Source organism: Macrotis lagotis, chromosome 8 (assembly GCF_037893015.1).
Source record: "Macrotis lagotis isolate mMagLag1 chromosome 8, bilby.v1.9.chrom.fasta, whole genome shotgun sequence".
NCBI lineage: Eukaryota > Metazoa > Chordata > Mammalia > Peramelemorphia > Peramelidae > Macrotis > Macrotis lagotis.
In genome coordinates, this window is record NC_133665.1 from 56,261,060 (window position 1) to 56,333,148 (window position 72,089).

The window sequence follows — 72,089 nt, forward strand, 5'->3', positions numbered from 1 at the left end:
TTTTAAAATTTTATTTAACAGATTCTTCATGTCTATGAAATCTTTAATTTCCACAGATTCCAATCTTTTTTTTTAGAGAAGAGGTGTCTTCTTCTACCTTTTGCATCTCCTTTTCCAATCACTCAATTCTAATTTTGAAGGAATTTTCCATTTTCCTAATTGTGCTTTTGAGAGAATTATTTTCTTTTTTGTGCTTGTCCAATTATATTGTTCAAAGGGTTTGTTTTCCTGTTGATAGATGTCAATTTTATTTATTTTGTTAAAGATATTATTTTTTACAATTTCCCCTGAATCTTACTTCCCTCCCCCACCCCCCTACAGAAAGCAATCTGTCAGTCTTTACTTTGTTTCCATGTTGTACATTGATCCAAATTGAGTGTGATGAGAGAGAAATCATATCCTTGTCAAAGTCAATTTTCTCTTGCATTTCATTTCCCAATTTTTTCTATTTGATTTTTAAACTCCTTTCTTTTTTAAACTCCTTTCTTTTTTAAACTCCTTTCTTTAAACTTACTTCTCTTCTAAGAAGTTTTTATGGGCTGGAGACCAATTTATATTCTCCTCTGAGGAGATAGTCCTCTCTGAATTAGGATCCTTATCTTCAAGGCAGCATTCAATGGATTCCCCTTTATGCTAGCCTTTCTTCATTTTGTGTCCTTTTCCTAGGGTCTTATGCTGGTATAGGGGGTTGGTATTGAGATGCCTAGAGGCCTTGCACACTTCAGGGGGTTACTTGATGGATTGGCCTGGGAGACCAGAAACCTTCTCTGGATTGTCTGTGTTGTTGATTAATACCCCACTTCCTAGGCTTGGGGGGGTGGGTGAGGGTCTGCAGGATCTGAGCTTTTCTGGAACAATGTGAGTTGGATCCTAGGACTAGATAGTTAATCTCCTTAATCCCCAATTAGTGCTGGGGGAGATCTGCTGTCCACACCTGAGCCTCATGGTAAGGTACAAACACAAGGGGGAAGTTGTTTGTTCTGGGAAAAGTCTCAATCTCCCCCAGGGATGGGGGGAAGGGGACTCAGTTGGAAATACAGGGACCCAGGTGAAAACATGGGGGGAGGGGCTTGAGACCTGAGTCTTCCAGAACAGCCAAGCTGATTGGATAGATGTCTAGGTTGCCTCTCTGGAGCTTTCCCACCCACCAATCCCACAAATCCTCCACTGTTCTCAGGTCAGTCCCTCAGACTCACCCTGCTGCCCCTGTGCTGGGTGTCTGCTCTCCACCCATGCTCCCTTGTGAAAGATCTTGTTGGTAGATGTTCTTCTCCTTGGTTTTTCTCTAGGTTCTATGGTTTCAAAAATCTGTTAAGAGGCTTGGTTCTTGTTAGTTCTAAGGGTGGAGAGTTTCAAACAGCTCCTGGATTCTCACCACTATCTTGACCAGAAGTTGAGTAGAGCACTTTTAATCCTAGAGTTATTTGTGTGTGTATAGACACCCAGACATACATGTACACATGCATACATATTATATGTTTGTATTATATAAGTGTATGCATGAGTATATATGCTTTTGAGATACATGACTTATATGAAATAAAATATCTTCCTTATAATTTGGAGAGGTAGAGAGTCAGGAAATCTAGAAACCCTGATTTTAGGTCCTGGTTTGCCCTGACTAGACAAATCATTTCAGATCCCTGGCTATATGTTTTTGTCTATAAACAGTTGAATGCTTTGTGGTGACAGGAAGATGTAGAAGAAAATCTCAAAGGTTCTTCAAACATAAAGTACTCAGATCTATATACAGTTTATGAGCAGGGCTTTTTTCATAGTTCAGATAATGTATTAAGTATAGTAAGCTTCTGTGTTTCCTGCATAACAAGACAGAGGTTGAGTTGATGTTAGCTTTCACTGGGAATAACTCATTTAGTCTTTTCTCCTCCAATGACAATAAGGGCATCATTTTCTCATCGGCCATTTATTGTGTAATGAAACTAAGAGAAAGGAGTCAAAATTGAGAATTAGATGACAATTTTTTTTTCTGATCTTGTACCAAGAAGCTAATTTCAGAATGATTTTTCCTGTTCCCCTTCAGGAATTCTACTGGATGCTGCACAGACACTTTAGTTAGAGATTTACTCTGCTCTACTGCCTGGCCTTTCAACTGTTGTGTTTGGATATTTCCCCACTGCTCAATTATTTATTCTTTTCTCTTATTTTCTGAAACAGCACACTCCTCTTATGTTCACTTACCACCTCCTGCACCCTTGTATGTGCCATTTCTCCTATGAAAGGAGCTTGAGAAGTTGTGAAACATACAGTTCTTTGAATAGGGCATCTCCCTGCAAATATGCCTCCCTGCATGGAAGAAAGAATTTGCTACATCAAAAAGATGAAAAAAATTTAAAACACATTATGACAGAACTGGAAGGGACCTGAGACTGTGGAGTAATAGAATTAGAAAAAAAGATTTAGGAACTGGTGAATCCAAGTCCTTTCATTTCACAGAAGAGGGAAATGGAACCCAGATTAAGGGCAAGGACTCACACTATATAAAGGACAGCAGGTGAAACACCTTGGTTTCTATTCTTCAGAACTAGTTCTATTGACTTCTACTGACTACAATGAGAAATTAAGTTCAGGTATCCTGAACTGACTTCTAGATCTGTTCTTTCCACTATAATACATTGCCTTATTATACATGGTAAGATGAGGAGGTACTGGAAGGGTCCCCCTGTTAAAAAACATAATATACCCCAGCCTAAAATAATATTTATAACTCCTGGTTATTAGAGCTCCATTCCTTTTTGGAGAGTAAGCAAAGAAGCATTGTATCCCTAGGATCGTCTGGTGAAAAACCAAAATCTACAAGAGATGGAGCATTCTATTTACTTTAGGATGAAGAGGTATTTTTGTTTATATTTTTTACTACTTCCTTTACTGACAGGAGGGGCTGAGGTAAAAGGAGTATCTTAAGACCAAGAAGAAGGAAGTTAAGCATAAGTGGAAAGATAGGACAATGAAGAGAAATTCCTTCCACATGACAAGTGCATCCATAAACTGACTCTGGCACAAATGTCTCTGTGCCTAAGACCCAAGAATATCACTTGCTTTTTCTTTTTTTGTTTGTTGATTGGTTTGATTTTTCTTCTTAAAGATTGTCTTTTGGCTTTATTTTCCTTTATAAAATGAGGGAACTGAATAAGATAATAAGGTTCCTCCTTACTTTAATATGTTATGTTTCAAAGAGTTAGAAGAGATCAAAGTCTTTCAATTTATTGAGGATGTAACAGGTCTAAGTTCATGCACTTTTTGGTGTCAGAATAGAATTTAGGTTTTCTAATTTACAATAGGGCTCACATTTCATTATGCAAAACTTAGAAAGATAGGAACAAAAGAAGATATAGCCTTAGAGAATGGTCAACCATAGTTGTACCTGTATTATAGAGTCCAAGTAAGATTAGTTCTGAAACCTAAGATGAAAAGAATATTTTCTACACCAAATATTCTAGGGAGCTGGCTAGATAGGACTCAAGAAGAAGAAAATTTTGGAGAGGGGATATTTAATTACTGTTTCCCAGGGAAACTGAAGAGCTGAACCCTTATCATTCAGGGAGAATAGAAACTACCTGAAATGAAAAAACTCTAGCTATAGAGGGGACGGAAGTGACCTCATTATTTACAATTACCTGGGCACCTAGTTTGTCTGGGTCAAGGTACTGTATATAAGAAATATATAAGTATATATTATATAAATATATAATAAATATATTATATAAATATATGATAAATATTATATATATAAAAAACAAGACTGTATATTAAGCAATCTGCAGTAATATTTTCTTAGAAAACCTCTTGATCAGAAAAACAGCAAAAAGCAGTTGAATTAAGTCAAAACTATTGACTTATTGAAAGACCTTCTAATCAAAGACTCAGTTCTTCCTGGAAAACTGACTCCCTTACCAGATCTAAACTGTAATAACTACTACAAGATAACAGGCACCTATGAAAGGGGCACAGAGATATACATATTTGGTTTTCCTGTGGTTAATGGAAAGAGGCACAAATACATTCTATGTCTGAGTCTTATGGTCATTCTGTGAACAATTAATCATTCCAAAAGACAAAAAAAAATCAACCAGCCTAATTAAATCAATCAACTCTTCCTCTTTCTTAAATATCTTAAGAGGCTCAAAGACCTCACAAATAGTAGCATAGCACAATACTGCTAAGCATGAAAATAAATGGTGCTGTCCACCAGTTCAGTGCTGAATCACCCTTGCTCTGCTTTGCCATAACTGCTGGCAATAGTGCTAGTAGCAAATGAGTCACTCATGTTGTGTTAATAATAATGAAAATAATAATGACTGACATTTATTTAGTGCTTTAAGGTTTGAAAAATGATTTACATACACTAGTTCATTTGATCCTTAAAGCAATCCTATGAGTGCTATAAATAAATTTATTGAGGTTTTGCAAGTCTGGAGATTGAGGCTCTGACTCAGATTATGTGTTTTACCCAGCATTATGCAGCTAGCACCTTAGTATAAATTCAAATCTTTCTGCATTCAATTCCAATGTTTTATTCCAGTACTGAACATGAGAAATGAATCTTTATTTTTAAGCAACATTAAATAGGTGTACTTTCACTTTTAAAGAAATAAGATTTGACAGAATGTTGGGAAAGTATCAACAGAGAATAATCAGCTTGATGCAGAGGGGAAAATACAGTATTTAGAATAACAGAATATCAATGTCTACTTCATGTTAGTTGTGATATCTTAGTTTTATCCTGCTTTGTTTCTGTACCTCAATACCCTCCTTTTAAGTTTACTTAGTATTTTATTTTTCCCCCAGTTACATGTAACCAGTTAAATGCAAAAGAAATACTCAACATTCATTCTTAAAATTTTGAAGTCCAAATTCTCCATCCCCTCCCCCATTAAGAAGGCAAGCAATTGCATATGTTATACATATGCAGTCATATAAACATTTCCATAGCAGTGATGTTGCAAAATAAAATATAGACTAAAAATTTCCTCAAGAAAAAGAAAAGAAAAAAGAAGAGAAAAGAAAAGAGAAGAGAAGAGAAAAGAAAAGAAAAGAAAAGAAAAGAAAAGAAAAGAAAAGAAAAGAAAAGAAAAGAAAAGAAAAGAAAAAGTATGTTTCAATCTGCACCCAAACACCATCAATCCTCTCTCTGGGGACTGATAGCATCCTTCACCACAAGTCCTTCAGAGGTGTCCTCGAATACTGAACTGCTGAGAATAAATAAGACATTCATAATTGATCAGGTCACAATTTTGCTATATCTTTTCATACAGTACATTTCACTATGCCTCAGCTCATGCAAGTCTCTCCAGGCTTCCACAAGAGTGTTCTGCCTATCCTGCCCATATTCCCTTAGAAGTACAACCATCATACTCATTCAGCAAAACATGTTCAGCCATTCACCATTTGATGGGCATCCCCTCAATTTCCAACTCTTTGCCACCAGGCAAGAACTGCTATAATTATCCCTGAACAAATAGGTCCTTTTCCCCTTTGTGTTTCAATCTCCTGCTGGATAGTGGCACTGTTTTCAAAGGGTATGAATGGTCCCACAAGCCTCTGGGCATAGATAGTTCCAAACTATTCTACAGAATGATTGAATCAATCCACAACTATACCAAAAATATATTAATGTTTGTTTTTTCCCACATCCCCTCCAACATTTGTCATTTTACTTTTCTATTCTATTTCCAAATCTAATAGGTATGATGTAGTGCCTCAGAATTGTTTTAATTTACATTTCTCCAATCAATATTGAGTTAGAATATGTTTTCCAGATGGCTATGGTTAGCTTTGATTATATCATCTGAAAGCTGTTCACATCTTTTTATCCTGGATCAATTGAGGAATGTCTCTTATTTTTGTAAATTTGACTCAGTTCTAGGTTTGAAAAATGAGGCTTTTATAAGAGAAAGTTGCTTCTAAATTTTCCACAGTATTAACTTTATTTTTTTCTATCCTATTTCTCCATGCCTATTCTATTTTTCCCTCCTTTCAACTAATCCCTCCACAAGTGTTTTGCTTCTGACTACTCCCTTCTCTAATTCACCTTCATTTCTTTTGCTCCCTCCCCTTCTTTAATACTCTTCCCTTCCTAGAGGATAAGATAAAAACTGAATGTATGTTATTAGCTCCACTGAGAGTAAGATTCACCCACTCCCCATCACTAAAAGATTTTTCTTACCTCTTTGATGTGAGATAATTTGCATCATTCTAACTCTCTCTTTTCTTTCTCTCATTATATTCCTCTTTCACCCTTTAATTTTACCTTTTTGGACATCCTTTCACATTGAACTCACTCTTGTGTCCCCTTTCTAAATGCCCTAATAATGAAAAAATTCTTATGAATTATCAGTATCTTTCCATGTTGAAATATAAACAGTTTAACTTAATTAAGTCCTTTATGATTTCCCTTTCCTGCTTGCCTTTTTTCCTTTTTAAAAAAAATTTCCTTTTATTTTCTCTGGTTATATATATAAAAATAAATTTTAACATTCATTTTTAAAATTTTGAGTTACAAATTATCTTCCTTCTTCCCACTCCACCTGTCCCTTGTTGAGAATGTGAATAATTTGATATGGGTTAAAAATGTGTAGTCAGACAAAACATTTCTATAATATTCATGTTGTGAAAGGAAACATACATCCCTCCTCCCAAATAAACCTCCAGAAAAATAAAGTAAAAAAATGTGCTTCAATATTTATTCAGACCACATCCATTCTTTCTCTGAAAATAGATAGCATTCTTTATTTTACATAATTCAGAGTAATATTGGATCACAGAACTGCTGAGAGAAGTCATTCACAGTTGATCATCCTAAAAAATTGCTGTTATTTTGTGTACAGTACATTTCATGTTGGATCTGCTTTTGTATGCCTTTTCAGGTTTTACTAAGAGCATCCTGTCCATCATTTCTTATTACAGAATACTATTTCATCACAATTAAATTCAACAATTTGTTCAGCTATTCACCAATTGATTATTATATTTCTTTCCTGCTAGAAAAGAGCTGCTATAAATATTTTTGCACATTTAAATCCTTTTACTTTTTTAATTGTATCTTGTTGCATATAGATTTAGTAGTGGTATTACTAGGTCAAAAGGATTGCAAATTTTATTAATCCTTTGGGTCGAGTTCTAATTTGCTCTATGGAATGATTGACTCACAACTCCACCAAGAATGCATTAAGGTTTCATTTTTCCCACATCCCCTCCAAAATATGTCCTTTTCCTTTTCTGTCCTATTATTATATCACTCTCATATCTCTTCCCAACTTTTCCTCTACCTCTCTTACTTGATTTTCAAAATCCTTTTTGAGTTCTTCCATGGCCTGAGACAGATTCATATTTTTCTTGGAGGCTTTGGATTTTGGAACTTTGATTTTTTTCCTTTTTTAAAAAAATTATTTTTATTAAAAATATTACCTGAGTTTTACAATTTTCCCCCCAATCTTGCTTCCCTCCCCCCATCCCCCCATGGAAGGCACTCTGTCAGTCTTTACTTTGTTTCCATGTTGTACATTGATCCAAAGAGAAATCATATCCTTACAGAAGAGAAGTCTAAGAGGTAACAAGATCAGACAATAAGATAGCTGTTTTTTTCCTAAATTAAAGGGAATAGTCCTTGCACTTTGTTCAAACTCCACAGCTCCTTATCTGGATACAGATGGCACTCTCCTTTGCAGACAGGAGCTTTGATTTTTTATCTTCTGAGTATATATTTTGACCCAATTTGTCACCCTAGTAATTTTCTGTGGTCAGAATTTTTTCTGTGGCCTGCTCATTTTCTCAACTATTATTTCATTTTAACTCTTTGTTAATGTAGGGCTCTACTTTCAGGGTGCAGAGTACACATTTCCAAGTTTTAGGGATTTTTGTGAAGATAAGTTTTTAAAATAATTCTTATTTTATATTATTACAATAATGTTGTTATGTGAGTAAACATAAGGCTCCCCCACCCAGAAGATGAGAAACCTCAAGAACAGTGAAAGAGAAAAAATGTACTTCAGTCTGTGTTCAGATTCTAATGGCTCTGTGACTGGGTTGAGTTGCCTTCCTTATAAGTCCACCAGAGAAGTTGCTTCAATATTTCTCCCAAAATTGTTATTACAAGCTGCATTTACCTCCATTCTATTCCTCCCCACTCACATTTATTTTATTATCTCTCTCCTTTCATCCTGTCCCTGTCCCTCACCTTTATCACCTATTCCTCCCATAACTTCCCCCTCATTCCCCCTTATCCCATCCCTTTCTTCTCATTTTTCTCTAGGGAAGGTTATTTCATCTCTGAGCCATTTCTGATGAGCATGAAGGATAACTCATTCTCCCTCACCTTCCCACATTCCACTCCATCGAAAAAGCTTTTTCTTGACTCTTATGTGAAAAACCATCCCCTTCTTCCTCTCCTTTCTCTTCCTCCCAAACTTTCCTTTATTCACCCATTGACTCCATCTTTTTACTACATTATATCATTATGTTCTGCCCCTTCTTGTGTCCTGTCTATATATGCTCCTCCTAACAGTTCTTATAAATGAGAAAGTTCATAGGAGTTATCAGTATCTTCTTCCCATGCAGGAATACAAACAGTTCAACATCATTAAATTCCTCATAGTTAGTCCTTCTCATCCATCCCCTCTATGGTTCACCAGATCACACTTTCTGTTAAACTCTGGTTGCTTCAATAGGAACGTTTTAAAGTCCCCTGTTTCATTGAAAGTCCATCTTTTCCCCCGAAAAAGGATATTCAGTTTTGCTTGGTAGTTGATTCTTGGTTGTAAACCAAGATCTTTTGCCTTATGGAATATCATATTCCAATCCCTACGAGTCCTTAATGTAGATTCTGCCAAATCCTGTGTAATCCTGACTATAGAGCCACAGTAGTTGAATTGTTTGTTTCTGGTACATTTTAGTATTTTCTCTTTGATTTGGGAATTTTGGAATTTGGCTATAATATTCCTGGAAGTTTTTCCTTTTGGATATCTGACTGTTAAACTAACACAATTTCTATTTTACCCTCTACTTCTAAGGATTCCAGGGCAATTTTGCTGTATTATTTCTTGAAAAATGAAGTCTAGGATCTTTTTCTGGTCATTATTTTCAGATAGCCCAATAATTTTAAAATTATTTCTCCTGGAAATTTTTTTTGAGGTAGGTTGTTTTTTTCCAATGAATATTTCACAATTTCTTCTAAATTTTTTTGCTTTTTTGGAAGAGTTTATTTCTTCCTGAATTCTCAAAAAGCCATCAGATTGCTTTAATTCTATTCTGCATTTGAAGGAGTTATTTTCTTCAAAGAGTGTTTTTAGCTCCTTTTCCAGCTGGCCAATTCTGATTTTTAAGGCATTCTTCTCCTCATTTGCCTTTTGTTTGCCTTTTTCCATTTGGTCTAAGCTGGTTTTTAACATATTATTTTCTTCAGTATTTTTCTTTTGTATTTCTTTCACCAAACTGCTGATTTGGTTTTCATGATTTATCTGCATCATTCTCATTTCTCTTCCCAATTTTTCCTCCACCTCCTTTAATTACTTTTCAAAGTCTTTTTTTGGCCTTAGTTCACTTCCTATTTCTCTTAGAGGCTTTGGATACAGAAGCTGCAAATTTGTTGTCTTCTGAATCTTTTATAGGACCAAAGTAATTTTCTATGGTCAGATTCTTCTTTTTCTTTTGTTTGCTCATTTCCTCAGCCTAAGATTAATTTACAGCACTTCCAAGGCTTTGGGGTTTTTTGGGACACTCCACTGGGACTTTCAAGCCTTCAAAGTCTTATGCATTCTCACCTGTGCTTTGATATGTAGATGACCACAGGTACTCCTCTCTGGAACTGTAAGGAGGATCCCTGCTCAGCTATCTTAGCATGGAAGCCCAAACTGCAACCTGGATCTGAGTGTGGGAAAACAGCAGAGTCCTGCCCCAGGGAGAGTAGAGAGATTTCTACAATCTCCGCCTACCCCTTTGCTGTCTGTGGACTGCAGGCTGCCTTCCCCAATTATTGCTGCAGGTTCTCACTGCAGGGCTGTTCTGAGTCTGGTGCTCCCACACTCTGGTGCAGCAGAGTTCTCTTACCATCCCTTCAAGCTATTCCTGGTGATCCCTGTGCTACACTACACTGTGCTACACTGCAGCTGCAGGATTTTCCAACTCCCAGTCCCAGTGAAACACACCTTTCCTGTGGAAACTTTAAGTTGTCTTAGACTGGGAAATTGTATCACTCAGTCTTTCTGTGGGTTCTGCCCCTCTAAATTTTGGCTAGACTCATAATATCATGGCTTTTGGAGTTTTGGGGGGAAACAAGTTTCAGGTAAATCCTGCGTTCACACAGCCATCTTGGCTCTGCACCCCAAAGATAAGTTTTCATTTCTTTCAAGGTGATATGATTTAAAGAGAGGTGTTTTTATTACTCTTCAATTCATCTTCTGAGTTTTCTTGGGCTGGAAAATTGTTTCATTCCATCTTCTTGTGTGTTCTGCTACTCTAGAATTTGTTTAGGTTCATTATTTAAAGATATTTGGTGGGGTTTGAGAGAGAGAATTCCAGCAAGTCTTCTTTCTCTTTACTTTGCCATCTTAGCTCCAATATTAATACTCTCCTTTTAAAGTGACAGCTCAGAATTAAATTAATTCTAAGGATCTATCCAGCTCTAGATCAAATATTCCAGTCAAAAAAAACTGACAAGTATATTGACTCATTGAGAATATTATACCTGCTAGGTATAGGTTTCCCATCCTTTTCTTTCTAGGATCTGTACATTAAATTTCAGATCTTTGTCATTTTGGGAATTAAGAATACTTCCCTCAACTAATACCTCAACAAATTCACATATACAGATCTTCGAAATAAAAACATCATTTAAAGGTCTTGTATTCAATTTTCTAATCAAGTAGTAAATTATTTGTGTTCTTGTTATTAAATTATTAAGTTGAGATGATTAGGAGCTGATGATGTTTGGTCATAAATCTAATCAACATATACTAAAAACCTGCCATGGATATGTTTCTATGTTAAAAGTGCTGAAGGTGAGACAAAGGGAGTAAAAGACAAAGTCCCTATTCTCAGGCATTCTATAGCTATTAAGAAGAAAAAAACTGAGAACTGAGGAAGACTTCATGGAAGATGAAATATTTATCTTGTTCTTTAAAGGATTTGGATGATTTTGGTTATGCATTTATACATGTATGTGCATGATTGTGCATTTTTAATTTAAATTTTATTTTTTCCAATTACATAATGATAGTTTTTGAAATTCATTTTTATAAGATTTTGAATTTCAATTTTTTTCTTCCTCCCTTCCTTCCCTCTCCTCTCCCTGACAGAGAACAATATGATATAGGTTATATATGTATAATTGAGTTAAATATATTTTCATGTTAGTCATGTTGTGAAAGAAGAATCAGACCAAAAGAGAAAATAACCTGAGAAAGATAAAAACATAAAATAAATTTTAAAAGATGAAGATAGTATGCTTTGACCTACACTCAGACACCATATTTTTTCCTCTGGATGTGGATAGCATTTTCCATCACAAATCTTTTAGAATTTTCTTTGATAACTGAATTGCTGAGAAGAGTTAAATCTATTAATTGCTCATCACACAATGTTGCTGTTAAGGTGTATAATGTTCTCCTGATTGTGTTCACTATATTCAGCATCAGTTCATATAACTTTCTGTAGGGTTTTCTGAAATTCACTTGCTCATGATTTCTTAAGGAACAATAGTGTTCCATCACATTGAAATACCACAATTTATTGGCCATTCCTCAATTGTTGTACATCCCTCAATTCAATTTCCAATTCTTTGCCCCTACAAAAAGAACTACTCTAAATATTTTTGTGCATTTGGATCCATTTCCTTTTTTTAAAAAAAATCTCTTTGGTACACAGATCTAGACATGGTATTGCTGGATCTAGGAGCATATATAGTTTTATAGAATTTTGAGCATAGTTCCAAACTGCTCTCCGGAATGGTTTTATCAGCTCACAACATTTGTGTCCCAGTTTTCCCACATTCCCTTCAACATTTATAATTTTTCTTTTCTGTGAATCTGACAGGTATGAGGTGGTAACTCACAGTTGTTTTTATTTGCATTTCTCTAATCAATAGTGACTGCATTTCTCTAATCAATAGTGATTATTTTATCATATGATTATAGATAGATTTGATTTCATCATCTAAAAATTAACTTTCCTATTCTTTGTTTATATTCTTTGACCATTTGTTAATTGAGGAATGACTTGTAAGTCTTTTAAAATTGTCTTAGTTCTCTCCATTTATTTTAGAAATGAGTTCTTTATCATAAATGCTGGCTGTAAAAATTGTTTCCTAGCTTTCTGCATTCCTTTTTCAAAATATTTATTTATTTATTTAGTCTTATTTTGTACAAATAATATATTTCACACATTACTAAAATATTCTTGTTTAAGAGTAAACATAATACCCCCCAACAAAATATAGACCTGCATAAGTGATAAAGTAAATGGAAGAGAAAAAATTAATAAAAAAAAATAATAATAATTGTTGGTATGGCCAGGTGGTGCAGTAGATGGAGCACCGGCCCTGGAGCCAGGAGCACCTGAGCCCAAATCCAGCTCCAGACACCCAATAATCACCCAGCTGTGTGAACCAATGCAAGCCACACCAACCCCATTGCCCTACAAAAACAAAAAAAAGACCCAAAATAAAATAAAATAATAATAGTAATAGTAGGGGTGACTGGGTGGCAGACAGATCACTGGTCCTTGAGCTGGGAACACCCAGGTCCAAATCCATATGACTAGATCAGCTTATTTTTCATTTCAATAATTCCCTGATATTATTTACCTTTCATTTCTCCAGATGAATTGGAGGAATTGTTATTATTTTTTCTAACTCTATAAAATAAGTATTGATAGTTTGATTAGTATGTCATTGAATAAGTAATTTAATTTAGGTAGAGTTATCATTTTTTATATTAGTTTGGCCTTCCCATGAACAACTGATATTTTTCCAATTGTTTAGATGTGACTTTATTTATGTGAAGTGTCTTGTATTTGTTTCATATAGTTCCTCGGTTTGACTTGGCAAAGTAGACTCCCAAGTATGTTATGTTGAATGGTTGCTTTTAAAGGAATTTATCTTTCTATCTCTTGATGTTGGGCTGATGTTAATGATTTAGGTGGGTTTATTTTATATTCTGCAAGTTTGCTGAAGTAGTTGTTTCAAGAAGGTTTTTTAGTTGATTTTCTAGCATTCTCTAATCATCATATCATCTTCAAAGAGTAAGAGTTTTGTTTCATAATTGTCTATTATAATTCCTGCATTTTTTCTATTATTGCCAAAGGTAGCACTTCTAATAAAATATTGAATAATAGGGATGATAATGGGCATTCTTGTTACACCCCTGATCTTATTGGGAAAGCTTATACCTATACTGATTACATATAATGCTTGTTGATGGTTTTAGATAGATACCACTTATCACTGTAAGGAAAATTTCATTTGTTCCTATACTCTGTAGTGTTTTGGGGGATGTGTACTATTTTTTATCAAAAGATTTTTCAACATCTATTGAGATAATCATGATTTCTCTTAGTTTTGTTTTGTTATTTACATGGTCAATTATGCTGATAGTTGTCCTTGAAGGACCCCTGCTTTCCAAGTATAAATTCCACCTGATAATAGTATATTATTCTAGAGATGATTTTATGTATTTCTTTGCATATATTTTATTTAAAATTTTTGCATCAACATTCATTAGGGAAATTGGTTTGTAATTTTTGTCTGGTTTTAGTTCTTTCCAGATTTAAGTATCAGCACAATATGTGTCATTTTGGAATTTGGAATTTGACTGGACTTTCTTGCCTATTTTTGAATAGTTTATATAGAATAGGAATAAATTGTTCTTTAAATTTTTGGTAGAATTTATTTGGAATTTCATCTGATGCTGGAGATTTTTTTCCTTGGGAAACTCATTAATAAATTGTTCAATTTCTTTTTTCTAAAATGCAGTTAAATATGCTATATCTTCTTCTTTATACCTCCATCCTCTTTCCCTCCATGTGTGATTTACTCAATCATTTCACCCTTTCCTTCCTTACCATTTTTTCTTCTGATCACCACCTCTCTCAATCTGTTCTTCCTTCTATCAATACCCCTCCCTTTCTTTTTCCCTTTCCATCTTCCTTTTCTCCTTCCTTCTTCCCTCCTTGCACTCTGTCCCTTTTCTACTTTTCTTTCCCCTTTGCCTTCCTAATTTCCTGTAGAGTAAGATAAATTTCTAATTCGAATTGAGTCTATATTTTGTTCCCTTTTTGAGTCACATCTGATGACAGCAAGATTCAAGCACCTCCCATTCACTCACTTCTTTCCCCTTTATTTAATAGATGTTTGTGCTTCTTCATGACTTTTAATTTACCTTATTGCCTCCCCATTCCATCTTTTCCTAATAGAATCCTGTTTTCATGCCTTAGTTATTTTAATATCATCACATCAAAATCAACTTATGTCCACATCCTCTGTCTAAGAATATTGCTTCTAATGGAGGTACAATTGTTGAACTACAAGTATTATCTTCCCATGTAGAGATGTAAAGCATTAATCTTATTGAAAAACATTTTCCTTCTTTCCTTTTTACCTTTTTATGGATCTCATGAGTCTTGTTTTTTAAGAGCAAATTTTCTGTTGATCAGAAAAATTTGAACATCCCATATTTTGTTGAATAGACATCTTTTCCTCCAAAAGAATATGCTCAATTTTTCTGGATGGTTGATTCTTGTAATCCAAGCTCCTTTTCTCTCTGGAATATCATACTGCAGGCCCTCTGATCCTTTACTTTTGAAGCTGCTAAATCCTGTAATCCTGACTGTGGATCCTTGGTATTTGAATTGTTTCTTTCTAGTTGCCTGTATTATTTTCTCCTTAATCTAATAATTTTGGAATTTGTCTACAAAGTTCTTGGAGTTTTCATTTTGCTATCTCTTTGAGGAGGTGATTTGTGCATTCTTTTTTGTTTTATTTTAAAAATTTATTTTTTCACTGAAGAGTAATTCCTTTTTTATAAATTTATTTATTTATTTTTGAATTTTATAATTTATCCCCAAATCTTACTTCCCTCCCCCCACCCCCCACAAAAGGTAGTTTGTTAGTCTTTACATTGTTTCCATGCTATAACATTGATCAAAATTGAATGTGCTGAGAGAAATAATATTAAGGAAAAAATAAAATATAAGAGATAGCAAGATTACATGAGATAACAGTTTTTTTTTAAAAAATATTAAAGGTAATAGTCTTTTGTCTTTGTTCAAACTCCACAAATCTTTCTCTGGATACAAATAATATTCTCCATCACTGACACCCCAAAATTGTCCATGATTGTTGCACTTATAAAATGAGCAAGTTCATTAAAGTTGATCATCAGCCCCATTTTGCTGTTATAGTATACAATGTTCTTCTGGTTCTGATCATCTTGCTCAGCATCAGTTCATACAAATCCCTCCAGGCCTCTCTGAATTCCCATTCCTCCTGGTTTTCAATAGGTCAATAGTGTTCCATAAAGTACATATACCACAATTTGTTCAGCCATTCCCCAACTGATGGACATTCATTGAATTTCCAATGCTTTGCTACCACAAATAGAGCTGTTATGCATATTTTTGTAAAAGTGTTTTTTTTTACCATTTTGCATGATCTCTTCAGGACATAGACCCAGTAGTAGTTTTGTTGGATCAAATAAATGGTATGCACATTTTTATTGCCCTTTGGGTGTAATTCCAAATTGCTCTCCAGAATGGTTGGATGAGTTCACAACTCCACCAACAATGTATTAGTGTCCCAGAATTTTCACATCCCTTTCAACATTGATCATTGTCCTTTCTTGTCATATTGTCCAGTCTTAGATGTGTGAGGTGGTACCTCAGAGATGCTTTAGTTTGCATTTCTCTAATAAGTAATTATGTAGAGCAATTTTCATATGACCCTGGATTGCTTTGATTTCCTCATCTGTAAATTGCCTTCATATATCCTTGGACCATTTGTCAATTGGGGAATGGCTTGTTTGTTTTTCCTAAATTTTATTCAATTCTCTATATATTTTAGAAATGAGTCCTTTGTCAGAAATACTATTTGTAAAACTTGTTCCCCAATTTACTACATTTCTTTTTATCTTGGTTACAGTGGTTTTGTTTATGCAAAAGCTTGTTAATTTAATGTAATCAAAATTATCTAGTTTGTTTTTAATGATGTTCTGCATCTCTTCCTTGGTCATAAACTGCTTACCTTTCCACAGATATGATAGATAAAGTATTCCTTTATCTTCTAGTTTGCTTATAATATTGTCTTTTATGTCTAAATCTTGTATCCATTTTGATCTTTTCTTTTTATACAGAAGTCAAGTTCATTCTTTCAGTGACTATTTTACCCTTTGGTTCGAGCATATAAGGGCAATTTTCCTTGATGGTTTGTTGAAAGATATTGTTCAGGGTTTTTTTTTTATGAAGACTTTCATATAGTACAATAATTCTTAAATTATCTCTCCTGTATCTATTTTCCAGGTCAGTTTTTGTTCCAATTAGGTAATTTATATTTTATTCTATTTTTTCAATTGTAAAAATTTCATTTGGTTGATTTTTGATGTCTAATAGAGCCATTAGCTTCCATTTGCCTAATTCTAATTTTAAAGCAATTGTTTTCTTCAATTAGTTTTTTATATCCTTTAACATTTGGCCAGCTCTAATTTTTAAAGGAGTTGCTTTCTTCTGTGACTTTTTGCCCATTTGGACAACTGTATTTTTTAAAGATTTATTTTCTACAGTTAGTTTTTATTCTTTCTTTTCCAAACTGTTGACTCCCTCTTGTATACCTCTCATTTCTTTTGCCAATTTTTTTTCTGATTTTTAAAATTCTTTTTGAGCTCTTCCAAGAGGAGTTTTTGTGCCTCACACCAATTCATATTCCCCTCTGGAACTTCACATGTAGGCCTATTTCTAGTGTTCTCTTCTGAGTCAGTGTCACCACAGTAGGTCTGATCTTCTTTGTCACCATAGTAGCTTCAGGGACCAGGACTTTGTTGTTGCTTACTTATTTTTTAGTTAGTTTGTACAACAGTTGAGTTCTGCTACTGCTCAACAGAAGGCACTATTCCAAGTTTCTTGTTCTGGGTGTCAGAAGCCAGTTCCCTGACTTTTCCTGATGGGGTCACAAGTGCCTGTGACTTGCTTACTCCACTGGAGTTGCCCAGTCTGGATGAGTCAGTACATAATGGTTCTGGGGTTTACAATATAACTTCTTCACTGGATCTGGAGCCCTCACAGCTAATCTGTTATGCTACTGGCCCACTGATTTGGGAACAAGGGACCTCAGATGGTGATCTTTGCTGTGGCTAAGAGCTTTGTACTGGTTTTCCTACCAGTACTAGACTGCATTGGGTCTCTACCTGAGTGAGAAAGAGATCTTTTCTACAGTCCTTTCAAGGTATCTTATGCTGGATAAATGCTTCACTCTTCTTTTTGTGGGTCTTGTTGCTCCAGAATTCATTTAGAGGATGGATTAACATTGTTCCTGAGGGGAAATTAAGAGAGCTCAGGTGAATTCCTGGCTACTCTCTGTCATCTTGGCTCCTCCTTTACTAATGTTCCTATAAAAAGGAAACATGAAAATATAGGCCTTTTTCTGTAAATGTAGGGTAGGGGGACAGAAGAAACAACCTAGCAATACTCTTCTTGCAGCATCATAATGGTGATTTCCTACTTGTTTCTGGAAGGTAAATTTTATATATGATATGAACTACATTTTATCTAATGTAGATTTGGAATTTAAAGATAAAAAGGAACTTCAAGAATATCTACTCCAATCATTTTATTTTATAGATAAAATATCCATTTTGGTGAAGCAATTTGCCTGAGGTTATAATAGTGAACAACAAGATGAGATGGGATTTGAAGTCAGGGATTTTCTCTTCAGGTCTGTTAGGAACTATTGTATATGAAAGCACTGCAAATTATCTTCACCTGGTGTCCCTGAGCACCAGAGCCTTATCTTGCTAAGTGCCACAGGAGTGGGAGTGGATTTGAGACTGGAGAAGTATTTAAGCACTGGTGTTTTGGTAAATAAACAAAACACTTGGAGATATTGATGGAATGCCTGTCTCCCTTGTCATCCTTATCTCCTGCCCCTCCAACACTAGCCTGGGGAAGATTGAGGGAGTCCAGAACAGGGACTCTAACATATTGGCATCTGAACTGGAACTCTACATATGGCACCCATACGGGGACAAAAAGGCGGAGTTACCTGAGTGAAGCCTTGGAATAAGAACTAGCAGATACAAGCAAGAGGAACCAGGTGACATCTCAGAGCAGAGGACTCTGGAGCAGGTAACAGGTTGATGTTATCAGGAGCTGATTTTAAGTTGGAACAAAGAGGTATAAAGTGAAAGTGAGAAGACAAGTATTCAGAATTAAGGAAAGTGAAAGTGAGAAGAAACAAGTATTTAACATTGAGGAGTCAGTAGGAAGTGGAGTCTCAGAGGCAGTATAGCAGGGGACAAAGCTTCTTCATCTGCAACAATCTGATGTAAAGTAAAAGTGAGAAGACAAATAGAATTTAGCATTGAGGAGTCAGTGGGAAGTAGAGCCTCTGAGGCAGTGCCACAGGGAAGAAGTTTCTTTCTCAGCAGTAGTGTGTACCAGCCATGACGGGATGCAGAGGACCTGCTTGCTACTCCTTTTGGCATTGGCTGCCGGCCTGATTGTGCTATGCAACTAAGCATGATCCTGATGCAGACCTCATGCAGACTTTGATACAGACCCTGATGCCAACAACAAATACATCAATAGGACGTTTTTACATCTCTCCACTGGCCTGGAGAGGCGAGAAAATGTTTCTATATTTCGAGATTTTGGTGCCGACCAGGGTATCCAACAATCTCACTTTGATAAGTTTGAAATACAAGAGTTATTTTCTGTGTTAAGAGTGTGTTAGTGTCCAAACTCTAAAATAGTTAGGTAAAGTTAAATGTTACTCTTTTTAGTTTGAATTTTAAATTTGATTGCTTTGAAAGATTTTTTGTTGGCAAAAGAAAAAAACTTTGTAATCTTTGTAAATTGGGGAGTTGGGGATAAAATGTATTTCAAGGAATTTGGGAATATTGGTTTTTACTATTATTTATACTATTTTTGAACTTTTGTTTAAAATTTATGTGGCATTCTTTATGTAATAATTTTGTTTCAAAAAAAGACAAGATGGGGTATATGTTAGGGATTGTTTTGTATGGAAGCACTGTAAATTATCTTCACCTGGTGTCCTTGAGCACCAGAGCCTTAATCTTACTAAGTGCCATGGGAGTGGGAGTGGATTAGAGACTGGAGAGGTTTGTAAGTACTGGTATTTTGGCAAATAAATGGAGAGCTAGGAGACCTTGGTGGATAGGGAGAAACTTGTCTTCCTTGACTTCCTTGTGTCCTGCCCCTTCAATGCTGGCCTGGGGAAAGATTAAGGGAGTCCCAAAAGGGACTCAACATAAGAATCCAGAACAGGGACACAGCACAGGTTCCCTGCTCTTTCTATTGCACCCTCATTCTAGACAGAGAAGGAAGTGAACTAATCAAATGGGGACACAGGGAGACTTGGATTTGTCTGGGCTATGGGAAATAGGGTTAGTGACTTAAAACCTTGCCTAGACCTGGAAGATCTGTCATTTCAACTTGAAACATACATGTGTGTTCCAGGAATGATACACTTTGCTGAAGAAGGACAGATAAAGATAGAGTCCCGATATATAAGCTACAAATCCAGATATAAGCTCTTTGAAGGATGAATTGTCACTTATTTATCTTAAAGCATTTTTATCTACAACATTTCCTATATAAATGGGGAAAATGGAAGAAAAGAAACATTTAACAAACATTTACTGTGTTTTAAATACTGTATTAAGTACTTTTACAAATATTATCTCATTTAATTCTCAGAACAATTTTATGAGGTAGATGCTATTTTTATTCTCATTCTACATTTGCGCAAGCTGAGTGAAACAAGTGACATAGTCACACATCTGGTAAATGCCTGAGACTGAATTTGAACTTATCTCCCAACTCCAGGTCTAGCACTTTACACACCTTGACACCTCTCAAAAAATAGTGAATTTTTTGGTAGGGATAAAAGCCATTTTGTAAGGCTGAGTCTCATATTTTTCCCTTTTCAAATTTCCATAAGCATGACACAGCCATACTATAATTCAGTCAGCAGTGTCAATCATATCCCTTATTGCTTTGTCTTCATCTTGATGACTTGTTTTTATTTTATGTGGCTCCAAATGGCAGAATTGAGGTCAAAAGATAGAAATAGGGAAGTAGATTGCAGCTCTATGGAAATCAGATCTTCAAACAATTTGATTTATCAAAAAATGGAATGTATTTTGAGATAGTAAGCTTCCCATCACTACATGTGTAACTTGAGCCCAGCTGATTTCCTATCAGGGTGTCATTGAATAGAATTCTGATCTAAGTGGGATATTGAAATAGACATATTTTAAAGTTTCTTCTAACTCAGATTTGTGCACATAAAACATTCTTAATTTGTTCTGTATATATTGGTTTGAATGATTCATCCCCCATGAGACTATAAGTTCTGTGAGAGCAGGAACTCTCATTTTAATTTTTATATCTTCAGTAATTAATTTTGCTTTATAATGCTTGTTGAATTAGAAATGTAAATGGAATTATTTTTGTTTGCCCATGCCTAATACAATGTTAGTAGTTTTTTTTTTTGTTGGAAAACTTTTTTATTATGGGTGAAGCAGGGCAGCTGGACAGTTTAGATGATTCCAATCTTCTTGGCAGCATCTAAAGCATCATAGTCTGGAGCAAGCTGAACATAGGCCTTCTCTCCAACAGGCCAGATCATTGTGTTGACCTTTGCCACATTGATGTCATACAGCTTCTTTACTGCCTGCAGGATTTGGTGTTTGTTGTCTTAACATCCACAATGAAGATTAGGGTGTTATTATCCTCACTCTTTTTCATAGCAGACTCAGTGGTCAAGGGGAACTTAATGATGGCATAGTGATCAAGCTTGTTTCTCCAAGGGGCACTTTTCTGAGGGTATTTGGGTTGCCTTTGAAGTCTCAGTGTTTCGGGTCTCCAGAAGGTGGGGGAGGTTCAGATCTTTTTTTTCTGGCTACAAACATGACACCCTTCAATATGGTCTTCTTGGGCTTCTAGGCCTTGGACTTGGCTTCTGTCTGAGGGGGGGAGGTGCAACTGCTTCCTTCTTTGCCTTAGGTGCCATCTTGGGGGAAAGGGATTAGTAAGCATTTTGAATGAACATTTAAATGATGGTGGACAACATATTGGCCACAACCATTCCCATATCTTGAACAGCAGTTTTTCCACTATTTATTCTGCAATGTTGTGAGTTCCATCAAGATAACAAGATCTTGGCACATCTCAGGTATAAGAAACTTTACAATTTGTGGCATTTTAATTGCCTGACTAGTTTCCAGTGTCACAATGCCTTTCCAAGCAATGAAATCTCCCGCTGTTCTTCATTGAAATGGATTTTGTGCCTTGTGTTTTAGTTGGCTTCTCCTTTTGATAATTAAAAAAACTGCAATGAATTTATTCTGCCTGATTCTGTCTTCCCAAGATAATTTCTCACCATGGCTGTTTATCACCTAAGCAAGGCCATCATCTTCTGCCCTTTTGCTTTAGAGGGGTAGTCATTTCCTATAGCCTCTTAGAGACTTGTCATTCACCAAAGTCAGTACATGCCAGGAGAGGTTCAGTTAGGCACTTATCTGAAATTAATTTATATGAAATCTATTAATGACAGAACCAGAATGAAGAGAAAGAGGGAGGAGTGAAGAGAGTGGGCATTACTACCTGCAAAGATGGAGGTGTGGAAACATTAATAGGTCAACTAAAAGATTTACTGACTAAGAGTAGCTTCTAGAATTGGTACTTCTCTGCCCTGTTTTGAAACATCTTTAAGGGAGGGGATTTCATTGGGGTCCTTATAAGTCATTTTTACATAAGCTTCTTATTGTTGATTTGAATCATATTTATAGCTCTCTTACTACCTACCAAATTTTTATAAATACCACATTCCATCATATAGTTTCCTTTTTTTCCCTAAGCACAATCTGTGTGTGTGTTTAAACAAATTCAGTTTCTATTAAGTTTTCCTTTATGCTTCAATCAATCAATAGATCAATAAGCATTTATCAAGTCACCTATGTGCCAAATACAGTGAAGGATGCTAAGAATATAAGTGTAAAGAATGAAACAATACCCATCATTACATTCTAATGGAGGACACAATAGCAACATATAAAAAAATGCAGCATAAATACAAAACAAGGGCAAACAAAGTAGTTAAATATAAGGTAGTTGATCAAGGAGAGCACTAGCAATTGAGAGGATCAGAAACAGTTTCATGTATAAGTGGCTTGAGCAGCATCATAAAGAAGGGAGAGATCTTATGAGGTGGTTATATAAACTGTGATTACAGTCCAGGCATGGAAGATGGCTTGTGAAACCACATGGTATGTCCTAAAGAAAGGAGAGAAAATCAGTTTGACTAGGATGTAGGATGTGAATATCCAATCAGGATAGAAAGATAGGTTGGGACCAACCTGCATAGGGCTTTAAAAGCTAAACAGAGGATTTTGCATTTTAGACTAGAGGCAAAAAGAAGTCATTCAACATATTTGAGTATTTCTGTCACATGATCAGATTCACACTTAAGGAAAATTGATTTGGTGGCAATGTATAGGAAGGACTAAAATAGAAAGAGACATGAGGAAGGATGACCAATTAGGAGCCTTTTGCAATTATCTAAGTTTATCATGACTTCTATTATATACTACCTACTGCTTCTATTCAACTCTCACCCTTCAAAAACTTGCATCAGGAAGTTAAGTGGTACAGTGTTGGGCATGGAGTCAGGAAAACGTATCTACCTGAGTTTGCATCTGACCTCAGATGTTTATAGCTATGTGTCCCTGGATAAGGCAATTAATCCAGTTTGCCTTGATTTCATGATCTGGAAAATGAGCTGGGGAAGGAAATGGTAAACCACTCCAATAACTTTGCCAAGAAATTCCCAAATGGGGTTGGTCATGAAAAGTCAGACACAACAGAATAAAAATAATATGACCTACATTGGCAATTTTCACTAGATTCTGGCAACTATTCCATAATTCAATTCAACAAATATTCAGAAGTAATTCAATATGAATTAATAATTCACATAAGAGATACTGCTCTGATTTTTAGTTCTTACTATACATTTCAATTTTCAAGGAACCACATTCCTAGGGCATCAACCTTTCCCTATATTTATGAGTCTTTTGTTTTTTCTCCCAAGATTTTTATCCTTAATGTCATTTTTCTAGATTATCAGTGAACTTCAAATCCAAGAAAAGACTCTTGGATCTTCCTAACCTAACATTTCCAGAGTACCCTCTGTTCTAAGATCTGAAATATCAGATCTTTAATTAATTTCTCCCTTATCTGCTTATCTCCCTTCTTTCAAAACAAACAAACAAAAACCAGGTTTAGAATTAAACCTGGATTGTTATTTAATAGCCATGTTACCTTGGAAAAATTATAGCATTCCCTGAGCATTAATTTCTTTATCTGCAAAATGTGGATAATCATAGTTGTTATATCTATATTATAGGAGAGAGCCAAGAGCCAGCCCGGGGCAGCAGCAGGGTGAAGCCAGAGGATCAACCTCAGCCATGGAGACTTTGGCTGTGAGAGTGGTGGATCTGAGGACCAACTTAGCCAGGGAGACTTTGGCTGTGGGAGTGGAGTTCTGGGGAGTCCCAGCAGGATTGGAGGACAAGTTCCAGCACAGAGAGTTGCAGAGTATGGCTGGACATCTATCTGCTTGGCTTGGGGCCATGAGCTCCATACTTTCAATGGAGTGCTCTTCTCAGAACAAACAGCCCACTCCACCCCACCCCCTAAACCCCCCATGCTCAGGTGTGGGCAGCAGAGCTACATCAGCTGAATAGGGACATTAAGTACCTCTCCCCAGGGCCAAGCCCACATTGATCAAGGATAACAGTATCCAGAGCACCATGCACCCCCTGAAGACCTAGGGAGAGAGCCTCAAATCAAGGTCACAGACATTCCAGAGAAAACCTCTACCACCCCGTACTGGCAGTCCCACTTGGAGTTATTAAGTACAGTGAGCAAAGCCACTAGCACCCCTTACTGACCAGCCCACTTGGAGTTACTAAGCCCAGTGAGCAAAGCTTCCGGGGTTTCAAAACAAACCCCTGTGAGCCAGCCGCCCCCCAACACAAGGTCCTAGGAAAATGAAGAAAGGATAGCAGAAAGGAGGATGGGGCATTGAAAAATACATTGAAGACACAGATCCTTTCCAAGAGAGATCTAGAACTTCCAAGGAGAATATGAATCAGTCTCCAGCCCAGAAAGATTTCCCAGAAGAAATCAGGAAGAAGTTTAAAATCAAATGGAAATATTTGGAAAAGAAACTCAAGAGAAAGTAAACACCTAACAAGAGAAAATTAACATCTCACAACAAGCAAACAAATCCTTGAAAAATAAATTGGACAAATAAAAAAAAAGAAAACAATTCTCACAAATCCTCAATTGGGCAAATGCAAAAAGAAAATAACTCTCTCAAAATTACATTGGGCAAATAGGAAACTCCTTCAAAAATAGAATTGACCAATTGGAAAAAGAATTGCAAAGGGTAAATGAGGAAAATTTTTCTCTAAAAAAACAGGATGGAATCTGTGCAAAACTAATGGTTTCATGAGACATCTGTTAAACAAAACCAAACATTTCAAAAAAATAGAAGAAATTGTAAAATACCTCATTGGCAAAACCACTGAACTCGATCAAGAATACATCAAGAAGGGACAGTCTGAGAATTATAGGCCTTCCTGAACACATTAAGGAGAAAAAATTCCTGGACTTAATATTACAGAACTTAATGGTGGAAAACTGCCTTGCTATCATGGAACCAGAAGGTAAAATAGTTATTGAAAGAATACATTGATCCCCTCCAGAAAGGGATCCCAAAATGAAAACACCAAGGAATATTGTGGCCAAATTCCAGAACTGTAAGATAAAAGAGATAATCCTGAAAACAGTCAGAAAGAAACAATTTAGATACCATGGAGCCACAGTAAGGATTACAAAAATTTGGACATCAAACAGGAGATTCAAGAGATACGCGAAAAGGTTAAAAAAAAAGGGTAAAGAAAAAAATAACTGCTATCTAATAAGATGAAACTATTTAGATAATCTCCTTAAAAAAGCAGGGACAGTAAAGAGATGGGATGATGGAGGAGATTGAATGGGGTGAATCATATTACATAAAGAGGTAGAAAGGATCTATTTGCAATAGAGGGAAAGAAAGGTGGAGGTGAGAACCACCTGAATCTTACTCTCATTATATTAGGCTGAAAGTTAACATACACATTACCATCTGAGTTGAGAAACTTATCTTACCTTTCAAGTATTAAAAGGGGAAGGGGGGGGGGAGGAAAAGAACTAACAGAAGGAAGAAAGGGCAAAAGGAAAGGGGAAAGAAAGGGGTGGGGTTTGGATACAAGGGGACAAATACACTGAAGGTGGTGATATTCAGAAACAAAATATTCAGGAATATGGATAAAGTGAAAAAAATAAACAGAAGGAAGATAGCATGGAGGGTAATAAAAAGTCAGTAATTATAACTTTGAGTGTGAATGGGAGCAACTAGTAGGCTGGATTGAAAATGAGAATCCTACAATTTGCTGCTTATAAGAAACTCATCTGAAGTAGCGAGATACATATGGAATAAAGGTAAAAGGTTGGAACAAAATATATTTTGCTTCAGCTGAAGTGAAAAAAGGAAGGGTAGCAATCCTTATCTCATACAAAGCAGCTGCAAAAATAGATCTCATTAAAAGAGATAAGGAAGGAAACTATATCCTCTAAAAGTAACCATAGACCATAAAGCAATTTCATTACTGAATATGTATGCACCAAGTGGCATAGCATCCAGATCCTTAGAAGAGATGCTGAATGAGTTAGAGGAAGGCATAGACAGCAAAATTCTACTGGTGGGAGACCTCAACCTCCTGCTCTCAGATTTACATAATTCTAACCTTAAAATAAACAAGAAGGAAGTTATGGAGGTAAATAGAATGTTAGAAAATCTAGACAGATAGAACTTTATAGAAAGTTGAATGGGGATAAGAAAGGAATATACTTCCCCCCCCCCATAGTACATGACACACAAAAATTGGCCATGTACTAGGCTCATAAAAGCCTGATAATCAAAGGGAGAAAGGCAGAAATAGTGAATACATCCTTCTTGGATCATAATGCATTAAAAATCATATACAATAATGGGCCAGGGAGTGATAGACGTAAAACTAATTGGAAACTAAATAACCTCATTTTAAAGAATGAGTGGATTAAACAACAAATTATAGAAAGAATTAATGATTTCATCCTAGATAATGACAATGAGACAGCATATCAAAACTTATGGGATATAGCCAAGGTGCCTGCCAGGGGATATATTATATCTTTAAATGTTTACATAAATAAATTGGAGAAAGAGGAAATCAATGAACTAAACATGCAACTAAAAAATTAGAGAAAGAACAAATTAACACCCTCCCCAATTTAATACCAAATTAGAAATTCTAAAAATTAAAGGAGAAATGAATAAACTCAAAACAAGAAAACTATTGAATTAATAAATAAACCCATAAAATTGATAAACCTCTCATAATTTTGATTTAAAAAAGAAAGTAGAAAACCAAATTAACATATAAATGAAAAAGGTGAACTCACCACCAATGAGGAGGAAATTAAAGTACCAATGAGGAATTATTTTACCTAACTGTATGCCAATAAAATTGATAACCTAAATGAAATGGATGAATATTTACAAAAATATAAGTTGCCCAGGTTAAATGAAAAGGAAATTAAATGCCTAAATAACCCTATCTCAGAAAAAGAATTCAACAAGTCATTATTGAACTCCCTAAGAAAAAAATCTCCAGGATCAGATGGATTCGCAAGTGGATTCTATCAAACATTTAAGGAACAACTGGGTCCAATTCTATATAAACTCTTTGGGAAAATAGGTGAAGATGGAACTCTGCCTAACTCTTTCTATAACATCAATATGGTGCTGATACCTAAACTAGGAAGAGTCAAAACAGAGAAAGAAAATTATAGACTTATCTTCCTGTTGAATATAGGTGCAAAAAAAAATCTTAAAAAAAAATCTTAGCACAACAATTACAATAAGGTATCACTAAGCTAATAAATTATAATCAAGTAGGATTTATCCCAGGAATACAGGTTTGGTTCAATATTAGGAAAAATGTATAATTAATTATATCAATAACAAACCTTTCAGAAATCCTATGACTATATCAATACATGCTGAAAAAGTCCTTTGAGAAATACAACACTTATTCCTACTAAAAACACTAGAGAGCATGGGAATAAATGGACTGTTCCTTAGAGTAATAAGCAGTATCTATCTGAAACCATCAATAAGCATTTTATGCAATGGGGATAGTCTAGAGGCATTCCCAATAAGACCGGGGTGAAACAAGGATACCCATTATCACCACTACTATTCAATATTCTATTAGAAATGTTAGCTGCAGAGATAAAAGAAAGAAAAAGAAATTGAAGGAATAGAATTGGGAAGGAAGAGACAAAACTCTCATTCTTTGCAGATGACATGATGATATACTTAGAGAATCCCAAAAAATCATCTAAAAAACTACTAGAAATAATTAGCAACTTTAGCAAAGTAGCAGGACATAAAATAAACCCTCACAAATCTTCAACATTTCTATATATGAATAGCAAGATGCAGCAGAAAGAGTTAGAAAGAAAAATCCCATTCAAAGTAACTTCAGACTATATAAAATACTTGAGAGTCTACCTGTCAAGGCAGACTCAGGAACTTTTTGAAAACAATTAAAAAAAACACTTCTCACACAAATAAAATAACTGGGCAAATATCAACTGCTCATGGATAGGATGAGCTAATATAATAAAACGACAATTTTGCCTTAATTAAACTACTTATTTAGTGCCCTAGCAATCAAAATCTAAAAACTTATTTTAATGATTTAGACAAAATTGTAAGTAAATTCATATGGAGAAATAAAAAGTCAAGAATTTCCAGGGGTTTAATGGAATAAAGTGCAAAAAAAAGGTGACTTAGTCTTACCAGATCTAAAATTACATTATAAAGCATCAGTCATCAAAACTGCCTGGTATTGGCTAAGAAATAGACTGGTGGATCAGTGGAATAGACTAGGTGCAATAGAGATAGCAGGAAATGATTATGGTAATCACTGTTTGATAAACCCAAAGAGTCAAGTTTCTAGGATAAAAACTCTCAGTGGAAATTGGTATGGCAGAAACTTGGATTAAATGAACATCTTACACCCTATACCAAGATAAGATCAAAATGGGTATAGGATTTTAACATAAAAACCAATATTATAAGCAAATGTAGAGAACAAGGAATAATTTACCTGTCAGATCTATGGAAAGGGAAGCAGTTTATGACAAAGTAGGAGATGGAGAACAAGAATAAAATCAAACTAGATAATTTTGATTACATTAAGTTAAAAAGCTTTTGTACAAATAAAATTACAGTAGCCAAGATCAAAAGAAATGTAGTAAATTGGAAACATTTTTACAACTAGTATTTTTGACAAAGGACACATTTCTATAATATATAGAGAACTGAGTCAAATTTATAAAAAAATAATCCATTCCCTAATTGACAAATTGACAAATGATCAAAGGATATATGTATATATATATATATATATATATATATATATATATACATATATATATGTATGTATGTATGTATAAAGGCAATTTACAGATGAGGAAATCAAAGCAATCCAGAGTCTTATGAAAAATTGCTCTAAATCATTACTTATTAGAGAAATGCAAACTAAAGCATGTCTGTCCACCTTACACATCTCAGACTTAGCAATATGACAAGAAAGGACAATGATCAGTATTGAGAGGGAGGTGCAAAATCTGGGACACTAAAGCATTGTTGGTGGAGCTGTGAACTCATCCAAACTTTCTGGAGAGCAATTTGGAATTAGACCCAAAGGGTAATAAAAATTTGTACACCCTTTGATCCAGCAGTGCCATTGGGTCTATATCCTGAAGAGATCATGAAAAAAGGGTAAAAAAACAACACTTGTACAAAAATATTCATAGAAGCCCTGTTTGTGGTAGCAAAAAATTGGAAATTGAGTGAATATCCATCAATTGGAGAATGGTTGAACAAATTATGGTATATGTATGCTATGGAACACTATTGTTCTATTAGAAACCAAGAGGCAGGGCAGCTAGGTGGCACAGTGGATAGAGCACCAACCCCGGAGTCAGGAGTACCTGAGTTCAAATCTGGCCTCAGACACTTAATAATTTCCTAGCTGTGTGGCCTTGGGCATGCCACTTAACCCCATTTGCCTTCGAAAATCTAAAAAAAAACCCCAAAAAAGCAAAAACCAAGAGGCATTGAAATTCAGAGAAGCCTGGAAGGATTTGCATTAACTGATGCTGAGTGGGATGAGCAGAGCAGAACCACAATAGTAACATGGGACTGATGATCAATCTTAATGGACTTGTTCATTCCATTGGTGCAGCAATCCTGGACAATTTTAGGGTATCTGCAATGCAGAATACCATCTATAGCCATAGAAAGAATTGTGGAGTTTAAGCAAAAACCAAAGACTATTACTTTTAATTTAAATTTTTTTAAAAAATATATCTTATGCCATTTTGTTATATCTTATATTTTATTTTTTCTTAAGGATATGATTTCTCTGTCAATACATTCAATTTTGATCAATGTATAGCATGGAAACAATGTAAATACTATCAGACTGCCTTTTGTGGGGGAAGTGAAAGTAGGGTGAAAATTGTAAAATTCAAAAAATAACTAAAATGAATAAAAACTAAATTCATGTGATAGCATTATTTTATATTCAAAAGGAATTGTAAGCTGTACATAATAGATTTTCACTTTCTTGTGCAACCATCTTTTTTCCATACTATGTTATAGACATGTTTGTTTTATTCCATAAATTGAAAATAAAATTAATCAATTTTTAAAAGAAAAAGGAAAAAAGTCACCCCAGTAGGTTACTATACCTAATCAAGCCCCAACTCAAACCCCCAGTTCTAGCTAAAGGTTTGAGACATGCCATCTCAACCCTGTCACATTGATGAATTGACAGGATTTTGTATGTGCATTTGTGTGTGTGTGTCTTGACTTTTCTCAGTCTCTATAGGGATATAAATAACATAAATAATAATTCATTTCTCTCAAAAATTTGTCACAGAAAGAAGAGGTAGAATGGGTTGTTATTTCACATAGAAGAGGCAAGAAAAAAACTTTTGCAATGGGGTGAAAAGGGGAAAGGTGAGGGGGAATAAATGAGCCTCATCAAAAATGGCTCAGAGAGGAAATAGCATGTAATCTTTCTTACTGTTGAGAAAAAAAAGGAGAGGAAATGAATGAGAGAAAGGTAATGGGGGAGAGGGGAGGGGGGGTTATAGGTAATAGGAGAGGGAAGATCATGGGAGAGAGTAGTCAGATACAATACACTTTTTGAGGACAGATGGCTCAAAAGGTAAAAGGAAATAGAATAAATGGGGAAGAATAGAATGAAGAAAATACAGTTAGCAATAGCAACTGTGGGAAAAATACTGAAGCAATTTCTCTGATGGACTTATGGCAATGAATATGATTCATCCCTAAGACAGAGCTGATAGTATCTGAATATAGACTGAAGCACACGTTTTTCTTTTTTTTTTCTTCACTCACTTCATTTTTTTGAGGTTTCTCTATCTTTGTGGGGGGGATGTTTACTTTTACAAGGCTATTGTAATAATATGAAAATATAAATAAATAAACATCAGTCCCAGTCCCATTGTAATTCTAACCTTTTTCTCAGCAATGCATAGTCCTACAAGGAAGGTTCCCCCTCCTATAGATTAAAATACACTTAACAAAGTAGCATCCAAAGTCCTAAAATGCAGTGTGAAAATTCTGGAAGAGCAGAACTGCTCTTAGGCAGTCTGAAATCTCTGCATCTCACCATCTAGTTTTCTATATGTGATTATACATAGGTCTACCCAAAGATCATTTTGCTAGTGTATTTACTTCCTCTCCCCAAACATTTTGAATGTCAGGTGGTATATATCTGCTTCTATAATGACAAGCATAGACTTTTATAGCATCTTTTTGGCTGCTAGGTAGAGGGTGTGACATTAGGTACTATCTCTGGGTCTTCTCCAAAAATCCTCCAGTTTATCTCTCTTTCACCTCCTGTGTAATTCTTCCTGACTCTTTTTCTGAGTATTCCCTTTACAATGGTACATTAGAGTGGACTTTGACACTCTTTTTATATTATATGCCTGGAAGACTTTGAACCCCTATATTTTCTTTTTTTCTGGTTACTAGAATATTATTTAGTGTATCCCCAAAACCTTAAAGCTTAAAACTAAACTAATACATTAAGAATATCAGTTAAATAGAAATGTATAAATACAAATATATGTACATATATAAGAAGGAAGGAAGTAGGTTAGAGTCAGAGTGTGAAGGCCCTTGAATGGCAGATTCAAGTTTTACATTACCACTGAATTCCTTCCAGAGAAGACTGGTGAAACCTCAAATCATAGTATCCTGGGCAACAATCACACCTCCATTATAGTTAAATCTGTTTTAAAAACTGCACATAGAAAGGACGTACAGAACCAGTCTAATAATATTCCTATGATAGTGTCAGATAAATGTGAGAAAAATGTAATAATTACCTAAGTACATTCATGAAATTTGATTATTTTATTATAGTCAGTAAAAAGAGCTGAACCAAAGTCACTGGCAAAATTTTTCTTCCTCCTTAGGCTCATGTTAGTTTTCTATCTTACCTCATATTCCTTCTTTTCACATTTTCTAGAGACCAAGCTAAAGGATGCAATATGACTGTGATAAAGGACATAATTGTGTCAAACAAAGATAGAATAGACCAGAAAATATGGATCATACTAATCTTCCTTCTTTCTCTAAAAGTCTAGAAATTTGCCTTTCTTATTGTGGGTCTCATAGGCAAAATCAACTGTGTGATTTCCCAGTTGTCATTGGGGATTGGATCTGTGGTATCTTAATTTTTAATTAGTGAAAAGTGTATTTCTAGAGTCAGAAGAGACCTATACAGGTTATCTCCCCCTTTCTGCCTCCTCTGGGAAGGCTGGTTCATGAAGTATTGAAGATATATATACATATATATGTACAATACATACATGTAAACATATAATATATACATACATATAGCTCTCATTAAAAAAAACAATCTTCTTGAAATGTTTTCATAATTTTCCAATACAGTGTCTCACAATGCTTAACTATTCTTTCCATCAGAAGTTGTTTTTTCTAGCCAAATTCACTTGCAATAACTTCAAGCAATTTCTTCTTGTTCAAACTTTTGCTAAAACAGGATATTTTGACCATTGTCCTTAGGGTAATTGATTTTATTATTCATTCATCTTCCCTTCATCAGTCAATAAATAACTATTATGTGTTAAAAGATGTTAAGTAATCTTGCAAGACTCTGGAGATAAGTCAAAAGGAAACATTTCCACAAAATAAATATAAGATGATTTGAGGGTGAGCGTAATTTAACTTAGAAGATTGATTTTCTATTTTTGATTATTTTGTTTATTCTTCCTCATTCCATCTACAGTTTTTTAAGCTTAAATGCTGAAAATGCTGAGATGAAAACAAGATTTACACCTCTGAGGGCTTGATCAATGCATGGTGTTGGAGGGACAGTGTCCTGGTGCTTTTATTTTCAAGGACTCATATGATGGATATGCTGGTTTAAATCTGAAAGAAACCTTCAAGGTTTAATCTTCTATTTTATAGTAGGGGAGATATTGTTCCATAATTAGGAATAATTATAACTTAAATGCAAAAGAGTTTAAGTCTTGGGGTAACAAAATATCGAAGTGAGAAAAGACTTTAAATGTCATAGAGTACAAGGGTCTTTAACAGAGGAAGACAACTGAGGGGAAGAAACTTTCCTGAGGCCACATAGTTAAAACTAATGTCTTTTAACTCCAAAGTAACCCCACCCTCAATACACTACATGAGATAGAGAAAAGGTTATAATCCTAAGCTTTGTTAGGATTCTTGTTAATTCTTATGATACTGTCTTTTAATTTTGCTAGTGGCTCATTGTGAATTCTAAACAAATTTCTTCCTTATGTGTTCCTGAACAGGATTTTCTTTCACCTGTACCAATAAAGTTTCCTCTTGCCTTACTTTTGTCCCTTCTGAATTATATTTTGGTTGAGTGAAGATTTATTTTAGTATAGGATCATAGATTAGAGCTGGAAGGGTTCTTAGAGATGATATGGTCTAATCTCTTTATTGTTTGAATAAGGAAGCTAACACTCCCAGAAGCAAAGTAGTTTCCTCCAAGTTCACAGCAGAGGCCCACATCTGAATTCATGTATCCTGACACCAAATCCAAAATGTCAAAGTCCCAAAGAAGTAAATAACCCTGTGAATGGAAAGAGCTAAAGCTGTAGAATGTCTACCTCCATTCAATAATTTAGAGCAGTCTTCTCTCATTTGGGTCCTAACCCCTCCTTCCCAGGGATCATTTTGCTGTGCATCTTGCTATGACTAGTAAATTCACAGGACTTCGTTGCATGGCAAGAGGGAAAGACAACCAAAGGGGTTTAACACATGGCCATTTATAATGTACATAATATCCCTTGAGAGGAGAAAGCAGAGCCCCAAGCAGACCTGATGGAGCCTGAACATTTGCATTCGGATCCTATTCATTCTGAAGCTTCCTTAGAAGACCATATTTCCTGCTGCTGCTTCAGGCTAGATACACTAATGGTTTTTTGGATGCTCCTAGTCTGATTCCAATTTCTATCCCAGTCACTCTCAAAATTAAGACAGAATAATGGAAATAAGGCATCTTCTATGTACTCCTACCTCTCCCTTGCCTTCAAGAATCTTTTCCTCCCCTTCTTTTTATCCCAATCCTTTTGTCCCCTTCTTGTCTCCTTCTTTCCCTTTTTCCTCTTTTCTCATCCCCTCTTTCTACTTTGCTTTAAATATGAATGTAGTCACAGAAAGTTACAACTCAAAGGATCTTAGGATCACAGATTTTGAGCTGGAAGGACATTAGAGATTGAGTCTTTTTCCAAAGATGATTAGGGAAAAAAAGCAAGGAACCCAAATGTTCGAAAATGTTTATAGCACTCTCTCTGTAGTGGCAAAGAACTGGAAATTAGAGTGAGGCCCATCAATTGCAGAATGTATGAATAAGTTGGTTGTAGTATAGAATGGTGATGGAATATTACTGTGCTATTAAGAAAAACATAGGGGGCGGCTAGGTGACACAGTGGGTAGAGCACCTGGAGTCAGGAGTACCTGGGTTCAAATCCGGTCTCAGACACTTAATAATTACCTAGCTGTGTGGCCTTGAGAAAGCCACTTTACCCCCATTTTCTTTGCAAAAACCTAAAAATAAAGAAAAATAAAGAAAAAACAAAAAAAATTCAAGAAATCTTGTACATTAGAATAAATATACCATCCTTGGTCATTCCCCCCCAAAAAAGAAAAGAAAAACATGGCAATACTTATACAGAATAATGAAGAATGAAATGTATAGAACCAAGAGAACAAGTATACAGTATTATTTTAAGAATGACTTTTTAAAACGACTTGGAAAATAATGACTTTGTGTGAATAAAGTCTCACTGAAGCCAAGGAAGATTAAATGCCTTGTTTAAGGTTGCACTGCTATTAAATGTCTGAGGTGGGATTTTAACCCATCACTTACTAATTTAAAAATCCATCCCTTTATGCATGGGAAGAATATAAAGTATAAAGAATATAAATTATAAATATAAACTATAAATCTATGATCCAATGGATCTTAAAATGATTTTCCTTGTCGATGGAGCATTCACAATCCAGGTTGCCTTTCAATAAAAAGATCACCCTCTCATTTGAAATATAAGGAATTTGAACCTCAGAAGCAGGAATGAACTGCTCATGGTCACACAGTGAGTTAGTAGCATAGTCAGGACATGAATTTAGTGTTCTAAATTCCAGGTCTAAAGCTCTTTCCATTATGAATAAAATTTAATCAATTTGCCTACATTCAATCAACAATGTTAGAGCTAAAATTCATAACCTCTAAGTTTCAAAGTCATGATTTAGTTTCACCCAGTTAGTTCGTGGATTCTTTAAAATTAATCTCTGTAAAATAAGTTTTTCAAAATCTGTTTTAAATATATCATAAAAGCATAAAATGAATCATTTTACAAAAAAATTCTTACTTCACATTTTCTGATATCAAGATTTTAATTGTAATACATTTGTATTTCTTACTATGTGGAGATAAATGCATGTAATTATGTATTTGATTCCTGAAGTATTTTCCTAGGTTTAAAATTATTTTGGGAGGACCTCTGTGGTTGGCTCTCTCTCTTTTTCCTTGTCTCTCCTTTCCTTTTCTACTTCCATTTTTCCTCTTCTCCTCTTTCTTTTTGATCTTTGTCTTTTTTCCCTGTGAAGTTGTATCTTCTTTATCATCCTTCTCCCCTTTTAGACTGAGAGTCTTGGTCTAAGAATAGGTGATTACATTAGCCTAGTAATAATAGTCATTTCCATCTCTGGATTTTTTCACTTTCTGTCTGTCTCTCTTGCTATCCCTAAAGCTTCTAATGCTAACCACCATGAAATAAGGGCTAGAGATGAAGGGTACAACCAATAGTACAATCAACTTTGATACAACTATGTCCAAATAATCATATCTGAGACAAAAAAGAAGACACAGCAATTGCAATTTCTGTTCTCCTATACCCAAGGGAACTATACTTTCCTCATTATTAAACCCATTTACTGAGATTAGGAAGCTCCTAGTTTCTGAGCCACTTCTTCTCAGACATTTTACAATTTAGGTATTAAACATTCATTTGTTAGCCACCTATTCCATCTAGAGCTAATAATAAGGTCTAAGAAGGGCTTAGAGATAAATTAGAAAACTGAAAAGAAATCTAGCCTCTGTTCATTACTCTCTAAGTGGCTGCACATGTCATTTAATCTCTCTGAGCCTCAGTTTACTCATCTGTAAAATGGACAATTACATGATTTTTAGATCCCTTTCAGCTCAAAAGCTATGATCCAATGAATCTTAAGATGACTTTCCTTGTCAATGGAGCATTCACAATCCAGATGGAAAGAGAACATACAGTCATGAAGTAGATGCATGATAAGTACTAAAAGATTCATGCCAACAATAGTCAACATAAGAGTTCTTAGGAGATGAAACTCCGGGTGGCTGAAGGTAGTTTAGGAAAGGTTTCTAGGAAAAGGGAGACTGGAGTTAGACTCTCAAGAAATAAGATTCCCAATAGAAAGAATGCCATGAGCATAGGTAAAGAGGTAGGGACATAATAAGTAGATTCAGGGAACAAAATTTTGACGGAAATAGGGAATTTAAAGAGATGAACAATTGTGAGAGAAGTGTGTGAGTTGGAGAAAGAGAAAGAAGATTGTCGAAGACTTTCAGTACCAACCTGAGAAATGAAACATGAGTGTGTGTGTGGTGGTGGTGGTGATGGCTAACAGAATGCAGGCATGAATCAATACTATGAAATGGCATTCAAAAAAGTTCATGTGGAATTAGGGAGGTTCTGGTTGACTATATTTATAGTAATTTGCATCCAGTTCAGAGTACAACATTTTTAGCAAGAACACTGACAAAAAGACTATACAGGATAATTAAAGGATTCAAAACTATGAAATTCCAGGATTAATTGAAGGATCTTAGAATGGTTAAACTGGAGAAGAGACTAATGGGGGAAATGATAGCTATTGTTAAAGTGTTTTAGGGATACCCCGTGAAAGAAGTATTACATGTGTGCTACTTGACCTGAAAGGATATGGGTAGAATTTTTTAAAAGGTAAATTTCAGATTAATATAATGGAAAAAGTATCCAACAAATAGAAGTCACAATAGAAATTGAATATCTCAGGACGTAGTGAGCAGATTTTCATCAAAGAAAATAAAATTCAGTCTTCAAATAAGGACTAGAAAACTAGTTCATCAGTACGCTGTAGAACAAAGTAATCTTCAAACAGGGGTAAGGTAAAATGACCTCTGAGATTTTCTCCATATTGGACTTCTATAGCAATATACTTCCTTCCCTTTCCCAACCTCAAGATCTAGGATTTCACATTTTCACCCCACAGTTTTGCTATGGAAGCAAAGACTGATTCTCTCAGGAGACATGTGTCACATGGAAAGAAAGCTATAGGAGCATGAAGGAGTTGCTATAGAAACAGCCAACATAGAAGACTCAAAGGGGAATGGTAATATTAATAATGTACATTTCTATAGCAATTTAAGGTTTACATAATAGTTCTCATAATTCAGTGAGATAAACTATAAAAGTATTATGATCTTCATTTATAGAAGAGGAAACTAAGATGTTATATTTTTCTTTGAATGAGAAATCTGTTGAAAGTTACAAATGTTAAAAGGAGAATTTTAAATATTATCTCTATCTGTTCAAAGCCTTGCCAGTGTTCTGATGGAGAGAAACAATCCCATCCCTTGGCTAGTAGAATCTATGTTGGCAATGAGAAGGAAAGGGGAACTTGTGCCCAAATTGAGTGATTGAGTGAAAGCATCCACATCTATCAGGTATAGAAAGGGAAGGGATGTGTGTGTGTGTGTGTTGGTGGAATAGGGAGAAAGGGAATGCTACAATTCTGAAATCCAACCCTAATCTATTAGCTTTTCAACTCTCCCTCTTCCATCCCTTACCAAACCTGATTCTTTATCCATATCCTTGTATCCCTGTCTCCTCAGTTTTCTCCTCATCCATCTCTTGAATAAGCCACTTTCTCCCCTTTTCTCCATCTGAACACCTTAGTGAACTAATTAAATTCTATCCAATCCTCTCTTTTCATTTCACTGATTATGCCCCACCAAACCTCAGCCTTTGATCATTCCTTCAATTCACCACCTTTGCCTCTACATATGTATTACTGAATGAAAGGGAAGAAAATCAAGCAACTATTCTAACTGGGTCCACTATAAATTTATGTTACATAACCTCAGTTGGGTCCTCACTATAGCTAGGCAATCTTTCTATACCTATCAATTCCCTATTCTACTCTCTATAGCAGCTTTTCCAAACTTTTTCATTCCTCCTTAAACTAAACTTGCTTTATATTTTATATAAAAATTTAAGGACATTCTCCATAAGTTCCCTCTTCTTCCTTATCTCATGTCATTCATTTGCTTTCTGCCACTATCTCCTCCTTCCCCTATTTCACATGATGAGGTAACTTTACTCTTTAGCAAGGCTAACTTGTCTATCACTCAGCCTTTCTCCTCCAAGATTGTCCCCTCTGTAATAGAAAAATACATATAGTACTTATAATGGAAATGGAAAGAAGAAAGAAGATATAAAACTGAATGATACATAATTATGAGGACCAAACTTGGACCTGAAATATATTTATCTTTTTCTTTTCAAAAGTGGGGGACACTAACCTGACCCCAAAGAAAAGCTATGAGAAAATAGATTCATTGCTTGCCATACACTTTGAAGAGATGTAGAGTCCATAGATATGAAATATTGAACTCTATGTCATCTTTTTGGATGAGGTGATCAGCTGTGCTCAATTTTTATTTTTCCTTTTATCTTTTTATCCCCTTTGTGGGGGGGAGGAAATAAGATTAGGGGAAAATTGTAAAACTCAAAATAAAATTTTAAAACTCAAAATAAAATCTTTCTTAAAAAAGTCCTTTGATGGGGACAGCTAGGTATGCAGTAGATAGAGCACTGACCCTGGAGTCAAGAGGTCCTGAGTTCAAATCCAGTATCAGACACAATAATTACCTGCCTGTTTGACCTTGGGCAAGTCACTTAATCCTACTACCTTGCAAAAACCTAAAAATAAATAAACAAACAAACAAACAAATAAATAAAGAAAGAAAGAAGATGGCTTTCAGGGAAAATAAGGGAGATGGGAATAGGGTGAAGGAGAACTGAGGTGCTATAGAAACAAAATATGTCCACAAATCCATTTAAAGAAGAATGAGGTGCAATGGCAATGAAACAATTTTTATCCTGTCAAATTCAATTGATTTGTAGTTTAGTTTTCTTAAACTATTTTTTTCCTCTCTGTCTTTATTATTATTTGAAACACAGAATGACAAGCTGTATAAGGGAGTAAAAAAGTCACATTCAAAGATGAAAGTGAGGGGGTGGCTAGGTGGTGCAGTGTATAGACCATCGGCCCTGGAGTCAGGAGGACCTGAGTTCAAATGTGACCTCAGACCCTTAATAATTACCTAGCTGTGTGGCCTTGGGCAAGCCACTTAACCCCATTTGCCTTGCAAAACCCTAAAAAAAAATGAAAGTGAGGTAAAATAAAATATATCAATAATTTTTTTAAAAGACCACAGAAGAATGTGGGATAGATGCTGAACTGTTAAGCATATGACATAGTTTTAATTTCCTGATCCTACCAGTCACCAGTTTGGTGACCTGAAGCAAGTCCCTTTCCATGTCTTGTTTCTTCATCTCCAAATGAAATACTTACAAAATGCTTCACAATCTATTATAATGTACTAAACAAAATCAGATGTTATTAATTAGTTGTTGAAGAAAGTGTAACAATGCCTGATTTGGCACAGATTAAAAAGTAATTAATGATAATGATCTAGTATAGTCTCTGATTATATTAATGGCTGTGAAGACAAGTATATATAATCATTAAGTTTTGAAAGACAAAGACTGGGAGAGACAAAATGACAGCTAGATCTACCTAATTCACCTTTTTTGGCATTAAACCTGTGACAGTTTAGCAATAGACATAATAGTCTCTTGGCACTTGAGGATCCCCTGCTTCAATTCTTGGATTGAGGGCAGCTAGGTGGCACAGGTGGCACAGTACTTGAGTTCAAATCTGATCTCAGACAATAATTGCCTTGCTGTGTGACCTTGGGCAAGTCACTTAACCCTATTGCCTTAAAAAAATAAAAAGATTTTTTTTTAAAAAAATAGAAAAGAAAAAAAGAATACTTGGATTGCAGGGATAGACTAGAGCATAGGCAGGCCCCAGAAAAGAAATCTGAGAACACAGTGTCAAGTTTTTAGTAGCCTAAAGGAGCAGGGCAAGGTTCAATAGCCTATGATATTTGCATGAAACAGAGGTAAGGTACATTTAAAACAATATTCTCACCCTAGTACCAATTAGCACCTTTTACATTTGAGGAAACAGAGCCCTGGGGATATTCACTTCAGTCAAGGGGTATGAAAAGATCTGAAAAGAGCAGAAGCAAGTTCACCAAAAATTTTATGACAGTTGGAAAAGACTAGAAGGTATGGAAATTAACAGGAAAGTTCCAAAAAACAGTCCAGAAAACCAACAAACAAAAAGTAATTTTGGAGATTTCAAAGACAAGAGCTATCTCTACAAAATACTACTCTATTATCTCCTAATACGCCTAGGGGAAGGACATTGTCTAAGAGAGCTGATTTAGAAAAAGAAAGAGAAAGTCGTAGACATTGATCAAGGCTGAGAAAACTAACCAAGAAGGGCTGAAGAAAATCTTATAGACATTAACGAAGAAAGCTGACTGAGGAAGGTTGTAACTTTCCTTGTAAAAGAAATCCTTATTTATCATAGCATCTTATATTGGGAACTGAGTTGCAGTTAGTTTAGTAAATAGTATTTCACCTGAGGAACATAAATGAGGCAAAGTAGAAATCTGAAAAAACATACCAAATGAGTAGCTGATAAAGATAAAAAGCAACATAAGTCTTCTTTCCACATATTGAAAGTTCAGCGGGTTGAAAGAATTGTAGCCCTCCCTCCAGGGGAGAGGTTTATTAACTATAGAATTTCCCAGTGGCTGATGGAAGTAGCCAAAAATCTAGCTGTACTATTGTCTTTTTTGACAGTGATGCTATATGGTGATATTTAAATAATTCATTATGATTGCTAATTTCAGGTATTTTGAGACTCAGTTCCTCAAAATTGTGCCCACCTTAAGCATGAAACTTCTCTTTGTAAATATTGCCTCATATTCCTGCATTTCCTGTCTGTTTACTTTTCAAAATTTACACCTCATCATGGAACACATTGAGGACAAGCATATCAGAATCCAAATGTGGTAGCTCCACTCACTTTAATGGAGAAACTCATTATAAATATGTAATACTGGGGAGGCTAGGTGGCGTAGTGCAGGGCGGCTAGGTGGCATGGTGGATAAAGCACCAGCCTTGGAGTCAGGAGTGCTTGGGTTCAAATCCAGTCTCAAACACTTAATAATTACTTGGCTGTGTGGCCTTGGGCAAGCTACTTAACCCCATTTGCCTTGCAAAAACCTAAATAAATAAATATGTAATACTTATAAAAATCTTAGAAATAATTATATCACATTTTGCAATTTTTGAGGGATTGGGGTTACATTCAAATTCATTTTCAAGTGCTCTTTGGAAGAACTGTGGTGGATGAAAACTGAAATGACTAAGGAAACAAAGTTTGAGTTTCCAAGCATTTTGATTTATTAAACATGTATGTTTGCTTAACGAATTGAGACTGGCTCCCTTAGCTTAGGGCAGGACCCCAAATAGGGGAAAGATAAACTTTGATACACTAAAAGCAATCAAATTTTCCAATTAATTAAAAAAGAAACAACACAATATTGGTGGGTTAATTTCTATTTGGAGAAAATATTAGTAACTTTTAAAGTTGGGAGGTGGAAAGTAAAGAAATGTAATTCCCTCATTTTAGAAAAAAAGTTGTCCCACTCCTTTCAAATGTCTGTGAAAAATCAAAGAAACATGGAAACTGATTGATCAGTATGGGATTTGATTTCAGATAAGATATATGGGTTGCTTGAGATGTATAATTTTGAAAAAACAACCACAACTTTTTGTATCAATCTTTGGATTTGACTGAGTTTCTGGTTCTTAGTTAAGGATCTCTTAGCAACAGGTAGAGACAGTTCAATTCCCATGGTGCTGGGGTCAAACAATGCAAGAAGATTACTTCCCCCATTCCCATAATTTAATCAAGTTTTCTCACAATATAGAAATTAGACTAGATTTATAATTGAATAGAAAGGGAACTGAGCTAGTTCCAGATTTGTCACAGATGGAATCAGTATGGTTCTCTCAATTCCCATATCAACTACTGTCCTAATGCTATCAATTCTCTCAATCTTCTCATGGTAGATTAGGCTTTATATCAAAGCCTTATGTTTAGAAAATGAAATCCATTAGTCAAGAGACTTCCTAGGCAGAGCCAAGATGGTGGAGCAAAGCTAACATGCTCCTGGATCTTTTCCCACAAAGATAAATGAAGCTTCTGCTATGACATTCAAGCTACAGATCCAACCCAGAAAGATAAGATTCAAAGAAGTTTTCAACAGTAGACATCATGGAGAATCTTCAGTGCAGGTCTGTCTCTTTGAGGGGAAAGTGGAAATAAAGCCCAGCAGGTGGGAGAGCCAGAAATCTAGTGGGAGGCTTTTAGTCACAGTGCAATCCAGGTCCAACATCTTGACAACAGTAGAGGTATAGGCAGCAAGATAGCAAGCCAGCAGAGAGGGTCCCAACTTCAAACAAAGTCTGAGCCCTGGGAACACTTGAGTAAAAGATAGGGCTGGGTGGGGAAGAGATCACTGCTAAGTCTGAACCCGGACATAAAGGAAGAAACAAACCTCTGCAAAGCCAAGGCCTGGACTGCATAGGCAACATCTTGGTCAACCACAAGCCAGGAATTAGATTCCAGCACCAGCAAAAAGAAGGGGAAAAAGCTTCCATCTATACTCCCTATACCTCAGGAGCAGAGCTAAAACAATAGAGATGAGGTAAAGGTAAAAGAGTTCCCACTAAAGAAAACTACTTTATAGACAAAGATGATAACAATGTCATGTCTGAAGAAGAAATAAGTGAAAAATCACTCACAGGGTAAGTCTCAAAGTAATCTTTTGAATTGGACTCAAATCCAATAGCTCATCAAAGAACTTAAAAAATAATTCAAAAACTGAGGCATCTAGGTGGTGCAGTGGATAGAACATCTGCCCTGGAGTCAGGAGGACCTGAGATCCAATCCTGCCTCAAACACTTCATAATTACCTAGCTGTGTGACTGTGGTCAAGTCACTATTACCTTGCAAAAAATAAAAAATAATAATAAAAAAATTCAAAAACCAAAGAAGAGAGAAAGTAGAACAATGGAAAAAAGAAATGACATGATTGATCAGTATGGGACTCATTTTCAGATAAGATATATGGGTTGTTTGAGATGTATAACTTTGAAAAAATTTTGAAAAAATTCTTCTTTAAAAAGGAAACAAAGGTGGCTTGGTGGCCCAGTAGATAGAGCACTGGCCCTGGAATCAGGAGTACCTGAATTCAAATTTGGTCTCCGACACTTAATAATTACCTAACTGTGTGGCCTTGGGCAAGCCACTTAACCCCATTGCCTTGCAAAAATCTAAACAAAAATAAATAAATAAAAATAAAAAGCAAACATATAAGGTAATTAAAGAAAATAAAACTTAAAAATAGAATTGAACAATTAGAAACCAATGAATCTATGGGACTAGAAGATTTCATCAAACAAAAGAAAAAGGCTGAAAAAATTGAAGAAAATGTGAAAGTACCTTTTAGGGAAAATAAATGACCTGGAAAATAGATCTAGAAGAGACAATCTATGAAGCATTATACTACCAGAAAGCTCTTGACCAAAACCAAAAAAGAACCTGGAAAACATCATGCAGAAAATTATAAGGGAAAATTGTCCAAATCTCCTAGAGCAAGAAAACAATAGAACCATTGAAGAGACCTCCAGAAAGAGACCCCAGGATAAAAACTCCACAGGCTATTATAGTCAAATTCAGGGACTTTCAAATAAAGAAGAGAAAACTACAAGCAGCAAAAAGAAAACAATTCTAATACAAAGAAAACACAATCATATTAACACAAGACCTATTAGGCTCAACACTGAAGGACTGGAAGACTTGTAATACCATATATTGGAGGGCAAAGGACCTGGGATTACAACCCAAAATTCAGCAAATACTATCAGGGGAAAAAGATAAATATTCAACACAATAGAGGATTTCCAGAATTTCCTGACACAAAGACCAGAATGGAACAGAGAATTCAACTGTCAAATACATGACTCAAGAGTTGCTTAAGATGGTAAATGGAAACAGGAAGAAAAAATAAAACAAAACAAATGTTGGTCAAGACCATCAAATTGTATACAATCCTAGAATGGAAGATATAACACTTCTAATTCTTGAGAACTTTGCTTCAAAATAATTGAAGAGATTGAACTTAAAGGATGTGGGTATAGTTGAGTCTTGTCTCTCCATTGAAGGGTTCCAAGATGATATCACTATGTTTAATACAAAAAGCCCTGATGAAAATCAGGGAGGTTAACTCTAAATTTAAGTGTTTCATTATCTTTATCATTATGCTTTAATTCTGCTTAGCAATTTTAATTTGATGTCTGATGAGGGCATCATAAACTGGGATGTACTGAGTCAATGTGTCCCATAACTTATTATCATTTTTAAAGTTCTGAAGTGAGATCTTCAGAGCCTCCCAATACTTAGAGCCCTTTAATATTCTTGTAGTTAATTAAATCAGGGTTTGATGGTAATTCCATTAATAAGGGGTTAAGCACCCTAAATATGTATTTGTGTGTGTGTGTGTGTGTGTGTGTGTGTGTGTGTGTGTGTGTATGTGTGTGTGTGTGTGTGTGTGTGTGTGGAGGGGTAAAGTGTAAAAGAAAATAGGCCTGGGGAGAGTAGGACAAAGACAAATAGTTCAAGAAATGATTTGGCTTTGGATGATACTTTGACTCATGAGAATTGTGAGTCCTTTGATAGTATTTGAAAAGAGGGTAAGGTAAAAAATGATTATAATTATAATTTAATATAATTTGAGACAATGCTACTTATTGAGCAATCAAGCAATCAATCTGTGATGATACTTTGATAATAATAAAAAAATCAAACAATCAAACTGTGATCAATGATACCTGAATGATAAATAATACCATGTGAAGAGACACAAAGATTCATAATTTTAGAAGGAAATAAGGGAGAGTGTGAACACTGAGTAAATTCTATTCAATAGATTTGGCCCAGAGAGAGAATAAGATACATTCCCATATAGCCTAGTCTACAGGGAAGGGGGAGACACAGAGAAAGGAAAAGATAAGGGAAGAAAGGACTGATAAAAGGGAAGGTAAAGGTATAAGTGAAAATAAACTGAAAGTTAAATTTTAAAGGAAAAGTTAAAGGGGAAAGGGAATAAAATTTTGGTGAGGAGAAATAAGAGGAAAGGAAAGAGAAAAATATAAATACAGAAAGATAGCATGGGGGAAATTCAGAATTTGTAATATCAACTGTAAATGTAAATGGGATGAACTGTCCCATAAAATGGAGAGGAATAGCAGAATAGATTAAAAACCAGAATCCTACAATACACTATTTACAAGAAATGCTTTTGAAGCAGAGAGACACATACAATGTAAAGGTAAAAGGGTGGAGAAAAATATATTATTCTTCAGCTGAAGTAAAACAATCAGTGGTAGTGATCCTGATCTTAGATAAAGTAGAAGCAAAAATCAATCTTATTAAAAGGGATAAAGAAGGAAACTACAGCTTCTTAAAAGACACCATTGGTATTGAAGCTATATCATTACTAAATATGTATGCACCCAGTTGTATATCATCCAAACTCTTAGAGGAAATGCTGAGTGAAAAACAAAGAGACATAGACTCCAAAATTTTAATGATGAGGGACCTCAACCTCCCTCTCTCAAAATTAAATAATGTTAATCACAAAATAAACAAGAAGGAAGTTTTAAGAAGGTGAATGAAATCATAGAAAAATTAGATATGACAGATCTCTGGAGAAAAGTTAATGGGGATAGAAATGAATATACCTTTTTCTCAGCACTGCATGACACCTATAACAAAACTGACCATGTACTAGGGCACAAAAACCTTATATTCAAATGCAAAGAGGCAGAAATAAAAATGCACACTTCTCAGACCATGATGTAATAAAAATTACATGTAATAAAGGGTCATGTAAAGATAAACCAAAAACTAATTGAAAATAAATAACTGTATCTTAAATAATAGGTGGATCAAACAGCAAATAATGGAAATAATCAATAAATATATCCAAACAAATGATATGAATGAGACATCATACCAAAATTTATGGGATGCAGCCAAGGCAGTTTTGAGGGGAAACTTTCTATCTCTAAATGCCTATATGAATAACATAGAAAAAACGATTAGTTTATTGGATATAGAACTAAAAAAGCTAGAAAAAGAACAAATTAAAGATTTCCAATTAAATATCAGATTAGAAATTTGAACATCAAGGGAGAGATTAATAAAATTGAAAGCAAGAAAACCATAGATCTTATAAATAAAACTAAGAGTGGGTTTTATGAAAAAGCCAAAAGATAACCAAATTACCAGTATCAGAAATGAAAAAGGTAAACTAAAGAGATAATTTGGAGCTACTTTGCTGAACTGTATGTCAATAAATTTGAAAACCTGAGTGAAATAGATGAATATTTACAAAAATATAAACTACCCAGATTAACAGAAGAGTAAATAAAATACTTAAATAACCCCATTTCAGAAAAAGAAATTGAAGAAACGATCAATAAACTCCCTATGAAAAAGTCTCCAGGTCCAGATGTAATTACAAGTGAATTCTCCCAAACATTTAAGGAACAATTAATTACTATTCTACATAAACTATTTTAAAAAATAGGAGAAGAAGTAGTTTTGCCAATTTCCTTTTATAACACCAACATGGTACTGATACCTAAACCAGGAAGAAGCAAACCAGGCAAAGAAATTATAGATCATTCTCCTTAATGAACATTGATACAAAAATCTTAAATAAAAATTTTAGCCATGAGACTACAGCAAGTTATTATTGGTATAATACACCATGATCAGGTAGGATTTATACCAGGTAGGCAGGGATGGAAAGCACTCAACATAATTGAACACATCAATATCAAAACCCACAGAAATCATATCATTATCTCAATAGATGCTGGAAAAGCCTTTGATAAAATACAACATATATTCTTATTAAAAACACCAGAAAATTTAAGAGTAGATGGAATTTTTCTTAAAATAATAAATAGCATCTATCTAAAATGTCCACAAATATTCTATTTAATGGGAATAAACTTGAAGCATTTCCAATAAAATCATGGGTGAAACAAGGATGCCTGCTATCACCATTATGAGTCAATATATTGTTAGAAATGCTAGCTTTAGCAATAAGAGAAGAAAAAGCAATTGAAGGAATCAAAATTGGCAATGAAGAAGCAATGCTTTCACTCTTTGCAGATGATATGATGGTATATTTAAAGAACCTGAGAAAATCATCTAAAAAAACTTGAAACAATTAACAGATTCAGCAAAGTAGCAAGATATAAAATAAACCCACATAAATAATCAGCAGTTCTATATATGAACAACAAAACCCAAGAGCAAGAGATAGAAGAGAAATTCTTTAACAACTATAGACAACATTAACTACCTGGGAATCTCCCAAGACAAATCCAGAAACTTTATGAATAGAATTGTAATGCTCTTCTCACCCAAATAAAGTTAGATCTAAGTAATCGGAAAAATATCAATTGCTCATATTTAGCTCAAGCAAACATAACAAAAATGACAATTCTACCCAAATTAAATTACTTATTCAGTGCCATACCAATGAAACTACCAAATAACTATTTTACCAAGCTAGAAAATATTGTAATAAAATTCATCTGGAGCAACAAAAGGTCAAGAATAGAAAGGGAGCTGATGAAAAAAATGTAAAGGATGGTGGCTTAGTTTTACCAGATCTTTTTCATTTGCTCTACCTGATCTAAAACTATACTATCAAGTGACAGTAATCAAAACTGCATCGTAGGGGGCAGCTTGGTGGCATAGTAGATAGAGCACCTGCCCTGGAGTCAGGAGGATCTGAGTTCAAATCCAGCCTCAGACACTCAATAATTGCCTAGCTGTGTGACCTTGGGAAAGTCACTTAACCCCATGGCCTTAAATTAATAAAAATTTTTAAAAGAACTGCCTATTACTAGATAAGAAATAGAATAAAGGATCAGTGCATTTGGATAGGTTCAAAAGAAACCACAATAAATGGAATCAGTACATTAGGAGAGGTTCAAAAGAAACCACAGTAAATTACTTGAGCAGTTTACTATTTGACAAACCCAAAGACATCAGTTTCTGGGATAAGAACTCACTATTTGCCAAAAATTGTTGGGAAAATAGGAAATCACTATGACAAAACTAGGTATAGACCCACATCTCACACCCTTTACCAAAATAAGGTCAAAATGGGTACAACATTTAGACATAAAGAGTGATACCATAAATAAATTAATAGACGAAGAAGCACTCTATCAGATTTATGGAAAGGGGACAAATTGATGACCAAACAAGAATTAGAGTACATTATAGACTGCAAAATGAATAGTTTTGACAGTATAAGATTTTAAAAAGGTTTTGCACTAATAAAATCAATGCTGCCAAAATTAGAAGGAAAGCAGAAAGCTAGGGAAAAAAATCTTCATTAACTAGGAGTTCAGATAAAGATCTCATTTCTAAAATATATAGAGAATTGCATCAAATTTATAAGGTTACAAGTCATTTCCAATTGACAAATAGTCAAAGTTTACGAATAGACAGTTTCAAAAGAATAAATTAAAGCTATATATAATCATATTAAAAATGCTCCAAATCATTATTGGTAGTGAAATGCAAATTAAAACCACAATGAGGTATCATCTCAGACCTATCAGGTTGGTTAAGATGAGCAAAAGGGAAAATGATCAATGTTGGAGAGATTGTGGGATGATTGGGACATTGATGCATTGCTGGTGGAGTTGTGAAGAGATCCAACCATTCTGGAGATCAATATCGAATTATGCCCAAAGAGTAATAAAGATGTTCATTCTCTTTGAACCAGCAATTCCAATTCTAGACCAATATCCAGAAGAAATCATAAAAAAATGGGAAAATGTTCCAAAATATTCATAGTAGTTCTTTTTGTAGTGGCAAAGAATTGGAAGCTGAGGGGATGCCCATAAATTTGGTAATGGATAAACAAGTTATGCTATATGAATACTATGGAATATTATTGTTCTGTAAGAAATCGTAAATGGTCAGATTCTAGAGAAGCATGGAATGAGTTACAGGAATAAGTGAAGGGAGCAGAACCAAGAGAACAATTCACACATTAACAAAAACACTGTGGGATGATCAATCTTGATGAAAGCAGCTCCTCTCAAAGTTCAGAGAGCTAAGACAAATGGCTATGGACAATGTTATCCACAACTGGTGGGGGGGGAAACAGAAAAAAAAAACCTCTTCAGAATCTGATAAGTACTTCATAAAAATTCTCTCTCATGTATCTCTTTCCTTTATCCTAAGTCCTCATGCTGAAATGACTATTCTGTAAATATGTTTATCAAAAATATATATGTACAATGTTAAACTGACTGTTCAACACTAAAGGGGGGGGTAGGAAGGGAGAGTGGAAAGAAATTTTGTAACTTAAAAATATACAAATGTATATGGATGAATGTTGAAAAAACTTTCATCATATATTTGGAAAAATAAAATATCAATAAAAATAAATAAAATATAAATCCAATAGCCATTTGTCAACCCTCACTCTCCTTGACATCTCTATAGCCCTTGACATTAATAATCACATTCCTCTTTGACACTAATAATCACACTCCTCTCTCGAGACATCATCCTCTGCAGCTTAGCTTGTCATTCTCTCTCTGTCCTCTTTTTTAGATCCTCCTTCAGATCTCTAACCAACAGATGGCCCTTAGGCTTCTGTCCTGGATGCCCTTCTCTTCTCTATCTGTATTACTTCACTTGACAAATACCTTGGCTTTTCATGGATTTGATCACTATGTCTATGCTAATGACTATCAAATCTACCATTCTTGCCCCATACTTTCTGGTGACTTCCCATCTCCCTTTTCCAATTACTTTCAGACATCTTGAATATCTTAAATGCAATCTGTCCAAAACAGAACTCATCTTTCTCCCTAAACCTTCTCCTGATCCTACTTTCCCTATTACTATTGAGGGCAACACTGTTCTATTCTTGAGGCTCACAACTGAGAAATCATCTGCGATTCCTCTCTGTATTTTACTTCCCATATTTGCCAAGCCTATCAATTTAAACTTTTCAACCTCTTTGCCACATGCCCCTTTCTCTCCTCTGATACTGCTGCTACCCTAGTTTAGGCCCCATTATAGTATTACTGCAGTAGAGTGCTAATGAGTCTGTTTGCCTCAAGTCTCTCCTCAGTCTAATCCATTTTCCAGTCATCCATTAAAGTGATTTTTCCCAAAATCCAAATCTGATCTTGTCATCTCATTCCACATTCAATAAACTCCAAGACCTTCCTATTGCCCTTAGGAGCAGATTCAATTTCAAAGTGTCTTCCTGTCTTCTTACACATTACTCTCCAATAAATACTCATTGATCTCTGACAATGGCCTCCTAGCTGCTCCACAAACAAGACACTCTTAACTCTGAGAATTTGCTCTGGTTTTCCCCCATGCCTGGAATACTCTCTCCTCTGAGCCAACTATTGACCTCCCTGGTTTCCTTTAAGTTCCAACTGAAATCTTACCTTCTACAGGTACCCTTCCCTAACCCCTAGATTTCAGTGCTTTCCTTCCTTTATTTCTCTGTTATAGTTTACTTTGCATATTGTCCCCACCTCCACCCCCATTAGGTTGTAAGCTCCTATACTTTTTTATTTCTTTTTTGTATTACCTGACTTACAGTAAAAATTTAATAAATGTTTATTAAATTGAATTGAATTGGAAGCCCTCAATGGATTTTTTTATCTTTGGATGAATTTGGATGAACTGGTACCATAGCAACCTTTCCAACAGCAGCACCCTCATGATGGTACCCTGGGGCCTCTCCCTTTCTCCCATGGCACAATAAAATTAATTGAGTGTATTTTTTCATGTTTTTGCATCAGGCAAAAGTAGAAGTAGCAATAGCAGCAAACAGCACCAGCAATTATGGTTCTTCTATTGGGGATAGTCTAACTTAATAGAGAATAATGATATATTTTCTGAAAAAATCTTTTTCCTTTCAAAATCTCTCATCTGAGGAAACATTGTTCACAGTCTTTTATCTTCTTCCTCTATAAAATTGCACAAAGGATTTTATGCATAAAGTAAGTAAGGATCCCATATCTTTTAGCTTGGCAAAGTTATCAAGTGTTTGGCTATATGAAGTGGGTTTAAGTTTTTGACCTACTCATTATGGAAACTTCTTTGTGACCATTAAAATTCCATGGGGGGCTGGCTAGGTGGTGAAGTGGATAGGCATTGACCCTGGAGTCAGGAGGCCCTGAGTTCAAATTCTGCCTCAGACACTTAATAATTTACCTAGCTGTGTGACCTTGGACAAGTCACTTAGTCCCATTGCCTTGCAAAAATAAACAAAAAAATTCCATAGGAAATGATAATAATACATTTGGATATCTATTTATTTATCTATTTACCATTTTTGACATCATTAGATTAATTAAAGAGGTCATAGTGTAAATGTTTTATTTGAATACTATATCTTCTTCTAGTTCTTATCCTTATTTTGATTTTGTGATCTTTTTGATTTTTGTTCAATAAATCAACTATATACAGCTGATACAGAAATGACTCACTAATTAGTAGTGAGCCATTTCTTCTCTATCAAAATTAATCATTTTCATTTAAAAATAGAATTTGGTACTTGTTATGTTGTAGAGTCCCTTTTCCTGGACTCCTATGTTGAGTCCCACTTCTGGACTCCCTTAATCTCTCCAGGTGAGCATTGGAGGGGCAGAAGACAAGGATGACAAAGGAGACAAGTACTCCATCAAGATCCCCAAGTACTCCATTTATTCACCAAAACACCAGTGCCTAAATACCTTTCCAGGCTCTAATCTATTCTCATTCCCGTGGCACTTAGTAGAACAAGGCTCTGATGTTCAAAGATACCAGGTGAAGATAATTTACAATGTGTTCCCATATACAATGGTTCCCAACACTATGTCCTGTATTTTCCAACACTGTATTTTTTTAGGATTTTTTTGGCAAGCAAATGGGATTAATTGACTTGCCCAAGGCCACACAACTAGGTAATTATTAAGTGTCTGATGCCGGATTTGAACTCAGGCACTCCTGACTTCAGGGCCAGTGCTCTATCCACTGCGCCACCTAGCTGCCCCCAAACACTGTTTTTGAAGTAAATATACATATTGTATAGACATAGAGTGTATATGTATTTTAACATCTTACTTTCTTGATGAACTAACGATATCTTATAATTTTCCTTTGCTATCTCCATGCTTACTTTTGGAATTTATTGATTAATAAAATATATATTACTTAATTTAGAAGGTATTATCAAATTTTCTGTAAAATTTATCTGCCTCCTTAATCTTTGTAACAGATATTTGCATATATATCTGTAAAATACCTTTATGGTGGTCTTTTTGCAAATGCTACTCCTAAGTCCAGTAAAACAAGTAATTGTCCCATGAAAACATATTTCTTGTTGCCTGTGGATCTATGAGAAAGACTGTTCCACTAACTCCTTTGTTTTTTTAAGTGTTTTGTTTTTTAACTAGCAAATCTATTTTCTCTCTGAACCTCCCCTATTTCATTAAGAAAAAAGAAAAATAAATTCCTTCTTTTAAATAGTCATGGACAAGCAAAATAAATTTCACCATTATTTGTGTTCAAAAATATATGTCATTCTATGCTCTAAATCCAGGAATTTCTTGATCAGGAAGTGGATAGCATGTTTCATTTTTGGTCTTCTGAAATCAAAATTATTTTATTGATCTTAGTTTTTGTAGTTTTCAAAAAACTTACAATGTTCTAGTTATTGTATCAGTTGTTCTCCTTGTTCTATTAATGGTTCATTCTTTATTAGTTAATAGATGTCTTTAAAATTGTTCATTTTATAATATTTATATATACAATACATATAGAAATTGAGTTCTGTCAACTTCACTCTGTATCAGTTTTTACAAGTCTTTCCATTTGTCCTTGAAATCATACATATTCTCATTTTTTTAAAAAGTATTCTATCACATTCATATATCAGTTTGTTGAGACTTTCTATAATTGATGGGCATCACTTTGGCTTCCAGTTTTTTTGCTAACACAAAAAGATGCTATGAATATTTTGAGCATGTAAGATTCTTTTCCTCTTTTTTGATTTATTTTGGATAAAGGCCCAGCAGTGGTATAGCTTTGTCAAAGGGTATGTACAATCTAGTTATTCTTTGTGTACAATTACCAAGTACTTTCCAGGATATTTGTCCCCATTCATGAATCCACTGAGAGTGCACTATGTCCATTTTCTTATGGCCCCTTCAAAATCTATCCTTTTCTCTTTTTGTTACTTTTTTCCAATTTGATGGCTATGAGGTAATCTTCAGAATTACTTTATGCAGCCTACACAAAAAAGGCCACATCATAAATTAAATAAGCACAGGAAAAAATACCTATCAAGTCCATAGACAGAATCAAAAGTCATTACACAAAAAGGGATAGGGAGAATCACATGAGATAAAATGAATAATTTTAATAAAATAAAATTTAAAAGTTTTTTCATAAATAATTCCAGTAAAGTTAAGATTAAAGGAGAAAAAAATTAGCTAGAAAACAATCTTCATAGCCAATTTCTCTAATTATGGACCCGTTTACAAGCTACAACAGGAGCTGAATCACATTTATAAATAAGAGTCATTTCCCAACTGATACAGTCTAAGGTTATGTGTAGGCAATTTTCAAAGGAAAAGAACTAGACTATCTATAATCATCAAAAAAAATGTTGCAAGCCCTTTATTTTTTTCTCTAATAAAACTCTCTAAATATAAGAGAATTTTTTCCTTTTAGTTCTGTTTTTCCTTCTATCTTCTGGCTTCATTATTACCAAGAATGTCACTGTTAATGGTAGTCAGTCTCTCAAATAGTATGCTGTCTGGAAGAAATTAAATATCCTTAAGTTCTTTGTATGTTTGTATGTGTATGCAACTATAGAAGAAATTTCTTAAGAGCCTGGGGAGAAAATCAACAATTCCTCAGCCCTCCCTACTCACTGAGGAATCAAACAGCATCCCATCTAAAACCATAGCCACAAACATCAGACTTCTCATCTCAAGTATTTCATTCCGAAATAGATTCTCAGAAACCAAATTCAGCCTCTCTTAATGACTAGAGATGACCAAAAGTAGAATGACCTTCCTTAGAAATTAGTGGGCTTCTTACCACTGGAAGTCTTTAAGCAAAGAATAACTGACCAAATATTAGAAATGTTTAAAAGGTGGGTTCTTATTTAGGTCCATGGAATTATGAATGATGCTTTATGACTGTTCCACAGTATCTGAGAACTATAAAGTTTCAGAGAGACATACTTCATTTGGAAATGAACAAATCAAATAGCCCTGAAATAGAGAGATAGATAGAGTTGTCCAATAAAGGAACTCTTATTTTCAAGAAAGTTAATTCCCTATCAGTAGGGAATTTCAAGTAAAGAATTCAAAACCATTTGTCAGGGATGCAGTAAATGAGATATTCCCACATTGCATGATAGTTTCTACTAAACCTTTAAGATTCCTTTTGAATGTCAGTCCTCTTTTTCTTGCTGTTCTTTACTACCTCTCTTGGGATGAAAATGGTAATCAGAAGCCAGGATGCAGGAAAGAGGAAAAAACAGATGGTAGGATAATTTGTAAACTAGATAACCAACTCTTGAATAAATGAGATCATCATTGTCATCATCATCATCATCATCATTCTCTTCTTCATTACAATAATCATCATCTTCTGGAAAGATTTACCTCTGTTTCTTAGGGATTTCAATTCTTTCTAATCAAAACTGATACCTATTATTTCTTGTCAAGCTATTATTGTTCCCAGGTGGGAAAGAAAATTGATTTCTCTTTTTCTATTGGAGTGTTCAGGAGTAACTAACCTCTCTTCTCTGCCATCCTTCATTTGACTTACAATGGGAGTGGATGTGAAGAATCATATACCCAAGAAAATTACCCTCTCACTGGATCCTGCCAAGTAGTAAAAAGTCTCCAGTACTTTTAATCAATTTTTCAATCAATTTCAATCAATGAACAGGGAAATATTAAGAAATCCTTAAGTCCTAGAATCTTGTATTTGTTTTTCAAGCATAACCACTTGCTGTTATCCCCCAGAAATCAGTGTGGACCATGCACAGACTGCACTAAGGAAATTATCTCATAGAATTTCAGAGTCTTAGAATTAGGAGAAACCTCAGAGGACACTGAGACTAACCATATCTGAATGAACAATTTCTTTTTTCAATTTATTTATTTATTCTTATTTTGTACAAATGATGTTTTTTATATATTACTAAAATATTCTTGTTTAAGAGTAAACATAATACCCCCTCCCCCCCAAAATATAGACCTGTATGAGTGATAAAGTAAAGGAAACAGAAAAACTTAAAATAATAATAATAATAATAATTATTATTATAATGATAATTACATTAATAATAAGTGCAGCCAGGTGGCACAGTGAATGGAGCACCGGCCCTGGAGCTAGGAGCATCCAAGCCCAAATCTGGCCCCAGACACCCAACAATCACCCAGCTGTGTGACCCCGGGCAAGCCACCCAACTTCATTGCCCTGCAAAAGCCAAACATAAAGACCCAAAATAAAATATTAATAATAATAATAATAGCGACAATAATAGTAGGGGCCACACACAATTTCTTAACCCTATCTCCAACAAGTAACCACCCAGCTTTCACTGAAAGACCTCTTGAGAAGGGGCAATTAATACTTCCTAAAGCTAACCATTCTATTTTGAGCCAGCTGTACCTGGTAACTATTTATAGCAGAACATCTGTCCTGAGTCTCACTCTCCTGAAGGTTGATTGTCCCATTTGGATTACCTGTCTGTATTTCTGTCTCTCTATTTTCCCCCACTCTCAGAAGAACTAGACTAATCCCTCTTCCACAAGATATTCTTTCAAATACTTGAAGGCAGTGATCATGTCCCCTTAAGTCTTTTTTCTTTAATCTTAAGCTCCATATAGAATTATTTCAAAGTGTTCCCCATCTTATTTGCCCTTCTTTAGATATTTTCCAATTTATTAATATTCTTTCTTTTTTCTTTTTACAAGGCAAATGGGGTTAAGTGGCTTGCCCAAGGCCACACAGCTGGGTAATTATTTAATGTCTGAGGTCAGATTTGAACCCAGGTACTCCTGACTCCAGGGCTGGTGCTTTATCCACTGTGCCACCTAGCCACCCCAATATTCTTTCTAAAATGTAACACTCCAAAACTGAAATGTATTCTGATCTGGGCAGAGTATGGCTAGATTTTCTAGCCTTTCTTTTTTTTTCTTTTAATCTCCATTCTCCTTTTTAAAATATTCATTAAAAATTTTCAAGTTCCTGATCCAAACTTTCTGGAGAAAAATTTGGAATTATGCGCAAAAGGCTATAAAATTTTGGTGCCCATTGATCCAACAGTACTACTATTAGGTTTGTATTCTGAAGAGAACATGAAAATAGGTAAAAATCCCACATGTACAAAATTATTCATAGCAGCTTTTTTTTTGTAGTGGCAAAGAATTAGAAATTGAGGGGATGCCCATCAATTGGGGAATGGCTGAACATATTATAGTATATGTATGTGATGGAAGAAATCATGTGGGAAAGGATTTCAGAAAAGCCAGAGAAGATATGCATGAATGATGCTGAGTGAAATGAGCAGAACTAGAAGAATATTATACTCACTAACAACAACATGGGGTGATAATTAACCATGATGGACTTGTTCATTTCAGCAGTACAATAATCAAAGACAATTTTAAGAGACTTGTGATGGAAAATACCATCCTTATCCAGAGAAGAAACTGGGGAGTTTAGATGAAGACCAAAGCTTATTATCTTCAATTTCTAAAAGTTGTCATATGCATTATGTCATTTTTTTCTCTCTCTAATATTTCCTTTCTTCCATTTGGAACTGATTCTTCTCTCATAACAAGATCCATGTGGTACTATGTTTAGCATGGTTATAAATGTAGAGCGTTTATCAGATTGTTTTCTATCAGGGGGAGGGGAAGGGAAGGGAGGGAGGAGAAAAATGTAAAACTCAAAACCTTGCAAAAAAGATTTGTAAAAACTACTGTTGCATGTAGTTGTAAAAGCAAATACATAAAATATTTTTTAAAAACCTTCAAGTTCCAAATTCTCTCCCTCCCTCAAGATCTTCCTAGTCATTGAAAAGGAAAGCTATATACATGAGAAGTCATGGAAAACAAATTTTCGTATTAGGCATTTTGCAAAGCAAAAAAAAAAATAAAGTGAAAAATATACTTCAATCTGCATTTAGAATTCATCAGTTTTCTCTCTGGAAGTGGATAGCAATTTTCATCATGAATCCTTTGGAACTGTCAAGGATCACTGTTTTGATCAGACTTGCTAGGTCTTTCACAATTTATCATGGTTACAATATTATTCTTACTGTATACAATATTCTCCTGGTTCTGCTTTTTTACTTTGTATCAATTCATGTATTGCCAGGTTTTTCTGAACCCATTCCACTCATTATTTCTTATAGTACAATAGTGGGCAGCTAGATGGCACCATGGACAAAGCACTGGACTTATAGTCAAGGGGATGAGAGTTCCATTCTGGCCTCAGACACTTAACACTTATTAGTTGTGTGACCTTGGGCAAGTAACTTGCTTACTTCCAGGGCCATTTCCAGTCATCCTGATTCATATCTGGTAACTGAATCTAGATGACTTTGGAGGAAAAAGTGAGACTGGTGACTTAAAACAGCACCTCCTCACTCAAATACAATTGACGTGCATATCATGGTATCAATATTCTGATGTCATGGTCTTCTTTGAGAACAAAGGACAAAAATCATCATAGTACAATAATATTCCATCACAATCATATTCCACATTTGTTTAACCACTTCACAACTGATGAAAATCTATTCAATTTCCAATTCCTTGTCATTCCAAAAGAGGATTGCTATATATATTTTATATGTATAGGGTTTTTTCCCTTTTTCTTTGTTCTCTTTGGAATATAGACATACAGTACTAACATTGCCAGATGAAAAGATGTGCACAATTTTATAGTCCTTTGTCTCTTTCTTCTCTTAATGAAACCTAAAACTGTACTGACTTTCTCTGCCCTCTTTCTGTTTGCCCCCTCTACCCCACTTGATTCATCTTAAGATATAGAATACTTAAGGACAAAGAGCTTTGGTGCTCTTCTACCATAGGTTCAATTCCTCAATCTGCTACTTCTTCACTGTATAACTTTGGACAAGTTATTTCTTTTCTCTGGTCTCCAGTTTTCTTCCTTATGCAAAATGGGGACAATCCTGCCCTTTCTCCATCATAGAGTAATTATGAAGATCAATTGAATAGTAGTTCAACAAAATTGCTCACCTGTGCATAAAGTACAGCTATGTGAGATAGTAGCTAGAATGCTAGACTTGGGAGTTAGAAAGATCTGTGTTAAAATTTGATATCAGACACTATTTCTCTGATCCTAGACAAGTAACTTCATCTCTGTTTTTCCTTAGTTTCCTCACCTGTTAAATACAGATAATAATAGCATCCACATCCAAGGGTGGTTATGAGGATAAAATGATATAATATTTGTAAATTTTTTTAAACCTTTATAACACTGTATAAATGTAAATATTAGCATGATTATTGTAAGGCATTTAGCTAGGTGTTAAAGCATACAAAAATGGCACCTACATCCTGCTTTAAAGGACATTACAGATGATAGGGAGAAAAGCAGCTGCTTACTATTTTTATGTGATAGAAAGATCATTGATTTTCTAGACCCACAAATTACTTTGAAAATCTTAGAGCCTATATAAATTTCAGTTGTTATTTTCCTTTCCATAACCTCTAACATTAAATTGTCATTTTCTTCAAATATTAGATGTCATTTCTCTTTCAGACCCCTACTTAGCACTCTGCACTTAGTAGGTTCTCAAAAAGATTGTCACAATAAACTGAATTGGGAGTAACTTATTACTCTTGTAAGTTCTGAATGGGAGTTGGAAGGAAAGAATATCTATTCTTCATCCTTTCCTTCTTTCTCTTGCTCTAAAATCTATACACATCAAAGGCAAAAGGTTCAGGTGTCCATGGAGGGGTGTGTCCTTGGGAATGGATGTGTAAAAAGACTATATCCTGCTCCTTTAGAAACAGAGATCATAGGTTCATTGAGCCAAGGCTGTATGGGATCTTAGAGTGTCATCTGGTCCTACTCTTTCATTTTACAGATGAACTGAGGTATTCATTCATTCAACCCAGGTATTCATTCATTCAGGTATTAATAACAGGGGTGGGATTTGAATTCAGATCTTTTGACTGCAAAGTCAGTATTTTTTCCATTATATGATACTGCCTCCCTGTACTAGAAAGTGCTAGAGTTACACCAAGATAAGATCAAAATGGGTGCAGGTTTTAGATATGAAAGACAATATTATAAACAAATTAGGAGAACAAGGAATAGTCAGATCTATGGACAGAGGAGTAGTTTATGACCAAGGAAGAGATAGAGGACATTATAAAAAACAAACTGGATAATTTGAATTATATTAAATTAAAAAACATTTGCAGAAACAAAACCACTGTAACTTAGATCAAAATAAATGTAGTATATTGGGAAACAATTTTTGCAATTAGTATTTCTGACAAAGGACTCATTTTCTAAAATATGTAGAGAACTGAGTCAAATTTAGAAAAATAAAACAAGCCACTCCCCAACTGACAAATGGTCAAAGGATATGCAAAGGCAATTTTCAGTCAAGGAAATCAAAGCTATCTATAGTCATCTGAAAAATTGCTCTAAATCATTAATGATTAGAAAAATAGAAATTAAAGCATCTCTGATGTATGCTCTGACACTTCCCAGATTGGCTAATATGACCAGAAAGGATAATGATCAATGTTGGAAGGGATGAGGGAAATCTGGGACACTAATGTATTGTCAGTGAAACTGTGAACTGATCCAACCTTTCTGAAGAGCAATTTGTAATTATGCCCTAAGGCAAAAAATGTGCATACCCTTGAAGACATCATGAAAAAGGCTAAAAACATCACTTGTACAAAAATATTCATAGCAGTACTGTTTGTAGTGACAATGAAATGGAAATTGAGGAGATATCCATCAATTGGGGAGTGACTGAACAAATCATGGTATGTGAATGTGATGGAACACTCTTATCCTATTAGAAGTCAGGAGGGATGGGAATTCAGAGAAGCCTGGGAAGACTTTCATGAATTGATGCTGAGTGAGATGAGCAGAACTAGAAGAGCACTGTACACCTTAACAACAATGTGCAATGATGATAAACCTTGAGGGATTTGCTCAATCCATCAATGAAATAATCAGGGACAATTTCGGGAGATCTGTGTTGGAGAATACCATCAGCATGCAGAGCAAGAACTATGGAATTTGAACAAAGATCAAAGATTATTATCTTCAATTTTTAAAAGTTGTCTTAAGTATTAATAATTTTTCTATCCCTAATATTTTCTTTCTTCCTTAAAGATATATTTTTCTCTCAATACATTCAATATTGATCTATGCATATAGAGGAAACTATGTAAAACCTATCAGATTTCCTTCTGTTGGGGGAGGGGAGGGAAGGGAGGGAGGGGGAAAATTGCAAAACCTTGCAAAAAATAATTGGTAAAAACTACAATTTTGCATATTTGGAAAAAATATTTATATAAAAAAGAGTATTTGGTTTTGAGACATATTAGGTTTGCCTCAGCTAGTAATTCCTATGCAAATGAAAAGAGCTAGAGAAAGGTAAAGGATAAAATAAACCTGGTAGAGGAAAGAAGTCCCAGAGCTGTCCCACAACTGTTCCAGAACCAGTTGATTTGATAAATTTATGTGTTTTGTACTATTGAGAGCAAACATTAATTCAGTTCCACCATCCTTGAATAATCTCAATTGTGTGCCCCATCCTGTCTTTGGCTACATTGTAGAAGAGTAAAAGGATTCAATTCAATTTTTAAAATTATAAAATATCGGGGTAGCTAGTTGGCTCAGTGGATAGAGCACCAGCCCTGGAGTCAGGAGGACCTGAGATCAAATCCAACCTCAGATATTTAATAATTACCTAGTTGTGTGATCTTGGGCAAATCCCTTAACCCCATTGCCTTGCAAAAATTAAAAAGAAAAAGAAGAAAAAAAAAAGAAGAAAATTACAAAATACCTATCACAGGCAAGACCTTGAGCTCCTTGGGAGACAAAGTATAAAAATAAAAAAGACTCAATCTTTACCCTCATTTCAGAGTAGATTTAGATATATGTGTGTGCATGTATATATTAAAAGAAATATATATATACACATATATATACATTTATAGGTATAAATATATATACATACATACATACATACATACATATGTGTGTGTGTAGACTAAGGTAAAATAAAGAGGAAAGAAAGTTTGAAACAGTAGTCAAGAAATTAGAGAAGGGGGGAAGGACCAGGGAACACTTCATAGAATACATTGTACCCAGAATGGGCCTTGAAGAAAGGTAATGGATGAGATGATGGATTCTTATTAGGTGTAAGCGACAGCCTATAAAAATACAAATAAATTACATAGAGAAGAGCAATAAGGACTATGAAAGATTAGAATGTCATAGGGTGAGGAATAGATAAGACTGGAAAGATGGGTGAAGGCCAGATTGTAGAGAGCCTTGATTGCCTGTATGAAGTTTTTATTTGATATGGTCATCAAAGGGGAGTCAGGGATGATTTCTGAGTATGGAGGTGAGGTGATCATCCTTAAGAAGATTGCTCTGACACTGTATGAAAGATTGATAGATACAGGAAAGATCTGCATCAGGGAGGACAGTTAAGAGTGTAGGTAGGTGGGGGCAGCTAGGTGATGCAGTAGATAAAGCACTGGCCCTGGAGCCAGGAGTACCTGGGTTCAAATCTGGGGTGAGACACTTAATAATTACCTAGCTATGTGGCCTTGGGCAAGCCACTTAACCCCATTTGCCTTGCAAAAACCTTAAAAAGAAGTGTAGGTAGGTAGAAATGAGTGCCTTTGCAGGGAGAAGAAAGAAGGAAGAGGTGAATGAGGAGAAATATTATGGAAGTAAAATTGATAGAATTTGATAATAAATTAGATATAGAAAGTATAAGAGATGACTCCAAGAAACTGATTTCCTTATAAATAGGCAAATCAAGGAAGGACTATTTCAGAATTGTTTCTCCTCCCTCAGTTCTTCAAGCACAGTTTCCTGCCCTTACTGGTCCACAACACCCTGAATCACGCAGGGTCACTAGTCTCAGAAACCTAATCTTTCAAATGCTTTTAGTTCTTATGTCTATCTTCTATGCCTTAATCACCTTCCCTCCTCACACATGAGACAAATTATATGTGAGAAACTACTTATTTACAAAGGAAAAATTAATTTCTAAATAATTTCTGAAGGGGCACAAGATCAGAGTTTCAAAGTAACTGAACCAGCAATGGTTCAATAACATCTTATATTTACAAGTTCCCAGGACCAAACCCACCCTCATTGTTCTACTGTAATCTTCCAACTCTATTTTGTTCTATACAGAATGCTTTTCTTACTTGTCAGAGAAATTCTTGGTCCTGTAGAAATCTATTCAGTTTCTGATAGCTCTGCCTGAGTCCACTGGTGAGTGAAAAAATACATAAAACATTGGAATATCTGTATATGAAAAATTTCTTTACCATTACCTCCCTCAAACATGGGGAAAGTTGCTTGATTCAAAGCATATTCCTTCCAGCATTGTGAATTACCTATGCCTTGAAATATTAATGTACCCCACAAAGTTCCTAAGGATATCCTGATTTTTCATAGGAGATGAGGTATAAGAAAGAATCAAAGATAAATCAACCTGGGTGATAGAGAGTGACATTAACAGAGAAAGAGAAATTCTATTTGATTTAATTAATTAAGCATTTATCTAATGCCTGCTATGTTATAGGTACTATAAATGACTCTGGAAATAGAAAGACAAAAATGAAGTAGTTTTTTTTTTTTTTCCTGGGGAGCCCATAGACGAGTTGGAGAGGAAGAAGAGCCAGATTAGGACCTTCTTCTTAGGAAGCTCTCAGTTGGGTCAAGGGTGGGGAAGAGAGCACTATTTTGGGGATGCCAGGATTCACATTCATGACACATAAACCAAATAGCATGAGATCAAATGGTTCTATAATTAAACATTCAGACTCAGGGAAGTTGACCTTGGATTGGTATACTCAGGGGAGACCTCTATCTGCAATCTTTCTACTTTTCTCTGTCTTTTCCCTAGGCCTGAAATATTCTCCCTTAACTCTTGGGACTCCTGGAATCCCTGGCTTTGAAATTAACTCTGGTGCTATCTACTGTAGGAGGTTATGGCTAGTCTTTGCATTTGCTAGTGCCTTCTCTCCAAGATTTGTTTGGTTTTTATGTTTTGTATATCATGACATATATTGTCTCATCCATTAAAATGTAAATTCCTTAAGGGCAGGGCCTGTGGCATATTTTTGGTATTTCCAGTATCTTTTGTACAGTGTCTAGCATACAATATGTGTTTAATTAATGCATGTTGATTGAAAAATGGATGGATGGATGGATGGATGGATGGATGGATGGATGGATGGATAGATGGATGGAGGAAGTTGGGTGTAGAAATCAGATCAGCTCTGAGTTGCAGAGAAGTACTGGGTAGGCAAGAGATTAAAAAAAGAAAGAGGTGCATCATAGATGAACAGAATTTAGGAGGTGAAAATCTATTCTAAAAGAAGAAAGATGAAAAATAGCTATGAATTCTCAATCCCACATGCCAATGACACCACATCATTGTTGCAATAACCCCCATGAGGAGAAACTCCAAGTCCTATGTGATCTGCAATTTATAACTCTTCAGTTTTTCCCCTTATGCCAGTCAGACTAGACTACTAAGTGTTCCTTGAAATGGACTTGATTCATACCTGGTAGAATAGTGAGAGAAGACAAGAGAGGAAGCAATTCATAAACTGCAGTGGGATTTGGAGAGAGGGTCTTCCAGGCATTTGGTGCTGGGAAATCTAAGATACTATAGCATGGTAAAAGAAGGGCAGCTAACTGGCTCAGTGGATAAAATGTCAAACTTAGAATCATGGAAACTCATCTTCCTGAGTTCAAATTCAACCTTAATCACTTACTAGCTGTATGACCTGGGCAAGTCACTAAAGTCTGTTTGCCTTAATTTCTTCATCTGTAAAATGAGATGAAAAAAATGGCAAATTACTCCAATATCTTTGCAAAGAAAATTCCAAATGAGGACACTGAAGAATGATTGAACAACAACAACAATGGTGGAATAGAAAGAATGAAAATTTGGAAGTAGAGGAGTTCAGTTCTAATTGTGGATCTATGCCCAATTGTGGGACAGCAAGTAAGATGCTTCATATTTCTTGGTCTCTGTTTCCTCTTCTACAAAATGGGATTGATGAGGTCTAAACAGATCTAAATTCTATGATGTTATTTTAATTCAATTCAGCAAAGATTTATTAGATCTTACTATGGGTAGCATGTTGTTATGGATCGAAGACTAATCTAAAGGTAATTCTAAAACAAACTGGTTTTAGGACCTTGGTCAAGTTACATAGCTTCTTAGTTCTCTAGGTTGCATTAGAAGATTTTTAAGTTGCTCTGGTATAATGAGTTCTTGTTGTCGTGTTATTATTAACCAATTTCAGTTGATTCTGAGCTGTAGCCCTCTTGACATTATTTTACAAAACTGTACAATACTATTACATTCATTTGCCTTTACTTGTCCTTCTTTCCATCTTCTGTATGTACCTTTTGTTTTTTTTTAATTTAAGCTGATTGGTGAATTCCATCTGTATGCCTTTCAGTCTCTTCAGCCAACCTCCATATTTCCTTTTCACTGATATCATGTCCCTTTTCATTGCAAGGTAGTCTTGTAGCACATCTACATGACTTCAATATCTTTAAATATGTTTGCCCAGTTTTTCATTACCATATGATGGAATTAATTTAGTTCTGGTGGTTTGAACTTATTGGAAAAGTCTACCAAGACTGGATAACCAACTACAACTTGGACATGTTCAAATGGGTTGGCACATCAGCATTTCAAATGCAACATGACCAAAATAGAATTTATTATCATTTTCCCTCTGTCCCTCACCACAATTCACATCTTCTCCAAACTTGCCTATTTCCAGTTAGAATTTCACCATTTTTATAATCTTTGAGGTATATAACCTTGGAACTTTTCCTTCTTTCTCATTTCCATATATTATCAATTTCTAAATCTTACAATTTTATCTCCACAATACTTTCACTTGCCTCCCCCTCCTTTACAGTAATATTACTGTCACCCTAGTTCAGATCTTCTTCATCTCTTGATTGAATTATTGAAACAGTGTTGTGTATTCACAACTGATTCCCTTCCTTCCTTAATCCATCCTCCACCCAGTCACCAAAATAGCTTTGTAGAAATGTTTGCTACGTCATTGCTATGTTCAAGAAAATTTAGTAGCTCTTTTGCTTATTTTCTTAAATAAAATTTTATTATTCTCTTCTGTTTTTATATAATCTCCATTTTCCGGTATATATTGTGTATTTATGTATTCCTCAATCTACTCAGAGGAACTTTACTTATTTCAAAGAAGTAATTTTTTTAAATAGAAAAAAACAGTTGAACAAAATTTAACATATTAACAAATCCCTACATTATATGTCCTGTTTCACACCCATGAAAAGTAAGGAAAAAAGATGTATTCTCATATCTCTTTATTGATAATTCAATTTTATAGCATCTCATTTCCATTGTGTTATTGCCTTTCCATTTGCTCCTTTATATCAGAGTCTAGTGAGTTTGATGATTTTAACAATAAGCTCTCACTTCCTTACAATTCACTCATAAGTCAAGACATCACCCTCCTGAAGTCATTGACCCTCTTTGACCATGAAGGATGAACAAGTCATTTTCGTGAGGCAGCTAGGAGGCTCAGTGGATTGGATGCCAGACCTGTGGTGAAAAAGACTCATTTTCATGAATTCAAATCAGACTTTTACTAGCTGTGTGACCCTAGGCAACCCTGCTTACTTTAGTTTCCTCATCTAAAAAATGAACTGGAGAAGGAAATGGCAAACTACTCCAGTGCCTTTGCAAAAGCAAACAAATAAACAACAAAAAAACCTAAATGGGGTCACAAACAGTCAGACTCAATTGAAAAGAAGTTTAGATATTGCTTTCTTCATCAGTAACACTTCATATGGGTCTTACCATACTTCTCTGAATTTTCATATTCATTATTTCTTACAACACAATATTATTTACCTATCTTCTATGCCTTAATCACCTTCCCTCCTCACACATGAGACAAATTATATGTGAGAAACTACTTATTTACAAAGGAAAAATTAATTTCTAAATAATTTCTGAAGGGGCACAAGATCAGAGTTTCAAAGTAACTGAACCAGCAATGGTTCAATAACATCTTATATTTACAAGTTCCCAGGACCAAACCCACCCTCATTGTTCTACTGTAATCTTCCAACTCTATTTTGTTCTATACAGAATGCTTTTCTTACTTGTCAGAGAAATTCTTGGTCCTGTAGAAATCTATTCAGTTTCTGATAGCTCTGCCTGAGTCCACTGGTGAGTGAAAAAATACATAAAACATTGGAATATCTGTATATGAAAAATTTCTTTACCATTACCTCCCTCAAACATCGGGAAAGTTGCTTGATTCAAAGCATATTCCTTCCAGCATTGTGAATTACCTATGCCTTGAAATATTAATGCACCCCACAAAGTTCCTAAGGATATCCTGATTTTTCATAGGAGATGAGGTATAAGAAAGAATCAAAGATAAATCAACCTGGGTGATAGAGAGTGACATTAACAGAGAAAGACAAATTCTATTTGATTTAATTAATTAAGCATTTATCTAATGCCTGCTATGTTATAGGTACTATAAATGACTCTGGAAATAGAAAGACAAAAATGAAGTAGTTTTTTTTTTCCTGGGGAGCCCATAGACGAGTTGGAGAGGAAGAAGAGCCAGATTAGGACCTTCTTCTTAGGAAGCTCTCAGTTGGGTCAAGGGTGGGGAAGAGAGCACTATTTTGGGGATGCCAGGATTCACATTCATGACACATAAACCAAATAGCATGAGATCAAATGGTTCTATAATTAAACATTCAGACTCAGGGAAGTTGACCTTGGATTGGTATACTCAGGGGAGACCTCTATCTGCAATCTTTCTACTTTTCTCTGTCTTTTCCCTAGGCCTGAAATATTCTCCCTTAACTCTTGGGACTCCTGGAATCCCTGGCTTTGAAATTAACTCTGGTGCTATCTACTGTAGGAGGTTATGGCTAGTCTTTGCATTTGCTAGTGCCTTCTCTCCAAGATTTGTTTGGTTTTTATGTTTTGTATATCATGACATATATTGTCTCATCCATTAAAATGTAAATTCCTTAAGGGCAGGGCCTGTGGCATATTTTTGGTATTTCCAGTATCTTTTGTACAGTGTCTAGCATAAAATATGTGTTTAATTAATGCATGTTGATTGAAAAATGGATGGATGGATGGATGGATGGATGGATGGATGGATGGATGGATGGATGGATAGATGGATGGAGGAAGTTGGGTGTAGAAATCAGATCAGCTCTGAGTTGCAGAGAAGTACTGGGTAGGCAAGAGATTAAAAAAAGAAAGAGGTGCGTCATAGATGAACAGAATTTAGGAGGTGAAAATCTATTCTAAAAGAAGAAAGATGAAAAATAGCTATGAATTCTCAATCCCACATGCCAATGACACCACATCATTGTTGCAATAACCCCCATGAGGAGAAACTCCAAGTCCTATGTGATCTGCAATTTATAACTCTTCAGTTTTTCCCCTTATGCCAGTCAGACTAGACTACTAAGTGTTCCTTGAAATGGACTTGATTCATACCTGGTAGAATAGTGAGAGAAGACAAGAGAGGAAACAATTCATAAACTGCAGTGGGATTTGGAGAGAGGGTCTTCCAGGCATTTGGTGCTGGGAAATCTAAGATACTATAGCATGGTAAAAGAAGGGCAGCTAACTGGCTCAGTGGATAAAATGTCAAACTTAGAATCATGGAAACTCATCTTCCTGAGTTCAAATTCAACCTTAATCACTTACTAGCTGTATGACCTGGGCAAGTCACTAAAGTCTGTTTGCCTTAATTTCTTCATCTGTAAAATGAGATGAAAAAAATGGCAAATTACTCCAATATCTTTGCAAAGAAAATTCCAAATGAGGACACTGAAGAATGATTGAACAACAACAACAATGGTGGAATAGAAAGAATGAAAATTTGGAAGTAGAGGAGTTCAGTTCTAATTGTGGATCTATGCCCAATTGTGGGACAGCAAGTAAGATTCTTCATATTTCTTGGTCTCTGTTTCCTCTTCTACAAAATGGGATTGATGAGGTCTAAACAGATCTAAATTCTATGATGTTATTTTAATTCAATTCAGCAAAGATTTATTAGATCTTACTATGGGTAGCATGTTGTTATGGATCGAAGACTAATCTAAAGGTAATTCTAAAACAAACTGGTTTTAGGACCTTGGTCAAGTTACATAGCTTCTTAGTTCTCTAGGTTGCATTAGAAGATTTTTAAGTTGCTCTGGTATAATGAGTTCTTGTTGTCGTGTTATTATTAACCAATTTCAGTTGATTCTGAGCTGTAGCCCTCTTGACATTATTTTACAAAACTGTACAATACTATTACATTCATTTGCCTTTACTTGTCCTTCTTTCCATCTTCTGTATGTACCTTTTGTTTTTTTTTAATTTAAGCTGATTGGTGAATTCCATCTGTATGCCTTTCAGTCTCTTCAGCCAACCTCCATATTTCCTTTTCATTGATATCATGTCCCTTTTCATTGCAAGGTAGTCTTGTAGCACATCTCCATGACTTCAATATCTTTAAATATGTTTGCCCAGTTTTTCATTACCATATGATGGAATTAATTTAGTTCTGGTGGTTTGAACTTATTGGAAAAGTCTACCAAGACTGGATAACCAACTACAACTTGGACATGTTCAAATGGGTTGGCACATCAGCATTTCAAATGCAACATGACCAAAATAAAATTTATTATCATTTTCCCTCTGTCCCTCACCACAATTCACATCTTCTCCAAACTTGCCTATTTCCAGTTAGAATTTCACCATTTTTATAATCTTTGAGGTATATAACCTTGGAACTTTTCCTTCTTTCTCATTTCCATATATTATCAATTTCTAAATCTTACAATTTTATCTCCACAATACTTTCACTTGCCTCCCCCTCCTTTACAGTAATATTACTGTCACCCTAGTTCAGATCTTCTTCATCTCTTGATTGAATTATTGAAACAGTGTTGTGTATTCACAACTGATTCCCTTCCTTCCTTAATCCATCCTCCACCCAGTCACCAAAATAGCTTTGTAGAAATGTTTGCTACGTCATTGCTATGTTCAAGAAAATTTAGTAGCTCTTTTGCTTATTTTCTTAAATAAAATTTTATTATTCTCTTCTGTTTTTATATAATCTCCATTTTCCGGTACATATTGTGTATTTATGTATTCCTCAATCTACTCAGAGGGACTTTACTTATTTCAAAGAAGTAATTTTTTTAAATAGAAAAAAACAGTTGAACAAAATTTAACATATTAACAAATCCCTACATTATATGTCCTGTTTCACACCCATGAAAAGTAAGGAAAAGAGATGTATTCTCATATCTCTTTATTGATAATTCAATTTTATAGCATCTCATTTCCATTGTGTTATTGCCTTTCCATTTGCTCCTTTATATCAGAGTCTAGTGAGTTTGATGATTTTAACAATAAGCTCTCACTTCCTTACAATTCACTCATAAGTCAAGACATCACCCTCCTGAAGTCATTGACCCTCTTTGAGCATGAAGGATGAACAAGTCATTTTCGTGAGGCAGCTAGGAGGCTCAGTGGATTGGATGCCAGACCTGTGGTGAAAAAGACTCATTTTCATGAATTCAAATCATACTTTTACTAGCTGTGTGACCCTAGGCAACCCTGCTTACTTTAGTTTCCTCATCTAAAAAATGAACTGGAGAAGGAAATGGCAAACTACTCCAGTGCCTTTGCAAAAGCAAACAAATAAACAACAAAAAACCTAAATGGGGTCACAAACAGTCAGACTCAATTGAAAAGAAGTTTAGATATTGCTTTCTTCATCAGTAACACTTCATATGGGTCTTACCATACTTCTCTGAATTTTCATATTCATTATTTCTTACAACACAATATTATTTACCTTTGCATTCAAGTATCACAATTTATGTAGCCATTCCACAACTGAAGTGTGTTTATTTTGTTTTCAGTTTTGCTTTTGCAAAAGAAAATTCGGATATACATATCTGGGCCTTCTCATCTTGCCCCCATTGACTTCCTTAAGATATTTTATTACCCTAGGAATGGGATCTTTAGGTCAAAGGCAAGGAGCGTTTTAGTCCATATCTTCATATGGTTACAAATTGTTTTCCAGAATGATTATCAATTAATTAATGTCTTTGCCTTTTGAATAATGTCTCAAATAAAGCTATATGTATTTATTTTTTTTAACAATCAATGTGTTGGTTGTGGGGTGAAAACTTCAAGTTATTTTGATACATAATTCTTTTATTATTAATGGTTTGGAGCACTGCGAATAGGATAAAAAGGGGTGGAATTAACTATGGGGGAGGGATTTTAAAAGTCCTTCCATTGAATATCTCTGATTAAATGCTTGATTAAATACATACATATACCTATATCTAGATATATGTACATAAATTCAGATACATAGATTTATATATACATATATATGAAAGAATTACAAATTATTAAGAAGATATTAAAAATCACTCAAAATCCTTGGCACTCAACAAAATGCATATCCTCAACTTGATATTTAAAAGCTATCACATTCTGCTCCCAACCTACATTTCTAAACTTATTTTACATAATTACCCTTTACACTACATTTCAACCAAACCATCTCACTTGTGATTGGCTCAACTTTGTTTAGACAGATTGTTCCTTTTCTCTTGTACCATGAAGCCTTTCCTTCCTTCACTTCCTAGCTATTGGTGTTTTCTTCCTCCTCAAACTGTCCTAGAAGAACTAAGAATGGTAGTTCATGTCTATAATATGCACTAAGAAGGAAGCTGAACCAGAGATCACTTGATTTCAGTCATTCTGAGCTACAATGGGCTAAACTGATGGGATGAATGCATTAATTGGCATCATTCATTTTTGAAGAAGACCATGACATCAGGGAGGTGATGCTATGAGAAGCATGTGAATTGGATTTGAATGAGGAGTTGCTGTGCTAAATCACCAGCCTCACTTTCTCCTTCAGAAATATCTGAGTGCAATGGCCAGATATGAATCCAGATGATAGTAGATGGTCCTGGATGTGAGGCAATCAGGGTTAAGTGATTTGCCCAATGTCTCACCAGTATCAATGTGGTGAGCCAAATGGAAGAGGAGGTCAAAGGATGAATGAAATGGAAGTTATTAAGTGCTGCTATATTTTCAGTATGGTAGAGATGGAGATATTTAATCTTTCCAAAAATGTTCATGTAAATTTAAATCTATTTCTTTACAAATAAATATATTCGGGTGCGGAGCCAAGATGGCGACAAGAGCAGATCGTGTCTTAGGCTCTCTCTCATAAATCTTCGAAACTAAGGACTTTAACTAAATTTTCGAGAGACAGAACCCACAGAGGGACCCAGTGAGGCAGTTTTCCTACTCAAGGTAACCTGGAAAAGAGCAGAAAGGCTCTGCTCCCTGGGGTCGGAGGGGTGG